Source organism: Liolophura sinensis, unplaced genomic scaffold, assembly GCF_032854445.1.
Source record: "Liolophura sinensis isolate JHLJ2023 unplaced genomic scaffold, CUHK_Ljap_v2 scaffold_188, whole genome shotgun sequence".
Taxonomy (NCBI): Eukaryota; Metazoa; Mollusca; class Polyplacophora; order Chitonida; family Chitonidae; genus Liolophura; species Liolophura sinensis.
In genome coordinates, this window is record NW_027018127.1 from 1 (window position 1) to 72089 (window position 72089).

The window sequence follows — 72089 nt, forward strand, 5'->3', positions numbered from 1 at the left end:
TACCAGTCTTGTTTTTGTAATGACTCTAAAACCGTATATAACAAAATAATTATGAATAAGGTGAATTAAGCGACCAATAATTTTTTGTGTTTACTATGGGTTTCTGGTACATTTATGTAATATATTTTGAGCTTTCTGTGGGGATTTTGTGCGGCAGATTCATTTTACATTCTCTTTGTATACGTCTTTTACATCTTTTACATCTGATGCATCTTGCGTCGTCTATTTATATGGATTTATTTTACATGTGATGTATTTTTCGTCCTCTGTGTATACAACTTTCTGTTACATATGGCGTATTTTGCGTCCTCTATGAGTTTGTTGTACATTTGGTGTGTTCTGTATGAGTGTGTTGTTCTGTATTAGATTGCTCTGCATGTAATGCATTTTGTGTTTGCAGCGGGTTTGTTCTTTATCTGGTGTATTTTGTGTCAGCGGGTTTGTTGTTCTTTTGATGTATTTTGTGTCAGCGGGTTTGTTGTTCGTCCGATGTATTTTGTGTTAGCAGCGGGTTTGTTGTTCTTTTGATGTATTTTGTGTCAGCGGGTTTGTTGTTCGTCCGATGTATTTTGTGTTAGCAGCGGGTTTGTTGTTCCTTTGATGTATTTTGTGTATGTGGGCTTGATATTCGTCCGATGTATTTTGTGTTAGCAGCGGGTTTGTTCTTTTTCTAGTATATTTTGTGTCGCGCGTCAATGGCACAGGTCTCGTGCCTGGTATCATTCGCGCGCAAAAGGGACCGTCCTCGTCCCCTCATTTCCTGCCAGCAGGCTGCGCTCCAGATAACTACTACTGATCTATAGCGTGTAGGTCTGCTTAATATGGCCGCGAACGGTGACCTGATCCCTTCACCCCGCTCCCGGCGGGACGAAGACCCAGATAATCTCGCGCGAATGGTACCATTTTCGTGCCTCGACCTAAGGCTTATGTCCCGCTGGAAGAGAAGACGACGACAGTCACCGTTCGAGACCACGTCCAGATCGTACTTATCAAGAGCGCAGCCCTATGATCGAAATTGACGTGTTTCGCTGGGTCATTCTTAAACTTATACATTAAACTTATGAAACGGACAAACCTGTGTAGGGTTCCAAAAAAATATAGATGAACAAGGTTCTTAAATATTGTCTGAAAAGAAAATGCTCGGAAACTATGTATAAATGTCACCTAACACCACCTGTGGAATGTGTAGATATAGCTTGTGACAAAGAAAATAAATAAACTACAATAACCAACATATCAGCTTAACCCGCACAAAATCAGAACAACACACCATTAGAAAGTTTCCAAAAAGAACAACTCTCACCGACTTTAGTAATTCTTTCTTTTCCACAAATTGTGCTGTGGAAGAGCCATAGAGTAATCAGGAATTTGCCAACAATATAAAATAATTCTACTAAAATGTTTTATCCACCAGTGCCACCAGTATGGTGTAATTTAGGTAAGGAAAGTTCAAATATAATCTTCTGAAGAGTAAGAAATTGATGTAGCTTGGTAAACAACAATTTATTTAATATTTAGAATTATTTGCTCTCCCAAATGTATCAGTTTGGTTAGAGGACTCCGTTCATAATAGCTATACCAAAGATTCTAGCTCATGACCTTTTCCTTTAAATTTTCCATCCTCTTGCAGATTTTATCTTCATGATATATTACCATAGTTCTCGATGAGACAAGCCGAGTAATCAGCGTGCCAGCGCGGCACAATGACCCATGAAGGCGGGGATATAGTTCATGTAATGTGAAAGCCCGCTTCTCAGCGTTAATTTAATTCAAAATGATAGGACTGATACCGTGAACACGAGTCTATCCGTTGACCTGAAAATCGTGTTCTAAAGCGTGATTTCGAATTACATGAAGAACATGACTGATACGCCCTCGGGTTGATGGGGTCGCGCCATATTTTCTAATTCCACAGGGTTGCAATAGTTTAAAGCAAGTCTTCGGGCCACCTCATGCCAATAAGTCGTGCAGCCAGGGGTTTCCTGTGTCTCCATTACGTTAGATGATAGTTGTGCGCAGTGTTTGTGAACCAGCCTAAAACTAGACTTGATCATTTCGCGTATAGCTCGGAAGTGGGCCTGTGATGTGCATTGTAGGCTTACATTCTTAGGACAAAGAAATGAACACAATGAAGTGATCATATTTCATTCCACACTGGAGAATAGCGAGAGAAAAACACCTTACCATTTGTTTGCGAACATTATATGATTATGTGTTTGTCTCGTTATTAACATACATTGCAGCTGCTGGTGGAAAGATATCACATAGAACCATGGACAAGGATGAATAGATATTACATAGACACAGGAGGATATAGAAAGATGCAGGAAAAACACTATATCAAGAGGGGAATCAGTGCGGAGAAGGGGCGGTCATTCGATCAAAGTACGCGAAGACCTCAGATGAAAAATACTGACCACGAACCTCATGTGAACAATGCACACAAATACACACAAAGATTTATCATAGCTGTAGCTCAGTTGCTATCCGACGTTTTCTCATCAATATATTTTATGTTTATTTATTCTATTGGTGTCTTACGCCGAACTCAAGAATATTTGACTTATACGACGGTGGTCATCATTATGTTGGGAGAAAACAGGACAGAGCCCGGGGGAAACCCACAACCATCCGCTGGTTGATGGCATATCTGCCCACGTGTATACAACTGGAGAGGAAAAATGTAACGCGAATGTTACCGTCCTCGTGCGACCCGCGGGACGAGATGTCCTCATCCGGCTTCCATATCAATTCTTTACTCGTCTTGTGTAATTTCTTTTTCCGTATCAATTTGCTGTTCATTTAATGCCGATTGAATTCTGTGTGTAACTGTTGTAGCTATAGCCTATTCTCATTATACCGGTGTTTTGAAGGTATTCTGTTTGAAAGTAAATGTGATAACAAATATAAATGACACTCTCGTTTGCCACTCAGCACTGGAAGGTTAGAGCAAGGAAACAGGAGGTGGTTGGCCTCGTGGCAGTATAATGTGTCTGGGTGGCGTATAACGTGACGTATCATGTTTGGTGTCTTTAGCAGGATACTTCAATGGCTGCAGACTTTGATGGTATGAACACGCCCTGCCACAAAAACACCATGTATGTACACATAGCTAATGACTCTTCGTCGTCATATGGTTGAAAAATTGTTCAGTTCGGCGTAAAACTCCGAGCATGTATTGTACATACATATAGAAACTAATATAAATAATTTGCACTCAACTGCTGAAATAATTTTAGGGAAAACTGGTAAATGTCATAAAATAAGGCATTCTCATATATAGCCTAGAGTTAAAAGGTAACCCTGCTAACCATTGTAGTGTATAAATGTGTAAAAGCATAGCGAGGGATTTACCTCCCTTCCTGAGATCACGTGCAGTTCTCTGAACTAAGTGTTTTCTGTTTCAGACTGCGTAGTTTTGTGGGTGTTGTAAAGCACGGTGTATTTGTGTTGACAGGTAAGTCATGTAACATTTAGTACGTCTATTTTTATGGCGCCATGTTTCTATCAGGTGAGGATGTGATATCGACAGTATTTAATTGGTCGAGTTTTGCTCAGATGGATACAAAGTAGACATGCGACTGGGGCGTGTCTTTACATAGACTCTACCCTCAGCCTGTGGGTAAACCTCTAACACTGTCGATACGCAGTCAGAATATTTCCATCTCCCGGAAAACGACTAATTTTGGTTTATGTTGTTAATTGTGTCGATCTTGTCACTATAAATACAGGGCGATGGTACGTAAATTATTCATGTGAGTTTTTGAAGCTTTGACCTTGAAAGACATTATGCAGAGTTATGCTTAAGGTCGATTACTGGCGGTGACGTGTCGCCCGTGGCACACAAAGCCAGGACAGCCCAACCAGGGATCGCTTTTTGTTTACTTGCTTTCTTGTTTTTTGTGTTTTTTTTGTTTCTTTACACGGCTTGCCTGCCTGAACCAAATATCAAAACTTGTATTTTATAAACACCCAGATGTATATATAAGCATGAAGTGACCACGTGTATTATTAACGCCACACACAGCAGACATTACAGGCTCCCTTAGTGATATCGGACTATGGAGGGTGTAACTTTACACAGATTAGCCCATCAGGACAGTCATATACCCACATGCAGGACTGCTGATACAGTAGCCAGGGCTCTCTGTGTGATGCTTTAGCAAACACTAACCTACTTCTACAGCCTACAGCTTACAGGAGGGGCTTACACCAGGCTGATAGGTGTATCTGTCTAGACATGTATGTCACATTCCTGGTGTGCAGCGTCAACTAACGTTTTAAACATTGTATGTTTTATCATGGCCCGAGACCTTGATCTAAGGGTGGCTTATATATATACTGATACGCAGGGACCGCTAGCCACCCTTAGCCCAAGAGCTATCTAGACCAGATTCCGGTATAATGCTTACGAAGAGCTACCCCCTCGTTCAATTCAGATGCATTCGGTCAGCGAGGCGCACATGTGCAGCAGCGGGTGACCTTTCCGTGATATCATAACTTGAAATCTACACTAATACTAGAAGTTATCTATGCCTTCAATCAAACATGTGATAGAAAATGAATAAAGATTTAATTTTAGCTGCTTATTTGAAGTATGACGTACCAGATGTTTTGAAAAGACAACAGATGGAGGAAATCAAGGCGATATTTTCCGATACAAGTGTATTTTGCCTTCTGCCAACTCGGTTTAGGAAAAGTTAATTTCTGTTTTACGATTTTATCCATTATAATTTATACACACCTAAATAGTGGTTACCCTCCCCCCACCTTACCCCTTACATGGTAATAAAAAAATTGTTGAGTACGACGTTAAACCCCAAGCACTCACTCACTCATTTACATGGTAATAAAAAATAATATGAAAGTTTCCGCATGTAGGGCTCTTCGCTGGCGTCGACAACGTATTGTTTGTCTTTCTTTTTAGTTCGACGTATCCCCTACATTCCATACATTCCCCTACATTCCATCCTTTCCAGAAATTAACATTCTGACGACTTACCATGCAACTGTTGCTTTCAACAGCAAATGGTAAAAGTCATGGCAGCAGATCGTCCTGCATGGTGTCTTTTCAGGACTTCTGGTGTACATGGCAACATTCTTCAGCAAAAAAACTATCGAGGCCTTCACGTACCGTAATGCCTGTGGTGCCCAATTTTAAATGGAGCTGATGTCGAAGGTAAACCCCCCTTTTCACTGCAAATTTAATCTGACAGTTTGCACAAACTGTGGGGTCCGTCATTTTGCGCCATGGCCTTCTGTCAAATTCAAGTCTCCTCAGTCACATGGCTTTGTGCCAGTCAGAACTAACAGCCAGCTCATCAAAACATAATGACGTAATGAAAGGTCAACCACGGATGCGCATAGGCGGGCAGCAATAACACGGTTTAGTAGGTCAGAATGTCGACACGGCATGTGACGTAAGTCACAACTGTGAATTATCTTGGATTTACTGGTCGTAAAGGCTACAGAATGCGGAAAAACTTGGCAGAGATAGAGAGGATGACACGGTGAACGTAGTTCCCTGGAGTTTTTCCCTGTTAATGCATTTATTGGTTCATTTTGCGCGGATTTTTGTTGCGCGTAGTTTCTCTGCGCCAGGGTGTTTTTCCATACCACTATTTTATCATGGATGACTCCTCGTCTATGATCTACGCCTAACCCCATAGTAAAAGATCACATCCAAGATCCTAGGCTAGTTTAATCAGCCTTGATTGCACAATATAGCAGCACTGTGGTAGTCTTTACTTCTGTGGTTCCTCACAATAACACAGTAAAACACTGAAAGCTGGAAGAGTTAGACCTGTTACAATTTGAATTCATATCAAGGTAGACATTCGCCCCGATTATCATATAACGTTCAGTTCTCTTCACTACCACTGTAGTCCAGACGTTTGACCCCATTATCATGTAGGGTTAAGTTCCTTTCCGTGCCACTGTAGTTCAGACATTTGACTCCATTATCATATAGGGTCATGCCTCCTTCACTACCACCATTGTCCAGATGTTTCACCCAAATACATGTATCTTGTACCTGAAGCCCCACCCTTTCTGTTGAAGGTGTTTGCTAATTGGCTGGCCTTACCTTTAAATCAGCAGACTCTCGTTTTCACACACCAATCTGCTATTTATGGATGGAACTGTATAAAGGTGTCATCACTGTCAAACACGTCTGGCCAAATCGTCTTGATCAGATCTTTGTCAAAAAAATGTCAGGTACATGATAAATGCTAGAATCGTCAAATGTCTAACTAAGCAGTTATTTCCTGTCAGGGAAGTGAGGCGCTCAAACTCTCATATATCATATGTAAAGCAATGCTTCTTCAGCAAAAGCGACAAAAAATACTGTATCCTATATGTTGTTGAAAGAGAGGAACAGGCACTGCACTGTAGATGGAGACTGTACTGTGTTGAATTTTATATTTTCGTAAATGGGAGAACCTGTATTGGTGTCAGTCTAAGTAATTAGCTGGTTTTATTTCAGTGAAAAACCGAGCGTGTAATGGCTGAAAGCAAGGAAAATCGTGAAGAAGTTCTCACATGCCCGATATGTGTGCAAACATTCCGGAAACCAGTAACGTTACCTTGTCAGCACAGTTTTTGCAGAGAGTGTATTGCTGTGTATGCTGACAAGTCTAAACCTGGGCAGACAGATGAGGTCACCTGTAGCACGGGGAGTGAGGGTGTTCACCAGCTGATCTCATGCCCTGTATGTCGGACACCAACCAGTCTTGGGAGAGAAGGTGTGGCTGGTCTGCCTCCCAACTTTCACCTGGCAGAAATAGTGGAGAGGTTCTCTTCTGCTGTGAAGGTTGAGGATGACATCCCATATTGTTCTCTGTGTGGTGAGGATAATCAGGCTAAAGCTGTCAAGTTTTGTACCGACTGTTGTTTACTGTATTGTAAAGATTGTCTGGCTTCTTTTCATCCCATAATGGGGGCTATGAAGCGTCACCGGCTGATTTCGTCCCAAGAGTACCTCTCTCTGGAAACCTCACAGCGACAGACCAGTGGCAGGGATGAACAATCAACTCAGCAAGCGTCATGTCCAAGACATGGTGAGCCATTCTGCTTGTACTGTGTACGGTGCCGGCTGGTGATCTGTGTGGGGTGTGTGATTGACCATCCGGAACATGCTGTGCGGGATATACCATCTGCAGCGGAGAATGCCAAGGTAATGCGAAAAAGACATTCGTATATTAGTCATCAACCACAGTGAATATTCTGAGTCATTAATCGTGAAGTCAATTCCAAACATAACAATTAATGCGACATACGAAAAACTAAGAAGTTGTGTAAGTTCAAAATTACTTTGAGATCATGCAAAGAGAAGTAGTAAACAGTTTTCAATGATGTTAGAAAGACGTTCTAAGCGAATGACTTAAATCACAATTTAAATCGTGTACCGCGCTAGTATATACGTCGATAATCAATATAAATGTCATGATTTGGAACGGTATAATGACCCATAGTTTGTAATCTATAGTGAAGAATGGGGCTTTTTGTTCTGTACTGTAGTGAGTCGTTTTAAAGACGATCTTTTTAATGTAGCATTTTTTTTTCATTACAGCCAGCGGTCTTGAACAAGACTAGTGAACTGGAGAAAGTGCTACAAGAAACTAAAGAATCACTGTCAGGAGTTACGAGGCTGTACAATAAGATACAGGTTGGTAGTTTTGATGACACTTGGTCAAGTTGTGATTTATTGCATACTTGGTGACTCATTTTTCTTATGAAAATTATAGCTACTCTCAGTGACACAGACGCGATATGCCCACCTCAGGCAACTCCAGTAGGTACATCATCGTCGATAATACGCTGTCATAATATCTATATTGTATATACGCACTCCACATATGTGATGGGGGCCGGCCCCGATAGCACAGTTGGTCGAACGTCCACTTCTTGAGCGGTAGACCCTGGGTCAACTCACACCTAAGACTTTAAAAGAGGAAGTTGTAACTTCCTTTCTTGGGGTTCAGCATAAAGGCGATAGAGTAAGGACTGTTTGACCCATATCAGTATAATGGCTTGGGTGGGGCTGCTTACTTGCCTTCAGTAAGGCGTCTCAGTGAAGCAGCAATAGATAAAAGAGCGGTGAAAATCCGTCCTGCTATAAGGAGGCACATTATATGCACCCTAAGGACTCCTTGGTCATCATATGACTGAAAAATTGTGAGTACGACGTTAAACCCCAAGCACTCACTCACTGATATGTGACGGGGCGACACCTGGGATTAATAGACGTCTCTTAATCCCAGGGTGACACTCTTGGTGTTTGAACCAACACAGCATGAAGGCTGCACCAGCTCACCCTGCTCAGAGCACCAATTGTGATATTGAACCAAGAACGTCTCTGAGTCGAAACATGTACACCGCTAGACTAAAGTGAAATCCCCTCCAGCCAGGAAGTGCATTGTAGATACAGTTGTGTGGTGCTTATATTCCACTCTGTTACACAGGCATGTATAATTTCTTGTACAGGCCTGTAATGGTGTGGATGAGATAATAAACGTTCTTTGTGTTTGTCAGGAAACCCAGGAACTTCACACTCAAGAGGTAGAAAGGGCTTATTGTGCAGCCTTGGAAGCCTTACAAGCCTGGAAACAACAGTCCTTAGATGGCATAAAAACTCGCTATTCACAGTGGAGTGTGGAGTGTAGCGCTATACTCCAACATTTCCAGCTACATTCCCAGGAAATGGAGAGGATGGTACAGGCTTCCAAAGATTTATTAGCCTCACTGGACGTTGAGTTTTTACAGGTAAGTCAAACATGTACAATCTCTACCATTGGTTCAGCTGCCTCAGCTCCAGTTAAATACTTCAACTAACCACACAGGACAACCTGACAATAATTTGTCACCTTCAGAGAACGTACAAAGTTTTCTTACATGTATGGGCTGTGGATATCTTGGTTCTGACCGCTCATTTGTAAACAAATGTGATCTGTATGCTGTGTAAGTGCTCAGAGGCGTCTTATTTACCATTGTCACATTTTTGAACCTGTGACCGCCCTTTTACAATGACCATAATGAACAGTGATCAGTTGTTCAAATCCATCTCATGGTGCCAGATCTATTAAAGTTTAGGCCCAGAGTTCAACTGCTTCACTTTGTTCAGTGGTTCTCTCCGGTCGCTGTCTGTTTTTCTACTCATAAGCGATAAGACTAATAAACAACATGTTTTCTCTCCACAAACGCTTTTGTCTGACTGCCGCCAAAATATTGCCGTTGACCCAGGTCTTCAAATTTGGTACATCATGTGACCTTTATGCATGAGTGTGACGTGTATATTTTACGTAACTGGTACGGCGCACTGAGTGAAACGTGCACGAGGCTGGTTTAATCAACTATAACTTTGTACAGATTGCGTCATTGCAAATTTAAATTGTGATCCATCCATTGTATTTCACAATACAATAAACGCAAATCATATTTATCTTCATGATACCTTCAACATATAAATTATATATATATTTATTTGCTTATTTATAATAAGTATAAACACATATCTATGATGTTGTTATTGTTTTGTTATTTATCAACATATTTTGAGAAATTAATATTAAATTGAAAATGTGAACTGAAGTGTTCCATTATTTCAACATTCGTTACCCAGTGTTTATGAATTTGATACAGAATACAACACGACGGCAAAGCATTTAACCTACACAAGTAAACCAAATAAAATTCAGTATTAAACTTTTGTTAACCTAATTTTGTGTTTCAATTATTTTTTTTTTCGTACGTAATTCAAACTTTAATTACATTTAAACAGTTGAGCTCCCCACTTTTGTTGTCGTTTTGCTGATGCCTTAGGTTTCCAGCTCCTTTAGCTCGTCAGACAGAGTTTGGAAAAACTTTTGATCTCCCCGAACTCTCGCTTCCAGCAACGAGCTACCTTCCCGGCTCACCGTCAGTGTGGTCGCTGTTTGACACCGTGCTTCTCTCATCGAAGCCTACCTGATAACAGCATCTTAGCTGAAATATGAAAGCAGCCCTGCAGATGTGTTATTTTATAGTGCTGTATTTTATAGTCGGAATTGTTTTCGAGAAATAAACGTATTCTTTTTATTATTCTTTCCTAGTCGTGAAGCACGTCCATAATATTTAGCATCGCATTTTAACACCCCCTGTAAGACACATTATGGTTTCGGCGAGTATTAGGTCACGCCCCTTTAGAACGTTCGGTTGGACGAAAACAACGTGTCAGGGAAAGTGGGGGCGTTTCTTGCTGTTAATCTTTACCGCAATGGCGTTTTTGTTATAATTACGAAAACATTTTGCTGCTACCAAGGTAATAGAATAGAAATAATGTTCGCGTCAGGGTATTCTAACGGTAGTTTTACATCAAATCAATGTGGAAGAGTTTACAAATTTTAGGTCTCAGGCTTCGTCTCCGGCCTAAAATATAAACTCTTTCACATCGATTTGATGTAAAACTACCATTAGACTACCCTGACGCGAACATTATTTTTTAATTAAAAAAGAGTACGTTGTTTGATGTTTTTCGAAATACGAATACGAACAGTAATGAAGTCCTTATCAGTGTTTGAAAACATAAATTAGCCAATGTACAAAAGGTATATAGACAACCATGTCTCAGTTGATGTCCCTCGGGCTCTGCCCAGTTTCCTCCAACCCCAATGCTGAATGCCATCATATAAGAGAAATATTTTGAACACCACGTAAAACACCAATCAAGCAAACCATCATGTTATGGCTGTATATACTGTCCCGATTTTCATGCATCCAGATGCGTTTTTCAGCCCAAAACAGTTGATTTTAGGAAGTTCAGACCCCTCGGCGATAAGCCATTAACACAATGGCTACTTTCACAAGCTTGTAACACACAAAATTTCACAGCGTTTACTGTGTTTGAGATATTTGTTTGTTTACGATTTTAGTCATCATCCTTGTTTTATGCACAAGTATACTTCATTGAAGGATAAATTTTACTATAGGCTATCATTTTCATAAACATTTTGTGAAAGGGAGTACTAAGAGAAAGACCAGAATTAAGCCATTTCTTTATTTTCCTAATATCGTTGGTTTATATCCCACTCTTTAGAAGACTTTTACCCTGGTCTTCTGATTTATAGTCCACTATGTATCTTCTCCCCACAGCCGTTACGGTAAGGGGAGATAACTCTAGTGTATTTCACTATCATAAAACTTTTTGCCATTATACTTGTGAAATTGACAAAGGACTGCTTCTCTTACAGAAGTACCAAATTAAATCATTATCACAACTGAGTATTTATACAACAACTAACTTCAAGTTGGTTACTGTTTTACTTGTACTCGGTGGAACAAATCATTTCATTTTCAACTAAAATTGGGTGATCGGGAAATCTCTGGAGGAAAAATTACACTGTAACAAGCTCCATAGAATTTATTACACCGGAATTCAGAGGTGATTTTGACTATGTTATTGACTAGGGAGTGGTCTAATTGTTTAAGGGAAAAGCCAAGGGCCCCTGTGTACTATAGGGGAGCTAAGACATTTCATTTATACCTGCGTTTTTGTGACATGTTGTGGTGAAAGTATACCCCAATTCTTCCAAAATTTGGGACAGATATCAGTAGTGTTGAAAGTAGAATATTACATTTCTTAACCAGCGCTTTGGAAAAGTAAAGATATAAGTATGTTGTTGATGAGATGGTCATGTAAGAAAAAAGAAACTCAATAATTCTGCCAGGATTACATATATATTGGCTAAAATGAGCAGACCAGGTGACCCAGATTTTAGAAGAAATAGTGTAGGTAAAGAATCTTTGTTTCTGTTATCATCTTTACATGAATTTATATGTGTTTTCAATTCTCTTTGTTGACAGGGTTCCACGGACTTCACCAAAACGTATGTATAAATGTGTTATACCTCTCTAGGTTTGTTATACATGTGCAAGTGACTATTGTCAGCAGATGTGTTTCTGTAACACTAAGTACCAACACTGTACTTGTCCAAAACATGACCCAGGTGTATATCTAGTGTTCAAACAAACATTTGCTCAGACAAATGAGATCTACATCTGAGTACATCATGACATTTTAATAACTGTGTGATACACAGGTTTACTACACAATATTATTGTGTCTCTTTGTTTCCTCTCCTCCTCTCACAGAATTGATGACCAGCTGAATGAGATAAGAGCAGATCTGGAGAAACATGAGGTCAGCAGACAGAAGCTTCTAGATTCTGTACAACATGACCACGTTGTCCCTAGACAGGTGACTGTAAAAGAGACAGTGAAAGAACGTCAGGACTTAGAAGCAGCGGTCGGTGGGCAACCCCTATGTGTTACAAGTAGGTTGTTACATGTATAAAAGGTATACATTAAGGTGTGCTCAGAGGACAAAAACGACTGTAGGGTTTACATTAGTATGTGCATCAAAGATACAGACATAAAGTGGAGAAGGTGCACAGTTGTGTGCGTTCAAAACACGCGGTGGAGTGTGAAGAAAACAAACCGACATGAGCTGTAATGCAGCAGGGCGCACCCAGAAAATGAACAGTATTCCAAGAGTAACAAAAGTGAGAAGAGTTTACAAAAAGCACAGATAGTGTGAGGTGTACATTAGGGTGTGAACAAAACACAAACTTAGGTCCGGCATTAATTACTGTGTCCATGTAAGTCACAAACTAATCTGAGGTATGCATTAGGGTGAGCAAAACAGATACAAACTAATGTGAGGTATGCAATAGGGTGGGCAAAACAGATACAAACTAATGTGAGGTATGCATTAGTGTGGGCAAAAGAAAAATACAAACTAATGCGAGGTATACAGTAAGGTGTGCAGATAGGATATAAACTAATGTGAGTTATACAGTAGGGTGTGCACGGAAGACTCAAACTAATATAGAGACATAAAATAAGGTATGGTACTTGTAAAGTGTACACTGGGCTCAGAAGTCGAAAGGAAATCAGTAGGCTGTCCTGAGAAATTAAAAGCCAATGCAAGCTACTTATAGCATGATTTGCTCAGAAATAAGAAAAAAAATAAAATAAGTGTATTCAACAATATGTTATTTTCTTCAAAAAAGGAAAGCACATTGCAGAGTGTACAGTTAGAACAGGACAGATGGTAGTGTATCCCTCGGTGTCTGGGTGATATTTACCTCGTGTTCAAATAAACAAGTGCACTGTTAAAACAGGACATGTGGCAATGCACGGCATGTTTGCAAATCAGCAGGTGTACTGTTAATACAGAACAGATAACATATTGTACAACTGAGTGTCTGAGTGATATTTACCTCATGATTGTGTACAAATCAGCAGGTGTACTGTTAATACAGACCAGATAACATAGTGTACAACTGAGTGTCTGAGTGATGTTTACCTCGTGATTGTGTACAAATCAGCAGGTGTACTGTTAATACAGAACAGATTACATAGTGTACAACTGAGTGTCTGAGAGATGTTTACCTCATGATTGTGTACAAATCAGCAGGTTTACTGTTAATACAGAACAGATTACATAGTGTACAGCTGAGTGTCTGAGTGATGTTTACCGCGTGATTGTGTACAAATCAGTAGGTGTGCTGTTAATACAGAACAGATAACATAGTGTACCACTGAGTGTCTGAGTGATGTTAACCTCATGACTGTGTACAAATCAGGAAATATATATAGTAAATAATACATAGGTTTGTATACATGTAGGTGCGTAGGTGTACAATGCATGCACGTATAAAGACAAAACACTGCATGGCAAGTTAGCAGAAAGACAGGAATGGTTGAGCGTGAGTGAGTGCTTGGGGTTTAACGTCGTACTCAATGGTTGAGCGTGAATGACATAATATGAAGCTGGTATTGCATGAGAAAGTACTGAGGAAAAGGGAATAGAATGTACACCTGAAGCCAGAGCTAAAAGGTATATATATATATATATATATATATATATATATATATATATATATATATATATATATATATATATATATATATATATATATATATGCAATGTCTCTTATACCAGCTTAATATTATGCAGTTCCTCGTATCTGTTTTTGTTTATTATTATTATTATTATTAATATGAAAGGGTAGAGATTCCATGTATGTAAGCCCATATATTTATAATTGTTGATCTACATTTATTTCATCACTTAATACACATTTTTCTTTCTTAGTCTTGAAATATTTACCTGCAGAAAATATTTACTGTGAATCCAGCAATTGATTACTACTAATAATTCTGATAGATTAAATAGTCTTTGCGGTTTTGTGGCAATGAACAGGCCTACTACAGCTTCAGAGTGAATTGTGTGTTCAAATGTGCCATAACTGACAACTAAAACCAATGACTGGATAGAGGAAGGTATTATTCTTGTTGTAGGTGATAAGTTTCGAACAAATTAGATCACTAAAATTCTGTATTTTAACCCAGTATTTAGCCTATGTCTTAGGGCTACCCGTCATTTAGTGACGGATCCTTGTCGAAGCTCAACTCTTTCATACTGGCTGAAAAATGACAGAGATCTCTGTATAAATAAAATTCGTGTCAGCAATATATGTCATTTTATTCCAAGAGATTGTGTTGAGAATTAAAAACACAGTATGTGTACAGGTATTTAAACCTCAGTCTTACAGCGTGTGTTTATGGTTTGCTGTTGTTTATGCTGTTTCTGTTGTGTTTTTACAGAGCCGACGCTGAGATTCACAGAGACAGACGACAGTGAGCTGAGAATCACTGACAGCGGCTGTGTGGTGAAGGGTGAGGACTTGTCCTGGGAGTGGAGGTGGTGGAGAGCTGTGACAGACGGGCGTTACCAGACGGGCAGGTACTACTGGGAGCTACACATCACCTGTTCACATGACTGTTACAGTTACTGTTACTGTCGTGTAGGAGTCACACAGGAGAGCTGTGTCGTGAGTGAGGAGACAGACCCTGGCCGTAACTCCTGGTACATTGAGATGGACTACAGTGGTGATGAGGTCTGGTGTTGTAGTCACAGTGGTGGTGGTGAGATCAAACCTGGCTATCTACAGGACAGACGTTACACACGACCTCATCACCTGGGTGTGTACCTGGACTGTGATGACCACACACTGACAGTCCTGGACTGTGACAACAACCAGGTAATGTACACTGACAGTGATGTTATCGTCACAGAGCCTCTCGTGCCATCGGTTGGGTTTGGTGTCTGGTTTGGATCTGTGTCTGCTCGTCTGATAACGGGTGACTCTGCAACTCTGCCTCCAGTTCTCTGTGATATGATAAGCACTTCCTGACCATCGGGTAATTATTAATTACATCTTTTCCATCATATTATAATTTGTTGAAATACACAGTTTTGTTAAGTCTTTTTAAAAAAAAAATGAAAAAAAAATGACCAGTTTGTAGATGTTTTAGTTAATGTGAGCAGTGTGGCTAATTCAGTATGTATAGCTTGTTCTGCAAAGTGGTCAGTGATCTGTCACAAGCTTACAGCTTGGTGTAGTTATACACAGTCTGTTTCACTTGTCCTGAACATCAATGTCAGGTTTCTTCCAGACAAAATACATGTAGATAATGGCTGGGTAGTTTTATTTTTAGTGATGGTGACTTGTAAATCAGCATAATCAGGAGTGTCACTGAGCAAAACAGGTGAGAGTTTGTACTTGACAATACGTGTAGTCAACATGTTACATGTAGTAGGATGTACATTTGTGACAAAAAACCTTGTAGAAATAAATAACCAATAGTCTGTATATATAGAATAGTGCACTTACCACGTAACTAACCACAAAATTGGGTTACACTTTGTCAAAACAGCTCTTTTTTGGTGCACTGGTCTCTTGTACCTAACTTCGTGGAAACTTGCCGCAGTATTTCGCTCCACTGGAAAAAAAAAGGTTTTGCCTCTCACAGAACGTTAGTACCTCAATATCGGATCTAACTACCAAAAACAGGCTTTTTCCAAATAACTTTCTCAGAAAGTGGCAAAGGGTATAGAAAATTATTTTTCTTACCATGATCGGGCCAGTACGTCATAACCCATGAATGGTTTCAGATTAAATCGTAAAAACGGACCAGATCAGATTGACGTTGTTGTTGCAGCGCGTTACACAAGATAATTCTGTTTTGAATTCCGGTCGTCTCTATGTTGTCTGCATGATGAGGTTAATCCTATGCTGAACAAGAACTGTTTTTAGGATGCCATTGTCTTGATAACATTGTCAGCTGTAAGTTTCTCCTTTCCTAAATGTTTCTCTATTTGTCAACTTTGCTTATTCAAACTTTGGCGTTCACAACAGTTTGTCATGATCTGGACATAGTTTGAGTATGTGACATGTTTACAAGAGTAAATATTTTAAGCTGTTTATCAGATTTTTATCTTCAGTATAAACACATTGACATTTACTGGACTATTTGTGTTTATTGAATACCTCTACCACATTATTATGTAAACATCTAACATATTTTCTGTAATAAACAGTTACGTCTTAGTTACTAAACATTTTTTTATGAATAAATACCCGTTGGCATTAATCCAAACTGCAATGAAAATGTGTTTAGAAAACACTTTTTTTAGTGTGTACTGTACATCTTTAACCTTTTCAGCCGCTGAAATTTTTACTGGAATCTGTGCATACATTTATTAGGAAAATGATGCTAAAATGATTTGTTTGTGTCACTCAGTATGTAAACTTCATAAAAATGTGCCAATTATTTCTCTACACTCCGTAGTTCTCTAACAGTATTTCAGATATATGTATTGTGGATATAACCTGTTTTACTTTAAATGACTTCTATATGTAAGTGCTGTGATATGACCTGTGACATGTATTTTTGTATTCACTGTCCTCTAAGCATTATGCCCACATTATGATATTTTCTAATTTCTAAATACATGTATATACATTGATTATGTTGCATTTTATTTAGAATATAGTTTTTTTTGCTTGCATATGCTTAGCTTGATGAAATAATTAAAGTATCATGGTTGCGAATTTGATTACCAATCCAAAAAATAAAAAGTAAATAAGTACTTGTCCGTAATATAAATTGAGATATATATTCTACACCCTGACATATCTACTTGCAAGTTTTTCACAGCTGGCTTGTACTGTGTGTGCTGTACAGAATGGATTGATAGTTTCATTTTAGGTTTAACCTCCAAGACCACCTTTCATCTCCAACTTGATGTGCAGCTCAAATCATGTATCCAAAGTGCTTCTGTTGTCATGTGTTACTTTGTCTGGGTGTTTTTGAGTTCCGAAACATGCATTTTCAGTAAAACACACAACAATGTGTCAGTGTAAAATCAGCTGGCAAATCATCTTTGATCTCTGAACTTTGCAAATGTGAAAGTCTGGTTTGTACCTGATTTACTTTAGGATGCAGCTTCATCCCCAGTACTGTTGCCATGACAACCTGCGGTCAAGATTATGAGGTCACTGCACCATTTCATCAGTTTCCTGTTATTTTGATGTCAGATGTTGTTGTATTCGTGTATGATTCAGTGGTATTTTGCCATTCTCTGTCTTTTGTCTTCCAACTTCTGAAACCTATGATAATAAAAAATAAGTCATTGTGTAATGTGTAATCGTCGTTTGAATGGTTGAATTACAGTGTCAATAAAATGTAGTAATACACACTTAAATCATGCACAATATGTAGCATTTTTACACAGTTTTACGTACACCAATTTCACAATCAACATGATCAAGTTACCTGATGTGTATCTTGTCAGTAGTGCTGGGTGATTTCCTCTCTGTGATACTTTGTTCCTATGTTACCTGATGTGTATCTTTTGAGCTGTGATAGGTTTCCTGTCTCTCTGATACGTTGTGCGAATATTATTTGATGTGTGTATCTTCTGCTGTGATGGGTTTCCTGTCTCTATGATACCTTGTGCGAATATTATTTGATGTGTGTCTTCTCAGGTGGGGTGGGCTTCCTGACACATGGTCCACATATGACCTGATGAGTAACATCTCAGGAGAGTTGGTTTTCCCCTGTCAAATAATACCGGGTCCATACATTATACATGATGTGTAACTTCTCAGGAGAGCTGGTTTTCCCCTCTCCCTAATACCGGGTCCACACATTACCTGATGTGTGGCTTCTCAGGAGGACTGGTTTTCCTCTCTCTCTAATAACGGGTCGAAACATTATTTGATGTGTAACATCTCAGGAGAGATGGTTTTCACCTCTCAGGCTTTCAGCATATTGGAGGCTGAGTTTTATAGTCGCTAATATAAATAAGGCCAAGTCCAGCTCATGCTGGCTTACTCTCCAGTCGCACATGTACTGAGAATAGTCTACCAGCAACCTGCGGATGGTCGTATCAATGAAACATTATTGAGTGCAGTGTAAAACGCCAACCAAATAAATGTGTATAAAGAAGGCTCCATATTAACTCTCTACCGGTGAGGTTCTAAAAGCACCAAGGCTGGGCTTCAAACTCTTGTGATGGGCAGAATCCAGCATTTTAACTCACGCCGTGACTGATAGTGCATGTACTGCCTCACTTTTGCGGGGAAGCGATGACTTAGTTAATCAACGACTCTTTCCTTGTGTAGGAAGATATGATTTCTTGATGGAATGAAGACATGATGGGCGCCAGGTGACGAGGTCTTGAGGTAAACAGCTACAAAATCAGGGAAAACGAAGTTTGCTAAGTATTAATGTTACATAGAAGTTGTGAATCAAGATATTAAGAGTTAAAGCGTGGGGAATGAAATGCATACAGCGCCCCTGGCGGTGGGTGTATGTATAACACAACACCGCAGCTCGTAAAAATCATTACTTTCAAAATTTTATCAATTAGCGCAGGGTGGGGCATAACGGACTAGCTATCTCTGGAGGATCAGGTGCGAGTCTCGGTAGTTCCATGGGTAGTGTACAAACCATCATGTTTTAATAACCTACGTAATCTCTTATTATTAACATAGCCAGGAACTTCACAAGTCGACGATTGCGGCAGTAGGGGTAAAATGCTCCCCAGAGAATCCCGTTTTGCTCCAGACGTTCGTTTTGGTCCCATGAGATATTTTACACGTAACTATGCACCGGCATTACGCTTTTTACTGTTTTAGTTTAAATGAGGTAAACAAACGATTTGTAACACACATCGTGTAATATTTAGAGCCAAGAATGATATAAATAACAGCACAACAGCCATGGTAGACTTACACATACATACGGGTGTGAAAAAGGCACAAGTATCATTTTTTCACTTCTATATACAGTGTTTTCCATAAACTTTTTCAAATTTAATTAGCCGAAGAATTTTAGCTAAAAAGCATACTTGATATTAACGTGTAAGACAAAGGTTGGTAGAGAGAATTAGAAAGACTTCAACCGACAGTAAATTCAAATTGATGGTTTACAAGAGTTGCCTTCATTTACATGTACGAAATCGTACAAGTGTGAGGAAGGACACCTGAACTCCATCCCAGGCTGGAGTTGAAAAGCGTTTACTTGTCTCATTTGTGTAACTTTGGTTTTAACCCATTACTATGTAGGCCAAAATAAATGTTGAACTTTGATTACATTTTTTTTAGTTAAAAACTAAAATATATAATAAGCCCTGATATGAATTCCAATTGTGCCATGGCATTCATATATGATTCATTATTAATATGATGCATTTTGCTGAAAAAGGTATATTTTCAACACTCACACATATATTAAATAAAAATAAAAAGTCGGGGCAAGTAGATAATTTAAAGATATCTGTAGATACTTAAAATATGTATATCTGTCTAAATAGCAATATGCAACTGTAAATGAATTATACAAGGACCACGTGATCAGCAAGGTCAGAGGTTGCAGTACCCTAGGTGGCTATGAACTCCTTTGTTAACTGTGACAAATGCAGATATTTCAGATGCTTACCTTTTCTTTTATTTTCTTTTATCTGTACTGTTTTTTGTTAAATAAAATGTTTCTATACTGTGGTTAAGCAGCTTGCCATGCACTAATATAAAATAGAAGCGACAATGAGGACTGTTCCATAGTTTATTAGGGTTCCAATGGTTGAACACATTACACTTGTTAAGTCTTTGTTGTTCGTTTTAGTACATGCAGTGAATGTGGAAGAGTTTAAATTTTAGAACCAGAAGTCAAATTAGAATATCTGCGTCCCACGTTTATAATATTCATGAAATGTTGTGTTTTCTTGTGGTCTTCTCGGTATTTTGGTGTATAGTTTATGACATGTTTTCAGCTTGGATAATTTTACAATTTTAATGAGGAAAATAATATATAAAGGGCTGGAAGTTTAATTTGTTATCGTAATCTACCATTTCAGGCTCCTGTGAAAGTGTACATGATACACGCTTTATACGTTTGAACCATCATACATCATATACGTTTATATAAATAATGGGTTTCTCCATGTTTCTTCTGATTTTGCTATGATTGTTGTTTTAAAATTGGTATCTATTCTTTAATAGGCCAGAGAGTGTTTACCTAAATTACGGTATTTAATTGATCATTTGAGGTAACGGAGAAAAATGGACGGTGACTGTGGTCCGTTTTGCCCCAGGTGGTTAATTTTCTTGTGCAACTTTGCAAGGAAAGACACCCACAAAATCTATGAGAACTAGGATAAAACTAGGCTTACCATAGATCACAGGTCATCAAAATTTTGCCCGGCCTCTTGGGAAACTATTTGTCGACATTTATCGTCCATAGTAACGTTTATGTGCTGCAAATAGCTATATCTGTCATTAGAAATGACCATAAAAACGGTACGACAGAGGGCATTAAATTTGACATAAAAGTCGGTTTTGTCCCGTGGGTCCGTTATGTCCGAAACACATGCTTATAGAACCCACGTCACTTTTCCAAAACTGACGCTATCACAAACGATATATCATGATTAGATATTTACAGATTACAATTACAGATATATCAGAACGTTATTTAAATACACTGGTACATAATAACGGAGAAAGCTATTGGACTCATTACAAATTTGACGAGAACACATTCACGTTCGATTTCAACAACAACAACATCTACAGTTCTCATCAATAAATATCTCTTCCGTGTTATGAAGACGACGGAAGTTAGTTTCATTTATGTTTAAAGGGACCTTACATTGAAGGGGAAATCTGTCGAGATTCGAGATTGTGACACGAGTCCTGTGTCGTCCGTCTTAAAGGATAAACGATTTTGCTGTCAACAAACTGCCTGCAGTAATAATGTTCATGTCAAGAATATGGTTCTATCCTCAATGCATTATAGCCATCTAATTGTTACAGCTGGGGTGCCTTAACTCCTTGACTGGGACATGCATGTTTGCTGTGTTCACATGAATGGGTTGGCAGCTGGTAAATGGGGATATGCGGAGCTGTATGTTTTTGTAATGCTTGTTCAATTCTTGGCACAGGCTACTGTTCCTGGCTGTGAAGAATGTAGATATGTATAAAGAGATTTGGTTGTTTTTCTGTCATGCTTTGAAACTATTTTGACCTGACATTTCACAGATTTGGACAGAAGGAGAGATCATAATGGAGACTTACAACATGTGTGTACGCGCAATTTTTGAGTCGTACGTTCGAGTCTGTTGCGTCTATACACGCTAATTTCAGTGGAATTCCTACTATGCCTATGTTGTTAGGATTGGTAGCTCCCAGTCTTGAGGTTATTGAACTGAAGTTACTACTTTGAGGATTGAAACGTTTCCCTTCGCCTTTTTCTCACGGTCAGAAAATCTAATTTGTTACCGGTTAGTTTGGTTAAGTTTGACCCTAGCAAAGAGCTAGTCTTGCAGAACGTGCATATGGACGACGATTATGTAGTGTTTTTTTATGAAGAGGTCTAAAACTGTTCAGTTTTGTTAGCAGGAGTTAAAGTTTCCCCTGATTGCAATACCGGGATCTGCTTTTTGTCTGGTAACTGCCTTCAAGACTGACGTCTATGTGCAGTTGTGGCGATCTTGATACGACTCTATTTTCTCTGCCTCATAAGAATACAATTCGTCCTGTTACCCATATGTCGTGTCTGCGTGTTCTACGTCGGTGTTTGTCTGCAACTGGGTATAATGCTAGCCTATTTTCTGGGCGTCGTTTTCAGAAGGGTGGTGCGTCGTACGCATTTCAGGCTCAGGTTCCAGGTGAAGTCATACAGATGTCAGGAGACAGGGCTAGGAGACAGGGATAATAGGGGGTGGTTGGTGGAAGGCACTTTATCTGTCCTGAAAAGAGCATTGGAAGGGATGGAAGTCGCTTTGTTTGATCTGAGAAGAGCATTGATTGGTATGGAAGCCACTTTGTCTGTCCTGGAAAGAGAATTGGGGGAATGGAAGCCGCTTTGTCTACCCTGGAAAAACCATTAGTATGCGTATTTGTATGTTTATATTTACTGGCTTCTCTAACGTTTCCTTTCCAGTGTCAACATTAGACATAAGGGTTCATATATGTGAAGAGATATCCGAGCCGTACCTATGTGTATGTGTGAGACGTCAACCGAGCGAGACAAGTATACTGACTTTAATGAATACATGTACTTCTTTTAAGTCCCGGCCGTACGTGGGAAGGTCTGACAGCAACCTGCGGATGGTCGTGGGTTTCCCCCGGGCTCTGCCCGGTTTCCACCCACCATAATGCTGGCCGCCGTATAAGTGAAATATTCTTGAGTACGGCGTAAAACACCAATCAAAAAAAAAAAAAAAATCTTTTAAGTCCACCTAACAGAGCCTTGCGTTATGAAGTTTATTTTCGCTATATGGTGAGTTACAATGGATGCCCACTATGAAAGAAAAAATCTGCCAAACTGTGTGCCCAATACCACTTTATGTAATGAATAATGTTATTAGTTTTAGAAGAAGCCTTCAGGTATAATATGCCTGTTTGTACATGTATATAATGGCCGTTTTTTTGGAGAGCTTTCTAGGATGTCTTCGCTTTGACGTTGTCAAGTCTGACCGCTTGTTATAAAGCCAGGAGGGTAAACAGAGCAAGAAATATTTTTTCTTTGGTTTGCCCAGAGGTGCTATTTATCACAAAGATAGACTAATTTCCAACAGCTTTTCTCAAAGAGCTTGTACATTAGTTCGATGTTTCCATGGTAGTAACAATCAACATGGCCGACACGTAGGCACATGTGGAATATTACCTTGGACTGCTGTTTTGTAACGATGGTTAAAAGTGCGTCTCTGGATGACCGCTTATCTGGGTGAGTACCGCAACTTCAGCATTTTGTGTCATGATCATGGAGGGTTCTATTATTCCAGCTCCCTCGCTGGCTGATTTCTTCAATTCAATTCACTTCATTCATTCATTTTATTAGCTTACAAGGAATAAAATAGAAAAAGAAAGAAAAACAATGATACATCTGGATAATCAACAAGAAAAGGGACATTCCATCTACAACAAAATTTGTTAAATTACTCAGTTCTCCTTTAACGGTGGGTTGGAGACGGTATCTTGGTTTATATACACCTGGCTTTAGACAAATATGTTTCGGGATTGGGCGTAACTTTAATTGTTTTGAATTTGGGCATTCCATTATGAAATGGTATTTATTGCCAACACTGCCAGTATCACACTTTGTAAATCAATGATCATTTCTATTTTTATTGTATTAAAGACCTGTCTCTATGGGGAGTCCATAGTTACTTGTGGTAAATGTAGCAAGACCTTTGCAGGTGTATGGATTTAACACTGACATATATAGTCCACATGTAATATTCATATTTCTATTTCCGTATGTAACCAAATCCAGATTCACACAAGACATTTTCGACCAATGATAACGATATAAAATGACACACACTGGGTAAGGAGTACCTCCCTTGATAGCTAAAGGTGGCGAAAATATAAACCCCACATAAAGTTCTCATGAAAGTATGCCAAAAGCTAGTCGTAAATTTATATACTATCAACATAAGTTCTTCACTAGTTCTAATGTACTGAGTTATTACAATCAAAAAATAATCTGTTCAATTTAACAAGAAGTCTGAGTGATGTTAGATTGCATTCTCTTATTATAGCACAGCATTGTGTAATATTTAACACAGTACTCGGTTTGTCTTATACAATCGTTATGTTGAATTAATAGACAATTTGTGTTATATTTAAAGGCAGAGAAAACAAAGAAAGTTCAGATGAAAGCGTGCCAAAACTTAGTCGTAAATGTGGTCTTCAATATCTTTTCGATTCTTTTTTTAAAGAGAAAGACACCTGAAAATGATTCTTGTATGGTGAGTATTTGGGGCCACTTTTTGGTAGATATAGTGTTTGTGTAATAATGCTATAAACCAGGAAGTAAGACATGTTTAATGATATATTTGCCCTAGAATTTGGTCTTTTCGGCGAATAAACGTGGTCAGAATGGATTTTGATCATATTTGTAAGTTAAATATATTCATAAATATTATCATAATTCAAATTAAATACCTATGTTTGAATATAAACAACAAAATTTAAAAATTACAAATCCTTCTTTATAATATCATTATGCAACAATGATAAATAGCCAAATGTGATCCCAAAGACTTAGCATACAAAATATTTTCATATACCCTTTTCTTGTAAAAAAAATTCCCCCAAAATTTAAAGGCCATATTTGCAAATAAGTTTTAACGTTCTTTCATGTGAATTAGGTATCAATTTTACATTTTGTTCTCCTTTGAAGGAAAATACCTCTATAAATCGAAGTAGTTTTCACTAAATAGACCACTTAAAAGAATGTAAAAATATGTTTTCATTTTTTTTTATATATTTTTGCGTAAAGAGTTGAAGGCGTTCAAACATTCGAATTCTGAGGGGGAGCTTTTTGGACCATACTATCAGAGTTTAGGAACTCTTAAGTCACACGAAGTGAAAAAGTCCGAAAGAATAAATGAAAGAATTTTTACGCATAATTTCCATTTGTCTTTGTGATGAACCATACCTCATATTTTAGTTTCTTTAAGTATGACATCTTACTTCCTCGTCCTTCCGCAGTTCGTTATTAAACAAGCAACCTTGCGCTCGTAAAGTCGAATATACGATGGAAAGACACCAAGTTTCCTATAAATAGTATAGTTTGCAGTTCAAGATTTTAAATTGATAATTTATTCAGAAAAACCTTCGATTAAGATTAAAGATTTCAATCCACAAACTTTACAGCCTTGAAAAAGATTAGTTGGATAGTCTTATTAAAGAGGTAATTTGTAGATCAATAAAAATCGATAAAGAAGTTTTCATGTAAGAGCTTTTGACACCTGGATAATTAGCTGTTTCCCGGTATTAATGTATCATCCAGTATTCTTAATTACAGTACCGGGATCCACAACATCTTTCCATATCTACATACATCCTAATGCCGAGCGTGACAAAATAAAATCGTCCAGATCTTCAGATTTACAGAAAACAATATCGGTGATAATTTGTCACCTTGTCCGACGCCGACTTGGCAAATAAAATAATTGCTTCTGTCTTTTTTTTCATCTGATATGCAGCGTTTAATTGAGCAATACATGTTTATGATCAGTCAAACATTTCGCATTTGCATAGTTTATCTCACAATCCATCTCTCTAAACTTCATCAAATGCTTCCGAAAATCAATAAATGTACATGTAACTTTTCTTGTAACTAAGAAAAAAAATTATCATAATGTTTAAAACAAAATATTGTCCAAAGTAGAGTATTTTTTTCTGAAGCTACACCGTGCCTCTAAAAATATTGTGAACCTTTTATAAAATAGACAGAGTATTTTAATAATAATTGCAGTAGACATACAACCCATACAGCTTAAAACTATTACAGGATGATAATTATGTGGATCAGCTAGGTCGCCCTTGTTTTTATAAATCGGTCTGACAATCCCTATTATCCAACTTTCAGATATAACACCGGTAACAAACATATAATAAAATGACATAATTTCTTGACTAGTTCTAATGCAATGAGTTTTTACAGTCAAAAATAATCTGTTAATCTGAGTGATGCTAGAATGTATTCTATTATTATCGCACAGCATTCGGTAATATTTAACATAACATTTTTTTTGTCTGATAGAATCGTTATGTTGTGTTAATAAACCATTTATGTTATATTTAAAGCCGGAGAAAACAAAAAAGTTCGGATGAAAGCGTGCCAAAGGTTTGTCGTAAATGTCTTCTTCAATATATTTTTCCATTTCTTTTTCAAGAGAGACTGACATTTAAAAATATTTTTGTATGGTGGGTATTTGGGATCAACATTCGGTATATATAGTGTCAGTATGATAATGTTATAAATGGGAATGTAACACATGTTTAGTAAAAATATATTTGCACCAGAATTTGGTATTTTGGTCTACCAAATGTGTTCAACCCGGATTTAATCATATTGATATGTTCAAAATATTCACAAATATTATCATAATTCAGATTGAATGCATATGTTTGTATAAACAGAAAATAATTGACATTCCAAAGAATTCATTAGACATGCATCACATCATTATTTAGAACATTATTATGCAACAACGCTAAATACCAAAAGATGGTACTAAACATCCACTAGATAATAAACATATTTGTATTGCAGAGTAAGTTTACAAATTTATAACCTCAGTTATTCCCTCTACCGAGCTGTTCTGAAAATATCTGCCTTTCGACACCTAAACTGTTTAGGAACTACGGCGCTAACACAAAAGATGCATTATTACTATCTAACTCAGTATTATCAGTCAACAAGTCCTCTGTTTCAATGTAGTCACTTATCATAGCAAATATATAGCGAAAGTTGGAATCTCCCATCAACCACATTCGTTTAAAGCTAGGTCCGGTGCGTGTGATGTCATCTTGTAGTTCTTTAAAACAATGTTCGGCATTGTCCGATCTTATAAGAACTCCAATGGCAGATTGTCCACTTTTTGGGCCTGATGGTTTTGGTAACATAACATAATCTGAGATAGATATTATATCAGTGTCTCTTAATCGTGTTCCCAACATGGCGAAATGACCCCCGGACTTCTCAACTATGCGGTCGCTGTGAGATCAAGTCCAGCTCACGCTGGCTTCCTCTCTGATCGTAAGTGGAAAGGTCTGGCATCAACACGCGAATCGCACCGAGTTCTGCCTGGTTTCCTCCCACCATTATGCTGGCCGCCGTTGTATAAGTGAAAATTCTGCAGTATGGCGTAAAACACCAAACAAATAAATAAACGGCTTAATCGTGTTTTAGTAATAAAAACATCACCAGACTGGCGGATAAATAAGCCAGGTGCCAGTAACTTAGACGTCAATCCCAACACATTATCTGTTCAGACTTTAAAATCTTTCAGCTTACAGCCATCATCACAGGTTAGAGTAAAAGTATATGCACCACTCAGGTCATCCTCTACAAGGACTCTGTAGGAAGACCTGCGTCGGGTCATGTCAAAGATTTAAAAATAGTACTTACATCTGCTGCCTTGCCAACTGTTCAGCACTGAAAGGTTGGAGAAAAGTAGCAGGAGTGGTTGGCCTGGTGTCAGTATAATGTGACTGGGTGGGGTGTCATATCTGGTGTCTTCGGCATGACACTTCAGTGACGACAGCCCTTTGGCGGCATGAACTCGCCCTGCAACAAGAAGACACAATATATGTACACACACCTAATGACTGCTCGTCGTCCTAGGACTGAAAAATTGTTAAGTACCACGTTAAATTCTGAGCATACATAAATACATATTAAAAGTATTGTGTGTCGTTGTCAACATCCATCTGGAGATGGGCAGCAACGGTAAACTGGTTGAGACGGGACAGGCAAAACAGGCATTGCCGAAAATGTTCTGCTGAACAGGTAGTGCTGAACAGCTACTTCTGAACAGGCATTGTTGAACCATTGTGCAAATGGTTGTCAATATAAAGCTTATAAAAAATAAAAGGCAGGCTAAGTGGCCCTGCTGTTCGATCTGTCTCATGATCGGGTCGAGGTGTTAGTTTATTATTTCCATTGGATAGTGCTTATTAATGCTGAAATAGTTATCCAACCAACATTCCTCGATCAAACTTTTGTCGCAAAATTTTACGGCTTTTAAGTTTTTAAAGTTTTGCAACGATTGGCCTAGTACTATACTCCACTTCTTTTAGAGAGTCCCTATATTCAACTGTCTGTAAAATTATTCATACTCGGTACGAAATTTGCTTTCAGTCAGTGACACGTAACAACCAAAGCTCTACACATGGATATGTTTTAAGTTCATATTCTTGCTACGAAAATGAAGGTAAAACACTTTTTCTAATTTATACTGTTAAAGTTCATCAGCTCGGCTTCGACGGCAAGAACCAATTGCCACGAGTGACGTCATAATTATTCAAAAACCAGTGGCACACTGGGTATTGGGTGGAGTCCAACATGTTTTGAAGGAGGGTAACACTGCTATCCAGTTTTCCGTAAGCCCTGTTTCTGACCATATTTGAAATCGTTCGCAAGTGTTTATACAATATAGCCTTAATAAATGAATTTTACTTTATCTCTTGTAGTATATGATCTCATGGCAGTATAGTTTTAGAGATGGATTTCAGTAAATTAAAGCGATCCTGTTATTTGCAGAGACAGTAGTGCTGGCTGTGTTATTGTAGGGTTTTTTTTCTAACCGCTGGTTGATGCAGCCATTGTAAAACCAATTGCTCTCCACACCCATTGTTCAGCATGTAACTTGTTTTTGAATAATTGTGATCTGAGGCAATGCGTTCTTGCCGCCGAAACTTAGCTGATAGAGTTTAACATTATCAATTAGAAAAAGTATTCCAACTGCAATTTCTTTGTAAAAACACTGGACGTCCAACTTCACAATATGTAGAGTTCGGGTTGTTACACTGACTAAAGGCAAATTTCGATTTTATAGACAGCTGAATATAGGCAACTCTCTCAAAGATATAGACTATAGGTCTCCAGGTTTTCCTGGTCTCATCAAGTCCATGGCTACGTGATTGTGTACTAGTATCAAGCTCTTTTACACTGTCTGCCACATACCCACTTCTATCTATGTCACTTCAAGATCGACATCTCACCTTCTCTATCGATGAACCGTTTTTCCAGACGGTCTGAAAGCTTTCATCCTGCCCTACAGCCTGTCGCCATCAGGTTCAGGGCAGAGGTTATTCTGCATAGGTGTCATGAAAATGAAAAATAAATAAATAAATGAAAAACGGCTAAAGAGAAACAAAGACAATGACCAATAAAATACTAGTTTTTAACTCCAACTGTTTTCCACACAGAGTTATAATTCTTGGTGGATATACCTATACACAATTGACGACGTGTAGCAACTCACGCTTGTACATTTTGGCGGTTGTCATGGTAGCCCCTTACGTATCATCCACACCCATGAAGATTCCCCTCATCGGTTATACTCACCACAATGTTGCTGGTAATCCTCTATACATTTTTAACAAATGCATTTGTTGGGGCGTATGTTGTGTTCACCTGAGCTCTTGTTAGTGATGGTGGCATGTAAATCAACATAATCGGGAGTGTCACTGAGCTAAAGAGATCACCATTTATACATGAAAATACATATAGTGAAGATGGAGCACCTGTGACATCGATAGGGTATTTTTTGGTTCAGAATCCCGATATCTAAAATCAGCTAGCGAATCATCTTTGATTTCTGAACTTGTACCTGATTTACATTAAGAAGTGGCTTTATATCACCAGTGCTGTAGCTATAATAATCTCTGATCAAGATTACGTGTTGTACACAAGTGCACTGTTCTGTTTCAACTGCTTGCTGTTATTTTGAATTCAGATGTTGTTGTATTCATATATGACTGACTCGGTGATATTTTGCCCATTGTTTGTCCTTTGTGTTCGAACTTCTGAAACACAGGCTCATTAAATGATTGTGTAGTAATTCTTTATAGTGTCTTAAAACAATGCACCCTATATAGCAGTTTTACCTTTACCAGTTTCACATTTAACTAGTTCAAGTTACCTAATGGGTATCTTCTTAGTAGTGCTGGCTCAACTCTCTGTTTGATATCTGATAATAATATTCCCTAGTGTATCTTCTCAAGTGTGATGAGTTTCCTCTTTGTGTGATACTTGGTCCACATATTACCTAATGTGTCTTCTCAGGTGTGCCGTGTTTCTTCTTTGTCTGATGGTCGGTCGACAAATTACCTGATGTGTATCTTCTCAGGTGTGCGGTGTTTCATCTCTGTCATATAACTGGTGCACATATTAACTGATGTGTAACTTTTCAGGTGCGGTGGGTTTCCTTTGCCTGATACCTCGTCCACACATTACCTGATGCGTATCCTCTCAGTTCTAAAGGGTTTACACTCTATCTGAAATTTTGTCTACATATTCCCTTAAAGCAGTTTTACTTATACCAATTTCAGATTTAACTAGTTCAAGTTACCTGGTGGGTATATACACGTATATTCAGGGTATATTCAAGTGTGCCGTATTTCCGCCTTGCCTGATACTTGGTCCACATATTCCCTTATGCGTAACTTCTAAGGTGTAGTTTATTTCTTCTCTGTGTTTGATACCTTGTCAATGTATAACCGGATGTGTATTTTCTCAGTTGTTATGGATTTCCTCCCTGTCTAATACTCCGTCCACATATTACCTGATGTGTATCTTCTTAGGTGTGACGTGTTTCCTGATTGTCTGATACCTGTTTAAATATTCTATAATGCGTTTTTTCTCAGCTGTGGTGGGTTTCCTCTGTCTGATACTTGATCCACATATTCCGTAATATGTAACTTCTCAGCTATGGTGGTTTCCTCTGTCTGATATTTGGTCCACCTATTCCGTAATATGTAACTTCTCAGCTGTGCTGTGTTTCCTCTGTGTCTAATACCTTGTCCATCCATTTCCTGATGTGTATCTTCTCACCTATGTGTGTTTTTTCTCTGGCAACTGGCATGAATATTCTCTAATGTGTATCTTCTCAGGTATAAAGTGTGTTTCCTACCTATCAGATAACTTGTCCATCTATTACCTGATGTGTACCTTCTAAGTTGTAGTGGGTCTCCTCTCTGTCTGATGCCTTGTCCATATATTCCCGGATGTTCTTGTTCTCACCTGTGGTGGGTTTCCTCTCTGTCTGACACTTGGTCCTCACAGTACATAATGTGCAACTTTTTTCCTGAAAACTGGTTTGGTCTCCCACTAATACAAGGTCCAGACATTACATAATGTGTGACTTCTTACGAGAGCTGGGTTTTCCTGTCTGTCTCTGATATCTGGTTCTCACATTACCTAATGATTAACCTATCAGGAGAGATGGTTTTCCTCTCAGATGTGATCCACACATTACATGATGTGTAACTTCTCAGGAGAGTTTTTTTCGTCTATCTAATACGGGGTCCTCACATTACATTTTCTTCTTGGTGTCTTCCAACGTGTGCTGTGTTTCCTCTCTGGCTGTCACCTGATCCACATATTACAGGGTATTCATCTTTTCTGGTGTGGTGCGTTTCCTCTCTGTCTGATACCTGGACTACATATGACCTGATATGTATCTTCTCAGGTGAGGGCAGTTTCTTTTCTCTCTCTTTTCGGGCCCACATATTATACAATGTGTATCTTCTGGGGTATGCTTTGTTTCCACTCCGTCTAATTCCTCACATATTGCTTTGTACATTTTCTCACGTGTGCTGGTTTCCTCTCTGCCCATTGCGTGGTCAACATATTACCTGATGTGTACTGTCTGACGTGTGTTGGGTTTCCTCTCTGCCCTGGGGCCTGATCCACAAAGTACCATGTGTATTTTCTCAGGTGTGGTGGATATCCCCTGTGTATAATATTTATTTACTTACTCAAGAATATTTCACTTATTCGATGGCGACCAGCATTATGGTGGGTGGAAACCGGGCACAGCCCGGGGGGAAACCCACGACCATCCACAGGTTGCTGGCAAACCTTCCCACTTAAGGCCGGAGAGTAAGCCAGCATGCGTTGGACTTGAACTCACAGCGACCACATTGGTGAGAGACTCCTAGGTCATTACGCTGCACTAGCGCGCTAACCATCTGAGCCACGAGGGCCCCTCTGTGTTTAATACGTGGTATATGTCAACAATTCGTTGCATTATCCCGTATGTTAAACTCCAGGCGAGGAAGATATCACTTTCCCTTATAATGTTCTAGGCGTGACCAGAACGAGGACTAACCCTGGATCCACCGCCCCTGAAGAGGAAGAAATGTGGCAACTGTCATCATTTTAGCACGAACACATATTGTAGCCTGAAGTAAACACTAAGGTAATGTGTAAACTGTTGGTCATCAACAACAAAATGATCTCCATAAAAAAGTAAAGACGTTTTCAGCTAATCAACCTAGACGCTGTTATCCATGTATTTGTGGTATGACTTACTGCCTTATAACTACCAGCTTCCAAATGTCATTTAAACATGTTAATGTTTAGGTAAATGGTAAATTGCCTGAGACTTTCTTGGTGGCAGAAATCAAACAGACAATAACTGTGGGCCAATATGCAAACTTTTAAAACCTGTTTGTTAAAGAAAAAAATACTGTAACACCGCCATACTGTATCATCATTAGAAAGGCGGTTTTATGACAGAAGATAAAAAAGCATCTATATGGGTGAAGAGAAACAAATTAATCTAAATCTAAGAGTAAACTTAAATATTAAAAATGTTTAAAATCGAATATATCTTTCCTGCTTTGTCAGTGATTGATACTTCATATTTAAAGACTTTATGTGATTAGCTCATAACACTAAGTACAAAATTAAATTTATTGGCGGAAGCCTATACTAGAGGAAACTGAGTAACTGCGCACGTTAGACTGTTATAGATACGTGCATTACATCATCACACCAATACAAATGACTATGTGACTGTGACAATAGTAATACGCAGTAATACAACAAACAATTGTACTTTCTTGTACATGTAAGTTGGATGTGTTTTGTGTTCACTGTGGGTTTCTTGTACATGTAAGATGGATGTGTTTTAGGTTGACTATGGGGATTTTGTACATGCAAGTTGCGTGTGTTTTGTGTTCACTGTGGGTTTCTTGTACATGTAAGTTGGATCTGTGTTGTATTCACTGTGACTTTCTTGTACATGTCAGTTGGATGTGTTTTGTGTTCACTGTGGGTTTCTTGTACATGTGTGTCAGATGTGTTTTGTGTTCATTGTGGGTTTCTTGTACATGTATTTTGTGATTACTGTGGGTTTCTTGTGTATGTGTGTCAGATGTGTTTTGTGTTCGCTGTGGGTTTATTGTGCATGTAAGTTGGATGTGTTTTGTGTTCACTTTGAGGTATTTGTACATGTAATTTTTTTTCCAGTCTGTCTAACACGGGATCCTCACATTACATGTTCTTCTTGTTATCTTGGAATGTGTACTGGGTTTCTGTTTGGACTGTCGCTTGATCAACACATTACACAGTATATATCTTCTCTGGTGTGGTGCGTTTCCTGTCTCTCTGATACCGTGTTTTGTGTTTACTGTGGGTTTCTTGTACATGTGTGTCCGATGTGTTTTGTGTTTACTGTGGGTTTCTTGTACATGTGTGTCCGATGTGTTTTGTGTTCACTGTGGGTTTCTTGTACATGTAAGTCTGATGTGTTTGTGTTTACTGTGGGTTTCTTGTACATGTGTTTTGTGTTCACTGTGGGTTTCTGGTACAGGTAATTTGCATGTGTTTTGTGTTCACTGTGGGTTTCTTGTACATGTATTTTGTGTTCACTGTGGGTTGCTTGTACAAGTAAGTTGGATGTGCTTTGCGTTCACTGTGGGTTTCTTGTACATGTAAGTTAGATGTGTTTTGTTTTCACTGTGGGTTTCTTGTACATGTAAGTTGGGAGTGTTTTGTGTTTACTATGAGGTATTTGTACATGTAATTTTTTTCCCAGTCTGTCTACCATGGGATCCTCACATTACATGTTCTTCTTGTTATCTTGGAATGTGTACTGGGTTTCTGTTTGGACTGTCGCCTGATGCACACATTACACAGTATTCATCTTCTCTGGTGTGTTGCGTTTCCTGTCTGTCTGATACCGTATTTTGTGTTTACTGTGGGTTTCTTGTACATGTGTGTCCGATGTGTTTTGTGTTCACTGTGGGTTTCTTGTACATGTGTTTTGTGTTCACTGTGGGTTTCTTGTACGTGCAAGTTGCATGTGTTTTGTGTTCACTGTGGGTTTCTTTTACATGTGTGTCAGATGTGTTTTGTGTTCACTTTGGGTTTTTTGTAGCTGTGTTTTGTGTTCAGTGTGGGTTTCTTGTACATGTGTTTTGTGTTCACTGTGGGTTTCTTGTACATGTGTGTCAGATGTGTTTTGTGTTCACTGTGGGTTTCTTGTACATGCAAGTTGGATGTGTTTTATTTTCACTGTGGTGTTTTTGTACATGTAAGTTGGATGTGTTTTGTATCCACTATGGGTTTCTTGTGCATGTAAGTTGGATGTGTTTTGTGTTAAGTATGGGGTTTTTGTACATGTAAGTTGGATGTGTTTTGTGTTAACTGTGGATTTCTTGTACATGTCAGTTGGATGTTATTTGTGTTCACTATGAGTTTCTTGTACATGTAAGTTGGATGTGTTTTGTGTTAACTATGGGTTTATCGTGTGGCCCATGGGGAGGCAGAAATAAATCCGTAACACCAGTGTTCAAGATGCGACTTTCAGTTCTTTAATGGGAATAATTTGGATGTAGGCTGAATGTTCTTCAAAGATATTCGCAGTTTCACATTTGTATATTAAAACTGACAACGGAAGGGCAAAGGGCACAGAACAGGGTAGCTGTCTCCCTGAAACAACAAAGACACCAGCATTACCACTGACATCATATAAAACAATGTATCCATTTTGTAGTATTAAGTACATTGGCCTGGTTTCCTGAAAGCAACCAGAATGGGTTGGAATGTCAATAATTCCCCGAACAAATTGCCTAAAGCATTAATACATAATATGGGTAAGTAACATAAGAAAGAAATCATTGTGGAGATTTTTAGTGTATTTTAAGGAATGCCGGGTAATGTTTATTTTAATATTAGGCGAATGCCCATGCTATATAAGGCTAATGCCCCTGCTATATAAAGCGAATGTCCATGCTATATAAGGCTAATGCCCCTGCTATATAAAGCGAATGTCCATGCTTTGTCAGGCGAATGTCCATGCTATATAAAGCGAATGTCCATGCTATATAAGGCGAATGTCCATGCTATATAAGGCGAATGCCCATGCTATATAAGGCGAATGACCATGCTATATACGGCGAATGTCCATGCTATATAAGGCGAATAACCATGCTATATAAGGCGAATGACCATACTATATAAGGCGAATGTACATGCTTTGCATTCCGCCACTAACCTCAGCCCAGGATGACATAAAATTAAATTCACGTAAATGCCCATGCAAACAACATCTCCTTCCCCTATCCCATCCGCCAACACTAAGAAAACATTAGATGACAATTGGCAAGCGTTTTTCACCTCCAAGACACACAGACAAGACGATTGGGGACAGTTTCTGGAAACAACGGAGGCCTATCTCAGATATATTTTTTCACACATAAACGCAAACCAAAAATGCAACACATTAAAACAATACACACTATAAACTGTTTAGGACATACAACATGTGACGTCTAAAAAATTGCATTTAACATCAATGCGTTTTTTTTTTACCTAATTCTGCTTAAGCCAAGGTGATAAGGGGCGTGCAAATTACTACTTTTTATGCATTTACATGAACAGTTAGAATAAAACCCTGACTGAAGTAAATTGACAAGAGGCCGTATTTCACCGGTTACGTGAGACCACTTGCCAGCTATCACACTGTCATCGTTGCTCTGGTCTGACTCTCTATGCTGCACGTCTTTTATTATATTCTAAATACTTGTCGCTGACACACACTTTCATTTGGACTGTAAACTTCTACTTTGCTATGTAATAGGTACAAATGATATTGCCCCCTGCCCTTGGATCTGTTGACTTACATGTGAAGTTGCAATACAAAGTACAATAGTTGTTCAGCGCAATGGTTGTTTTCAAGAAAGTCAGAAACTTGGGTTGGAGGCGAGTGGTTTAAAGCAGTGGTTTTCCTGGTTGACGAGTAAATGTAATTGCTGTAGCTTGAAGTCGTCAAGATTGTTACAAGGTCCAGCAGAGGTAACCTATGATTTGTACATGCCAGATATGCAGGTTCAGAGCAAGAACGGAGAGAATAGGGTCATGATTGGCAAGTAGACCCCGTTACCCCTGATTGTTCTTCTTGGGCAATTTACAGGTACATTCTAGTAGGCATTTTCCTTACTTTTTTCACATAGACTGCATATTACCCTTCATTGCATGCAGGCAACCTCCTCCCACTCTCCAGCAACACCTCTAGAAAGAGCACGGAGGCCTGTTATATCAACAGAATTAAACGGAAAAACAAACAATGGTGACAATCACTAAAATAAAAGTTGGGCGATTATATAACTCACATTTTATGTTTTCAGTTCTAGACATGGGGAAAACCTCAAGAAGAACGCCGTATAGATTCAACTTACCAAGAGGAAAAAATTCCACAAAGTTTAAACGCAGGCAACACCCGGAAATACCAGCCACTGAAGTTCAGTCTTTGATTGATCTGGTGTCCAAACACAAACCCATGCAATATGCATGCTATTCTGAAGAGCATATAATCCCACCAAAATTTGCATTCAGAAAGGCACAACCCTTAGAATTAGAAATGGGGGGTTTCGTGCCATAAGCTTGTCTAGCCTGCCTGCTGAAATAGGCCGACTAATGTCTGCATTCCTGACCATGTCATCAGGCAATGGTTGTTGACAAATCTGGAAAGAGCCCTTTAAAATTTCTGGGTGAAGGACGTAGATATGGAATATGGGAATACCGGCAATAACTGACAAGACCTTCTCTTTAATCGGACAACATGTGGGCCAGTGGTGGAAGGCAAGTTTAGATGTTGATTTACAGAAAATGGGAGAGAAGAACGGGAGCTGACAATAGACTGGGAGGGGGGTGTTCCACAAAGGTATTCCAGAAATAACAGTTATTGTCGATGGTGGGTGTTCGACATACCTACAACGCTCTTGGAGGCGTGGCTGTTGTAATTGTCGCAGCCACCAAGAAGCTGTTGAATGATGGAGTAAAGATTAAGTACTATGCTGTTTGTGTCCAGAGTGACATCCAGGGCAAAAAGTCTGTGTCTTACAAATGTTTTCAAAACTGGTCTAAAAGCTCCAAAGTATGGAGGCGGACATAATACTGGAAGCATTCAACACTTGCGAAGAAAGGTATGGTTTACGCTACCTAAAGGTTATGGGGGACGGCGACTCCTCTGTGAACGCATCTCTGGTAACACACGGGCCGTACTCGTGCCGAGTCCTGGCCAAACTAGAATGTGCTAATCATCCATATAAGTGTCCGCGAAGCAACCTGCAACAACTATGTGATAAAGTCCCAAATCTGAAGAAGCGCAATGGTCTGACCCAGCAAAAAAAAAAGAGTCCGTCTAGTTGCTTACATCCGTTATGCCATTCGAATGAGAAGTGTGCAACAAGACAAATCACAAGCTGCCAACAATCTGAGGACCGACATCAAATCGTCACTGTGGCAAGCTTTTGGACACCATGACAAATGTGATGATTACATATGTCGCAACACGAAAGCCCCACGACAAAGATGTTAACAACGGGGCCGATAGTCATCGAGAGGAAAAAGACGTTGACGCCGTTATTTCAAACCAGGCCACGTACTGGATGGACATCACATCTACTGATCTACAAGATGCTGCCAGCTCCTATAATGTCAGCAAAACATGTATTTTTCCAGCCATTGGAGTATCTCGACTGCTCAACCGTTGTGCCAATAAAGCTGGGAGTCCTTTAACAAACTTGATCAATAATATTTGCGACAGCTGGAGGAGTATTCGAGGTAAATTTGATGGAGGAAAGTAGGTTAACCTTTGCCAAAGGGGTTCCTGGACGCAAGATGCTATTGCGCTGCCCTATGTTCCATTTTAGGCGCACAATAGCACCACGTGTAGAGAAAAAGAGAAAAAGGAAACGAGATCAGTCTAAGGCATCGAAGGTCCGAGTTGATGTGCAGAGACGAGCCCGAGAGAGCAAGCGATGCCGACAGCTAGAGAGCAAGGCAAAACAAGCCAAGATGTCTGATGGTCCCGAGAGCGTGCGTGTCGAAGACGACCTATCCAACGGCAGTTTAGAAAGGCAATGTTCGAGATTTTATGCTCAACATGTGAAAATAACCAAGGAGACAGCGGGACGCATCGAAAGACAGTCACGGGACCAGAAGTCCAGTGGAGTTTGTCATGCTGAGAGGCGAAATTGGCTCATCTCCTCGAATTTTAAGACCATCATAGCCAGAACGCCAACATCATCCTTAGTTCCCATCATTCAGCCAATGTTATATACCACGTTCCACGGAAACGTATATACGGACTGCGGTTTGCACCAGGAGGGAAACACTATCAGCGAATAGAAGGAATTCAAGGCTTATTAGGGTAATACTGTCCAAGTTTATCCCTCTGGCCTGGTTGTAAACACATCTTTCCCCTTCGTAACCTGTAGCCCTGAAGACAACGTCAGGGGGGAAGATTCAGACGCGCACGGCCTTGTAGAAGTCAAAAATCTTGTGCACAAGAAGACCCTCACGCTTTCTGATGCAGCAATGAAAATAAAGTCTTTCTGTCTGCAGTGAGACGGAACGAATTTATCACTGAAGAAGACGCACGCTTATTATTTCCAGCGCCAGTGGCAGATGGCAATAAGCGGTAGACTGTGGGTAGATTTTCTGGTGAGGATTACAAATCCACACGGATGCCATGTCCAAAGAATTAAGAAAGATGACGTTCTGTGGGTGAATTGTGCCTGGTATGCGTGACAACATTCTGGGCTTGGTATGTTAACAATATGCAGACTGCAGCACGCTTTTACAACTTGCTCAGCACACGGCACCAATTAATCCTGACTTCAGCCTACATTTCCCAGTTTTCCATTTCCCAGCACCCCAGTAGGACCCGAGCACCGCACAGGCCCATTTTGTTCCATACGTATCCCTCGAGGTTTATTTCTGTATTTTTTACGCACACTTATTACTGAACAACCGGTCCTTTATGATGAGTTAATTGCGACTGTTTGCTGCTCGTCTATAAACCCTCTATTAAAAGTGTTTAGCACTGTGAAGAATTGTTTCCGCTCTATCACACACACCTGTATAAGTGGCTGTAAATAAATTCTATGCGTAGACATACTAACATAGTTTATCGATCCTAAAGTGAACAAACGAAGTCAAGAATTGCATATGCTTTACACGTCTTAATGTCTGACCACTACAAATCAAGCTGATAGAAGTTATTTTTCGAAATCTGCAGGGCACGTTCATTGGTTTGCCGCTTATCGTGAAAAAGACGGAAAAAGCACCACAAAAATACATAATGATCTCTGGTCCATTTCCTTTCAGAATGCCAGGTTGTATCAACTTCAAAGTAACGACGAGCCTAAACCATCAGCAAGTGGAGAAATGGCCAAGCCCATCACTTTGAGGCCACCAATGCACAACGCTACAACAAGTACGGTGAAAGGCTAAATATAATTACCCTACAGCTTCATCACTACATAACGTTCCTGTTTCCTATACCGTTACAAAATATCAAAGTGAAACAATACGATCTCTTCCCCTTTCAGGAATATTCCTTTCTGGTATCCATTGAATATGGGTCACGACGTGTTTTACATTGAGCAGTGGCCGCTGGAAAGCTGGTATGACGAGACTACTTTGTGTTGGTATCGGAAGAAGTTCTCACTGCCAGTTGCGGTGAATTTGTGCATACGAAAACAAGGTAGTCGGACTTCGTGTATTGGGCTCTGCAAGAACTGTGTTACAGATATTTTATCAACTGTGTATACATCGAGACTCCGTGCGTTACCTCTAGTTGAAAGATATCAGAAATTCGACCTTTTCGGTGAGTTTTACTTGTTCCTAAATTGTATATCTGTAGAACAGCAAAACGGACTTATACAGTCCCCAGATTTCAACACTATTTATAACTATGCTTTCATAATCTCTACATTTCATTCTGTCCAAATGTGAGCTATGTAGTTGTCATGTTTGCGGAGGAGTCCAATTTTTAGAAAGTACTACCTTAGCTGGCAGCCATTTTGGCCTGCCAACATTCAGTCGTAGGTCGCTGACCCTGAAAGGCATTATGCAGAGTTATGCTAAAGATCGATTACTGGCGGTGACGTGTCGCCCGTGGTATACAAAGCCGGGACAACCCAACCAGGGATTGCTATTTATTTACTTGCTTACTTGCTTGTTTACTTTGTTTACAAAGCTGGCCTGCCTGAACCACATATAAAAGCTTGCATGTAAGCGACCTTCCTGTAATTATGTATATTTTATAAACACCCAGATGTATATAGAAGCATGAAGTGACTACATGTATTATTAACGCCACACACAGCAGACATTACAGGCTCCCTTAGTGATATCCGACAATGGAGGGTGTAACTTGACACAGCTTAGCCCTTCAGGACAGCCATATACCCACATGCAGGACTGCTGATACATTAGCCAGGGCTGTCTGTGTGATCCTTCAGCAAACACTAACCTACTTCTACAGCCTACCGCTTAAATGTCTCTTTTCCAGGCTCATAGGTTGTCTTTATGTTGTCCGGTTACCATGACAGCAGCCCTGTATCTGTTTAGATATGTATGTCACATTTCTGGTGCGCAGCGAGGTCAGCACTTACGGTTTAAACATTGTGTGTTTTCTGAGTCTTAATCACACAATACAGCAGCATTATTGTAGTCTGTCGTTTTTCACAATAACACGATAAAACACTGGAAGAGTTTTGACCTGTCACAATTTTCCCTGATAGAGAAACTTTGGACAATCAACGCGATTACCATATAATGTCCAGTTCTCATCAGCACCCCTGTAGTCCAAACGTTTCACTCGATTATCATTGAGGGTCATGCCTCCTTCACTACCACTGTAGTCGAAACGTGTGACTCGATTATCTTATACCTGAAGTCCCAACATTTCTGTTGAAGGTAGTTTTACCTTTAAATCAACAGACTTGTTTTCACACACCAATCTGCTATTCCTGGATGGAGCTGTATAAAGGTGTCATCACTGTCAAACACATCTGGCCAATTTGGCTTGACCAGATGTTTGTCAAGGAAATGTCAGTTACATGACAAATGCTAGAATCATCAGATGTCCAGCTAAACAGTTATTTCCTGTCAGGGAAGCGAGGCGCACTATCCCTCATATAACACATGTATAGCAATGCTTCTTCAGCAATAGCAACAAATATTACTGTACCCCATATATTGTTGGAAGAGAGGAACAGGCACTGCACTGTAGATGGAGACTGTGTACTGTGTTGAAATTTGGATATTTTCGTAAATGGGAAGTCCTGTATTGGTATCAGCCTTAATAATTAGCTGGTTATATTTCAGTGAAAAACTGATCGTGTAATGGCTGAAAGCAAGGAAAATCGTGAAGAGGTTTTTGCATGCCCGATATGTGTGCAAACATTCCGGAAACCAGTAACGTTACCTTGTCAGCACAGTTTTTGCAAGGAGTGCATTAGTGTGTATGCTGACAAGTCTAAACCTGAACAGACAGATGAGGTCTCCTGTAGCATGGGGAGTGAGGGTGTTCACCAGCTGATCTCATGCCCTGTATGTCGGACACCAACCAGTCTGGGGAGAGAAGGTGTGGCTGGTCTGCCCCCCAACTTTCATCTGACGGAGATAGTGGAGAGGTTCTCTTCTGCTGTGAAGGTTGACGATGACATCCTATATTGTTCCCTGTGTGAGGATGATAATCAGGCTAAAGCTGTCAAGTTTTGTACCGACTGTTGTTTACTGTATTGTAAAGACTGTCTGGCTTCTTGTCATCCCATGAGAGGCGCTATTAAACGTCACCGGCTGATTTCGTCTTTGGAGTACCTCTCACAGGAAACCCCACAGCGACAGACCAGCGGCTGGGATGAACAATCAACTCAGCAAGCGTCATGTGCGAGACATGGTGAGCCATTCTGCTTGTACTGTGTACGGTGCCGGCTGGTGATCTGTATGGGGTGTGTGGTTGACCATCCTGAACATGCAGTGCGGGATATACCATCTGCAGCGCAGAATGCCAAGGTAATGCGAAAAAGACATTCGTATATTAGTCAACAACCACAGTGAATATTCTGAGTCAATAATCGTGAAGTCAATTCCAAACATAACGATTAATACGACATACGAAAAACTAAGAAGTTGTGTAAGTTCAAAATTACTTTGAGATCATGCAAAGAGAAGTAGTAAACAGTTTTCAATGATGTTAGAAAGACGCAAGGATGTTCTAAGCGAATGACTTAAATCACAATATAAATCGTGTACCGCGCTAGTATATAGGTCGATAATCAATATAAATGTCATGATTTTGAATGGTATAATGACCCATAGTTTGTAATCTATAGTGAAGAATGGGGCTTTTTGTCCTGTACTGTAGTGAGTCGTTTTTAAAGACGAACTTTTTAATGTAGCATTTTTTCCATTACAGCCAGCGGTCTTGAACAAGACTAGTGAACTGGAGAAAGTGCTACAAGAAACTAAAGAATCACTGTCAGGAGTTACGAGGTTGTACAATAAGATACAGGTGGGTAGTTTTGATGACACTTTGTCATCTTGGTGATTTATTGCATACTTGGTGACTCATTTTTCTTATGAAAATTATAGCTACTCTCAGTGACACAGACGCGATATGCCCACCTCAGGCAACTCCAGTAGGTACATCATCGTCGATTATACGCTGTCATAATATCTATATTGTATATACGCACTCCACATATGTGATGGGGATCGGCCCCGATAGCACAGTTGGTCGAACGTCCACTTCTTGAGCAGTAGACCCTGGGTCAACTCACACCTAAGACTTTAAAAGAGGAAGTTGTAACTTCCTTTCTTGGGGTTCAGCATGAAGGCGATAGAGTAAGGACTGTTTGACCTGTATCAGTATAATGGCTTGGGTGGGGCTGCTTACTTGCCTTCGGTAAGGCGTCTCAGTGAAGCAGCAATAGATAAAAGAGCGGTGAAAATTCGTCCTGCAATAAAGAGGTACATTACATGCACCCTAAGGATTCCTCCGTCATCATATGACTGAAAAATTGTAAAGCACGACGTTAAACCCAAAGCGCTCACTCAGTGGTCTGTGATGGGGCAACACCTGGGATTAATAGACGTCTCTTAATCCCAGGGTGACACTCTTGGTGTTTGAACCAAACCACTGGTGATCTCCACAGCATAAAGGCTGCACCATCTCACCCTGCCTGGATGGTCTGGATGAGATAATAAACGTTCCTTTTGTTTGTCAGGAAACCCAGGAACTTCACACTCAAGAGGTAGAAAGGGCTTATTGTGAAGCCTTGGAAGCCTTACAAGCCTGGAAACAACAGTCCTTAGATGGCATAAAAACACGCTATTCACAGTGGGGTGTGGAGTGTAGCGCTATACTCAAACATTTCCAGCTACATTCCCAGGAAATGGAAAGGATGGTACAGGCTTCTAAAGATTTATTAGCCTCAATGGACATCGAGTTTTTACAGGTAAGTCAAACATGTACAATCTCTACCATTGGTTCAGCTGCCTCAGCTCCAGTTAAATACTTCAACCAACCACACAGGACAACCTGACAATAATTTGTCACCTTCAGAGAACGTACAAAGTTTTCTTACATGTATGGGCTGTGGATATCTTGGTTCTGACCGCTCATTTGTAAACAAATGTGATCTATATGCTGTGTAAGTACTCAGAGGCGTCTTATTTACCATTGTGACATTTTGAACCTGTGACCGCCCTTTTACAATGACCATAATGAACAGTGATCAGGTGTTCAAATCCATCTCATGGTGCCAGATCTATTAAAGTTTAGGCCCAGAGTTCAACTGCTTCACTTTGTTCAGTGGCTCTCTCCGGTCGCTGTCTGTTTTTCTACTCATAAGCGATAAGACTAATAAACAACTCCAGAATTCTATCTATGTAATATTCTATTACCCTTCGATTCCTTTTTATTACATACAACGCACTGCTTGGCAAGTGCACATTATCTTAGATACCCCCCATCATGAGACAGAAGCGTTTGACGTCTGGACGGTTCTATTGTAGTTCTATGGGTGGATAGAGGTTGTTGTGTACATTAAATAAAGCAGACGACAAATATAAACAAAGAAACAAAATGGATGTTTTTTCAGTCGGAGCGAACGTTTATTTTAAAGAAGAAAAGTATCAGGTTACAGATAATTTAAAGCCCATTGGGACGTTTGAATGCTACACAATAAGAGATAATAATGCTTTTACAAAAATTTTTTTTTTCACATACGGACCTGATAATTCTTCTTGCGAGTTTTCTTTCACCGGCCTCTCCTAAACGTCCCAGTTGACCACAACCCATATGGCAATGGCAATCAACCAATGGATCTAAAAAAGATCAGATCCATGATGTCTGATATTTCCCGCGATGCAAAACTTAGCCACCGGTACACGAATCACTGCGTCCAGGCTACGACAGCCACAGTACTTGCTGATGACGGGGTTTCTGTGATGGACGTTATGTCTGTGACAGGCCACCGCAATGAATCCAGTGTACGGAGTTATGTCACCAAACCGTCCGTTTCAAAACGCTGTGAAATCAGCATTATCCTGCATGCTTCAAGTGTGTTATCAGAAAATGGTGAAAGTGAAAATGCCGTTGAGTGAAAATACTCCCATGTCAGTCACGCCACTCTCAGTGCAAATGCCCGACGCTGTCGACTATAATGTTACACGTAACAGTAGCAATACCATCCAATACTAGTCGTGAAGCACGTCCGTAATATATTTAATATAATATATTTAAATATTTAATATTTAGCATCGCATTTTAACACCCCATGTAAAACACATTATGGTTTCGGCGAGTATTAGGTCACGCCCCTTTAGAACGTTCGGTTGGACGAAAACAACGTGTCAGGGAAAGTGGGGGCGTTTCTTGCTGTTAATCTATACCACAATGGGGTTTTTGTTATAATTACGAAAACAATTTGCTGCTACCAAGGTAATAGAATAGAAATAATGTTCGCGTCAGGGTATTCTAACGGTAGTTTTACATCAAATCAATGTGGAAGAGTTTACAAATTTTAGGTCTCAGGCTTCGTCTCCGGCCTAAAATATAAACTCTTTCACATCGATTTGATGTAAAACTACCATTAGACTACCCTGACGCGAACATTATTTTTTAATTAAAAAAGAGTACGTTGTTTGATGTTTTTCGAAATACGAATACGAACAGTAATGAAGTCCTTATCAGTGTTTGAAAACATAAATTAGCCAATGTACAAAAGGTATATAGACAACCATGTCTCAGTTGATGTCCCTCGGGCTCTGCCCAGTTTCCTCCAACCCCAATGCTGAATGCCATCATATAAGAGAAATATTTTGAACACCATGTAAAACACCAATCAAGCAAACCATCATGTTATGGCTGTATATACTGTCCTGATTTTCATTCATCCAGATGCGTTTTTCAGCCCAAAACAGTTGATTTTAGGAAGTTCAGACCCATAGGCGATAAGCCATTAACACAATGGCTACTTTCACAAGCTTGTAACACACAAAATTTCACAGCGTTTACTGTGTTTGAGATATTTGTTTGTTTGCGATTTTAGTCATCATCTTTGTTTTATGCACAAGTATACTTCATTGAAGGATAAATTTTACTATAGGCTATCATTTTCATAAACATTTTGTGAAAGGGAGTACTAAGAGAAAGACCAGAATTAAGCCATTTCTTCATTTTCCTGATATCATTGGTTTATATCCCTCTCTTTAGAAGACTTTTACTCTGGTCTTCTGATTTATATATAGTCCACTATGTATCTTCTCCCTATAGCCGTTACGGTAAGGGGAGATAACTCTAGTGTATTTCACTATCATAAAACTTTTTGCCATTATACTTGTGAAATTGACAAAGGATTGCTTCTCTTACAGAAGTACCAAATTAAATCATTATCACAACTGAGTATTTATACAACAACTAACTTCAAGTTGGTTACTGTTTTACTTGTACTCGGTGGAACAAATCGTTTCATTTTCAACTAAAATTGGGTGATCGGGAAATCTTTGGAGGAAAAATTGCACTGTAACAAGCTCCACAGAATTTATTACACCGGAATTTAGAGCTGATTTTGACAATGTTATTGACTAGGGAGTGGTCTAATTGTTTAAGGGAAGAGCCAAGGGCCCCTGTGTACTATAGGGGAGCTAAGACATTTCATTTATACCTGCGTTTTTGTGACATGTTGTGGTGAAAGTATACCCCAATTCTTCCAAAATTTGGGACAGATATCAGTAGTGTTGAAAGTAGAATATTACATTTCTTAACCAGCGCTTTGGAAAAGGAAAGATATAAGTATGTTGTTGATGAGATGGTCATGTAAGAAAAAAGGAACTCAATAATTCTGCCAGGATTACATATATATTGGCTAAAATGAACAGACCAGGTGACCCAGATTTTAGAAGATATAGTGTAGGTAAAGAATCTTTGTTTCTGTTATCATCTTTACATGAATTTATATGTGTTTTCAATTCTGTTTGTTGACAGGGTTCCACGGACTTCACCAAAACGTATGTATAAATGTGTTATACCTCTCTAGGTTTGTTATACATGTGCAAGTGACTATTGTCAGCAGATGTGTTTCTGTAACACTGAGTACCAACACTGTACTTGTCCAAAACATGACCCAGGTGTATATCTAGTGTTCAAACAAACATTTGCTCAGACAAATCAGATCTACATCTGAGTACATCATGACATTTTCATAACTGTGTGATACACAGGTTTACCACACAACTGTGTCTCTTTTTTTTCTCTCCTCCTCTCACAGAATTGATGACCAGCTGAATGAGATAAGAGCAGATCTGGAGAAACATGAGGTCAGCAGACAGAAGCTTCTAGATTCTGTACAACATGACCACGTTGTCCCTAGACAGGTGATTGTAAAAGAGACAGTGGAAGAACGTCAGGACTTAGAAGCAGCGGTCGGCAGGCAACCCCTATGTGTTACAAGTAGGTTGTTATATGTATAAAAGGTATACATTAAGGTGTGCTCAGAGGACAAAAACGACTGTAGGGTTTACATTAGTATGTGCATCAAAGATACAGACATAAAGTGGAGAAGGTGCACAGTTGTGTGCGTTCAAAACACGCGGTAGAGTGTGAAGAAAACAAACTGACATGAACTGTAATGCAGCAGGGCGCACCCAGAAAATAAACAGTATTCCAAGAGTAACAAAAGTGAGAAGAGTTTACAAAAAGCACAGATAGTGTGAGGTGTACATTAGGGTGTGAACAAAACACAAACTTAGGTCCGGCATTAATTACTGTGTCCACGTAAGACACAAACTAATCTGAGGTATGCATTAGGGTGAACAAAAAAGATACAAACTAATGTGAGGTATGCAATAGGGTGGGCAGAACAGATACAAATTAATGTGAGGTATCCAATAGGGTGGGCAAAACAGATACAAACTAATGTGAGGTATGCATTAGTGTGGGCAAAAGAAAAATACAAACTAATGCGAGGTATACAGTAAGGTGTGCAGATAGGATATAAACTAATGTGAGTTATACAGTAGGGTGTGCACGGAAGACACAAACTAATATAGAGACATAAAATAAGGTGTGGTACTTGTAAAGTGTACACTGGGCTCAGAAGTCGAAAGGAAATCAGTGGGCTGTCCTGAGAAATTAAAAGACAATGCAAGCTACTTATAGCATGGTTTCCTCAGAAATAAGAAAAAAAATAAAATAAGTGTATTCAACAATGTTATTTTCTTCAAAAAAGGAAAGCACATTGCAGAGTGTACAGTTAGAACAGGACAGATGGTAGTGTATCCCTCGGTGTCTGGGTGATATTTACCTCGTGTTCAAATAAACAAGTGCACTGTTAAAACAGGACACGTGGCAAGGCACGGCATGTTTGCAAATCAGCAGGTGTACTGTTAATACAGAGCAGATTACATAGTGTACCCCTGAGTGTCTGAGTGATGTTTATCTCATGATTGTGTACAAATCAGTAGGTGTACTGTTAGAAAAGGACAGATAACATAATGTAGCCCTCAGTGAAATAAAAAGAAAGTAACTCGGAATATTGAAGTCATAATATTAGTCTGTATTTCTGTCACTATGTTTGTGGCATCATCAGGAAATATATATAGTAAATAATACATAGGTTTGTATACATGTAGGTGCGTAGGTGTACAATGCATGCACGTATAAAGACAAAACACTGTATGGCAAGTTAGCAGAAAGACAGGAATGGTTGAGTGTGAGTGAGTGAGTGAGTGCTTGGGGTTTAACGTCGTACTCAATGGTTGAGCGTGAATGACATAATATGAAGCTGGTATTGCATGAGAAAGTACTGAGGAAAACGGAATAGAATGTACAGCTGAAGAGACAGAGCTATATATATATATATATATATATATATATATGCAATGTCTCTTATACCAGCTTAATATTATGCAGTTCCTCGTATCTGTTTTTGTTTATTATTATTATTATTAATATGAAAGGGTAGAGATTCCATGTATGTAAGCCCATATATTTATAATTGTTGATCTACATTTATTTCATCACTTAATATACATTTTTCTTTCTTAGTCTTGAAAAATTTAACTGCAGAAAATATTTACTGTGAATCCAGCAATTGATTACTCCTAATAATTCTGATAGATTAAATAGTCTTTGCGGTTTTGTGGCAATGAAAGTCACTGGGTAAGTTATTTGTGATGAGTTACCTCCCTTACTACACAAACGGCTTCGGTACTCCACGAACGACAACAGGCCTACTACAGCTTCAGATTGAATTGTGTGTTCAAATGTGCCATAACTGACAACTAAAACCAATGACTGGATAGAGGAAGGTATTATTCTCGTTGTAGGTGATAAGTTTCGAACAAATTAGATCACTAAAAGTCTGTATTTTAACCCAGTATTTAGCCTATGTCTTAGGGCTACCCGTCATTTAGTGACGGATCCTTGTCGAAGTTCAACTCTTTCATACTGGCTGAAAATGACAGAGATCTGTGTATAAATAAAATTCGTGTCAGCAATATATGTCATTTTATTCCAAGAAATTGTGTTGAGAATTAAAAATACAGTATGTGTACATGTATTTAAACTTCAGTCTTACAGCGTGTGTTTATGGTTTGCTGTTGTTTATGCTGCTTCTGTTGTGTGTTTGCAGAGCCGACGCTGAGATTCACAGAGACAGACAACAGTGGGCTGACAATCACTGACAGCGGCTCTGTGGTAAAGGCTGAGGACTTGTCCTGGGGGTGGAGGAGAGCTGTGACAGACGGGCATTACCAGACGGGCAGGTACTACTGCGAGATACACACCACCTGTTCACCTGGCTGTTACTGTCATGTAGGAGTGACACAGGAGAGCTGTGGTGTGAGTGGGAAGACAGACCCTGGGCGTAACTCCTGGTACATTGAGATGGTGTACAGTGGTGATAAGGTCAGGTGTTTTAGTCACAGTGGTGGTGGTGAGATCAAACCTGGCTATCTACAGTACAGACGTTACACACGACCTCATCACCTGGGTGTGTACCTGGACTGTGATGACCACACACTGACAGTCCTGGACTGTGACAACAACCAGGTAATGTACACTGTCAGTGATGTTATCGTCACAGAGCCTCTCGTGCCATGGGTTGAGTTTGGTGTCTGGTTTGGATCTGGATCTGTGTCTGCTCGTCTGATAACGGGTGACTCTGCAACTCTGCCTCCAGTTCTCTGTGATATGATAAGCACTTCCTGACCATCGGGTAATTATTCATTACATCTTTTCCATCATATTATAATTTGTTGAAATACACTGTTTGGTTAAGTCTTTTTTAAAAAAAGAAGAAAAAAAAAAATGACCAGTTTGTAGATGTTTTAGTTAATGTGAGCAGTGTGGCTAATTCAGTATGTATAGCTTGTTCTGCAAAGTGGTCATTGATCTGTCACAAGCTTACAGCTTGGTGTAGTTATACACAGTCTGTTTCACTTGTCCTGAACATCAATGTCAGGTTTCTTTCAGACAAAATACATGTAGATAATGACTGGGTAGTTTTATTTTGAGTGATGGTGACTTGTAAATCAGCATAATCAGGAGTGTCACTGAGCAAAACAGGTCAGAGTTTGTACTTGACAATACGTATAGTCAACATGTTACATGTAGTAGGATGTACATTTGTGACAAAAAACCTTGTAGAAATAAATAACCAATAGTCTGTATATATAGAATAGTGCACTTACCACGTAACTAACCACAAAATTGGGTTACACTTTGTCAAAACTGCTCTTTTTTGGTGCACTGGTCTCTTGTACCTAACTTCGTGGAAACTTGCCGCAGTATTTCGCCCCACTGAAAAAAAAATGTTTTGCCTCTCACAGAACGCGAGTACCTCAATATCGGATCTAACTACCAAAAACAGCCTTTTTCCAAATACCTTTTTCAGAAAGTGGCTAAGGGTATAGAAAATTATTTTTCTTACCATGATCGGGCCAGCACGTCATAACCCATGAATGGTTTAAAGCTGAGATTCCATATACGCGGTATGCGGTTTGCGGTATACGGCACGCGGTACGCGGATACGGCATGCGGTATGCGTTTCTCTGATTCCATTTATGCGGTAACCTATGCGTTTTCTTTCATTCATGGTGCGTTTTAATCAGAGCAAACATGTCGCATTCCTCCATTTCACGACGTGTGGCTTTAGAGCAAGATTCAGACCTTGCCATAATAGCAATGTCATATAAGTTGTTGCAACTAAAGAAGCGTAAAAAGAGAAAACACCGATGGTGGGTCCACAGTATTTTGCGGCAAAGAGCTCAGCAGGGAGGTTTCCATAAGTTGGTCTCGGAATTGCAGCTGGATGGAGAAAAATTCCAACAATACTTTCGTCTAACCAGAGAACAATTTAAACAAGTTCCCACCACGTGTCGGGGTAACACCCCACCAGTGACGTCATTTCTTGGGATACCCTGTCCGGTTTTGAAAACGCATACCGCACCGATCGCTACATGGTGCGATTGATTTTGCCGTATACGTTTCCGCATGAAAAAACGGATCCGCGACCGTACCTTTGGAATCATTGCAACTTATTTTAACTATTTCGATTTTTTACCGCATACCGCGTACCGTATACCGCTACCGCATGTAAGGAATCTCAGCTTCAGATTAAATCGTAAAAACGGACCAGATCAGATTGACGTTGTTGTTGCAGCGCGTTGCACAAGATAATTCTGTTTTGAATTCCGGTCGACTATGTGTTGTCTGCATGATGAGGTTAATCCTATGCTGAACAAGAACTGTTTTAGGATGCCATTATCTTGAAAACATTGTCAGCTGTAAGTTTCTCCTTTCCTAAATGTTTCTCTATTTGTCAACTTTGCTTATTCAAACTTTGGCGTTCACAACAGTTTGTCATGATCTGGGCATAGTTTGAGTATGTGACATGTTTACAAGAGTAAATATTTGAAGCTGTTTATCAGATTTTTATCTTCAGTATAAACACATTGACATTTACTGGACTATTTGTGTTTATTAAATACCTCAACCACATTACTATGTAAACATCTAACATATATAACATATTATTATATTCACTGTCCTCTAAGGATTATGCCCACATTATGATATTTTTTAATTTCTAAATACATGTATATACATTGATTATGTTGCATTTTATTTAGAATATAGTTTTTTTTTGATTGCATGTGCTTAGCTTGATGAAATAATTAAAGTATCATTGTTGCGAATTTGATTACCAACTGGGGCTATTCTAGGTCCAAAGTTTGGGCACCCTTGGGCCGAGCGTAGCGAGGCGTTGCCTATTAGCCGGGGGTCTGGTGGCCGCAGGCCCCCAGCCGCTAGATTTTTTCGACGCCCAGAAATGCATTCTAGGCCATATTAAGCACTTTGATAGATGTTATGAAAAGCACTCTCAGGTATTTTAAACAGCTTAAAATATTAGTTAATACTATCCACACATTTATATTTTACATCTATTTATATATGTTTTAATAATATAACGATATACGTCTCTGTTGTAGGCCTACGAACTGGGACTGACCCTGAGTTTTAGATGTGACATACATACATGTGACAAATAATGAAACAGTGCATTTTGTCGCAGACCCTCGGGTTTTAATTTATAACACATACCATCACATATATGTCAGCAGGTTTGTTGTTGTAAATAAACAAGTGCATGCACAATGTACCTTGACTTTCACCCAAGCACTGCTTTGAGTTCATTTACTTGCTCATTATAGTAAACATTCTATTTCTTATGTATTGACTTGATAACTATCAGTATGTCAGACATGCACATAATAGATACATTCAGAACCATAATGTGCAAAAAGTCTCAAACAAATTGTGTATTAACTCACCAAGTTCATCTTTTCAAATGAAAATTAGCACATTATGATTCAGCAAGGCAGGATCCTACGATCTTTCACTGAAGCCCATTTCTCCGCTATTCTTTTCACGTATGATTCTGAAAGGCTGTCAGGGCCATTCAGGTTTATTCTCATGAAACGATCCAAGCTTGTTTGGTTGAGTGAGGCTCTCAGTGAGCTGCAAATGAGGTTCATGGCAGAAAAACCTCTTTCTACGTTTGCTGTGGAAGGCGGGATTAGTAGTGCCAATTCAAACAATTTCATACAGTGCTTTGTGGTAGTTAAGCTCCCAGAAGCACACATTTGCTGATAAACTGAGGCAGATTCCACGGGATGACTGTCAATGTAGTCACTGGTGTCCATCTTTTTGATTTTCTTGTCTCGGACCATCTTAGCAACTTCTGTCCTGAAATCGTAGCAACAAGTTTCGTAAGCCTGATCAAATTCTTGTAGAAAATCTGACCTCTCTCCAATTGCTTCCTGCCTATTAATTAAAGGATAGGAAGTGTTTGTTTCACCCCCGTGAGTATCCAACTGTGTGTCACCATAAAACTCAGTGAGAGCATCCAAGTGAGCAAGCCTGTCACTAACTTGAGGCTTGAGTGAAGGATTAAACACATCAAAATGTTTTAACACAGGGTTGTTGATTGATATGGCATCCTCCAATTCTTGTAGAAGACTGTGCAAAAATGGTCTTGCTACAGTTTGTTTGAATTGTTCCACAGTTTCTGTAACAGACTGATCGTGATCAAGAAAGCTGTCTTCTCGTCTGAGGCGTCTCCCCATCTCTGCTCTTGTCTTGTTCTTTTCCACAAATTTTCTTGCTTGTGAAAAGTATTTGCCTAGATCCAAATTTGCAGAAAGCTCTGAAATAGCTAATTTCAGTTTTTGAAATCTTGCCGGAATAGATGTGAAATCCAGGTTCTTTCTCTGAAGAAACTTAGAGAACTGATTTACGGCGATCAGCACGTCGGCGAGTAAAACTGCCATCAAGCACACTTCAATAAGCTGATCTCTACAGCCCTTTACTTCAGGTTCGCCTCGATTAGCGAACAGAGTGTCAAGAGAATCCAGCAAACAGTCCCAGCGTGACAATATCCTCACACATGCTTCTCCGTGACTCAGCCACCGTGTTGTGCAAGCCTTCAAAATTTTAACAGGCGTGAGGCCTTCAACAGCCTGTGCTTCTTCAAAAACGGCGAACTTGATAGTTGAGTGTTTGAAAAGTTTCCAAACTGTGAGCAATACTTTGTCCAGCTGCTGAAGTAATGGGAATTTCTTCATTAAGTGTACGAATACTAAAGCCAGTTTGTGATTTCTGCAATTCTGGTATATTGCGTGAGGGGATATGTGCCTAATTCTTCTCTGAAGTCCGTTTTTTTCACCAGACATTGTGTTTGTTCCATCAAACCCAGTAAATCGAATTTCTTTCGGTTCAAGTCCTTTCTGTTTTAAAACGCCCATCACCTCAGTGAAAAGCGACCCAGCTGTTTTATCAGCCTTGATTTGAACAATTGATAAATATTCTTCACTAACCTTGTGTGTTATTCTGTCCACGTACCTGATGAAGATGGTGAGTTGTTCTCGATCTTTTTCATCTGTGCTTTCGTCTGCTAAGATGGTAAAGCCAGAGCAACAGGCCAGCTTATCGAGAAGATCTGTCTCTAAACAACAGTTTATCGCACACAGAAATTCCTCAACGCTTGTAGATGACAAGTATGTGGCGTTTTTAGCACTAGATTGGCAATGCCATCGTAAGCCTTCCTCTCCCAAATTTGCAATAAAATTCACAAATTCTTGAAAGTTCTGTTTTACTGCCCACTTTTTCTTAGCAATGAAGTATGTTGATTTTATCAATTTTTCGACTACTCTCTGATTTCGGGCTTGTTCTGTTTGTTTTTGTTTTGCCAAAGAACTCGTTATCTGCTGTGTTATATTTCCCTTGGAAACCATGGCTTGTATAGCTCTTTTCTGAGTAATGGCATTCTGGTGTTTACTGCCACGGCTGTGATTTTCTAAAACCCTTTTTGGATGGCCTTCTAGTTTAACTGCTTTATTTTTCCATGTCTCGTCACCTGTTACAGCATATTCCTCACATAATTTGCACTTCCAACCTTGTTGGTCATGACTGTAATAAAGCCAAGAAAACATTTTTTCCCACTGGGCCCGTGATTGACCGTCCCTGTTTGTTCGTCCGTCAAATCTTTTGCCCTCCGTTGTGCTATAGTCTAAAGGCTCGGTTTGTTCTGGTGTTGAAGGCCTATCGCTGTCACATTTTCCTGTATATTTTCCAAGTTTTCTTGGGTGTGAAGTTTAGAAGTGCTTGGTGTTTCGCTGGTGCTTGCCGACGCCGGTTCGGGGCTAGGGGATATCAGCACGCCCGACTCCGGCACCTCTGGCTCTGCAGCACTTCCCTCACTATCGATGCCGTCACGTGTTTCATTTGCTTCTGAAATCCTTGCCTTTTTTCGACCACTACCGCCAAAAAAATCTGTCTTTGCAGAGATTTAAACAATACATCACGCTAGCTACCGATTGTGATTGTAATGGCCTATTTAAGGGTGTTTTGATGTCGTTTTGTTTCCTACTGTTTAGACCGATTCATACAAGCAGTGAAGTTCATTTTTCCGCGAATATTGTTTTTCTTTGTCACTCGTTTGGGCGCCCAAACTGGCGACGCCCAAACCCGTTATATCGGGTTCAAAATCGGCCTAGATCAGCTCTAGACCAATCAAATAAATAAAAAGCAAATAAGTACTTGTCCGTAATATAAATTGAGATATATATTCTACACCCTGACATATCTACTTGCAAGTTTTTCACAGCTGGCTTGTACTGTGTGTGCTGTACAGAATGGATTGATAGTTTCATTTTAGGTTTAACCTCCAAGACCACCTTTCATCTCCAACTTGATGTGCAGCTCAAATCATGTATCCAAAGTGCTTCTTTTGTCATATGTGACTTTGTCTGGGTGTTTTTGAGTTCCCATACATGTATTTTCAGTAAAACACACAACAAAGTGTCAATGTAAAATCAGCTGGCAAATCATCTTTGATCTCTGAACTTTGCAAATGTGAAAGTCTGGCTTGTACCTGATTTACTTTAGGATGCAGCTTCATCCCCAGTACTGTTGCTATGACAACCTGTGGTCAAGATTATGAGGTCACTGCACCATTTCATCAGTTTCCTGTTATTTTGATGTCAGATGTTGTTGTATTCGTGTATGATTCAGTGGCATTCTCTGTCTTTTGTCTTCCAACTTCTGAAACATACGATAATAAAAAATAAGTGATTGTGTAAATTGTAATCGTCGTTTGGATGCTTAATTACAGTGTCAATGAAATGTAGTAATACACACTTAAATCATGCACAATATGTAGCATTTTTACACAGTTTTACGTACACCAATTTCACAATCAACATGTTCAAGTTACCTGATGTGTATTTTCTCGGTAGTGCTGGGTTTCCTCTCATTTTACCTGATGTGTATCTTGTCAGTAGTGCTGGGTGGTTTCCTCTCTGTGATACCTTGTTCCTATGTTACCTGATATGTATCTTTTGAGCTGTGATAGGTTTCCTGTCTCTCTGATACGTTGTGCGATTATTATTTAATGTGTGTATCTTCTACTGTGATGGGTTTCCTGTCTCTATGATACCTTGTGCGAATATTATTTGATGTGTGTCTTCTCAGGTGGGGTGGGCTTCCTGACACTTGGTCCACATATGACCTGATGAGTAACATCTCAGGAGAGTTGGTTTTCCCCTGTCTAATAATACCGGGTCCATACATTATACATGATGTGTAACTTCTCAGGAGAACTGGTTTTCCCCTCTCCCTAATACCGGGTCCACACATTACCTGATGTGTGACTTCTCAGGAGGACTGGTTTTCCTCTCTCTCTAATAACGGGTCGAAACATTATTTGATGTGTAACATCTCAGGAGAGGTGGTTTTCACCTCTCAGGCTTTCAGCATATTGGAGGCTGAGTTTTATAGTCGCTAATATAAATAAGGCCAAGTCCAGCTCATGCTGGCTTCATCTCCGGTCGCACGTGTACTGAGAATGGTCTAACAGCAACCTGCGGATGGTCGTATCAATGAAACATTATTGAGTGCGGTGTAAAACGCCAACCAAATAAATGTGTATAAAGAAGGCTCCCTATTAACTCTCTACCGGTGAGGTTCTAAAAGCACCAAGGCTGGGCTTCAAACTCTTGTGACGGGCAGGATCCAGCATTTTAACTCACGCCGTGACTGATAGAGCATGTACTGCCTCACTTTTGCGGGGAAGCGATGACTTAGTTAATCAACGACTCTTTCCTTGTGTAGGATGATATGATTTGTTGATGGAATGAAAACACAACGACGTGATGAGCGCCAGGTGACGAGGTGTTGAGGTAAACAGCTACAAAATCAGGGAAAACGAAGTTCGCTAAGTATTAATGTTACATAGAAGCTGTGAATCAAGATATTAAGAGTTAAAGCGTGGGGAATGAAATGCATACAGCGCCCCTGGCGGTGGGTGTATGTATAACACAACACCGCAGCTCGTAAAAATCATTACTTTCAATTAGCACAGGGTGGGGCATAACGGACTAGCTATCTCTGGAGGATCAGGTGCGAGTCTCGGTAGTTCCATGGGTAGTGTACAAACCATCATGTTTTAATAACCTACGTAAACTCTCATTATTAACATAGCCAGGAACTTCACAAGTCGACGATTGCGGCAGTAGGGGTAAAATGCTCCCCAGAGAATCCCGTTTTGCTCCAGACGTTCGTTTTGGTCCCATGAGATATTTTACACGTAACTATGCACCGGCATTACGCTTTTTACTGTTTTAGTTTAAATGAGGTAAACAAACGATTTGTAACACACATCGTGTAATATTTAGAGCCAAGAATGATATAAATAACTGCACAACAGCTATGGTAGACTTACACATACATACGGGTGTGAAAAAGGCACAAGTATCATTTTTTCACTTCTATATACAGTCTTTTCCATAAACTTTTTCAAATTTAATTAGCCGAAGAATTTTAGCTAAAAAGCATACTTGATATTAACGTGTAAGACAAAGGTTGTTAGAGAGAATTAGAAAGACTTCAACCGACAGTAAATTCAAATTGTTGGTTTACAAGAGTTGCCTTCATTTACATGTACGAAATCGTACAAGTGTGAGGAAGGACACCTGAACTCCATCCCAGGCTGGAGTTGAAAAGCGTTTACTTGTCTCATTTGTGTAACTTTGGTTTTAACCCATTACTATGTAGGCCAAAATAAAGGTTGAACTTTGATTACATTTTTTTTTAGTTAAAAACTAAAATATATAATAAGCCCTGATATGAATTCCAATTGTGCCATGGCATTCATATATAATTCATTATTAATATGATGCATTTTGCTGAAAAAGGTATATTTTCAACACTCACACATATATTAAATAAAAATAAAAAGTCGGGGCAAGCAGATAATTTAAAGATATCTGTAGATACTTAAAATATGTATATCTGTCTAAATAGCAATATGCAACTGTAAATGAATTATACAAGGACCACGTGATCAGCAAGGTCAGAGGTTGCAGTACCCTAGGTGGCTATGAACTCCTTTGTTAACTGTGACAAATGCAGATATTTCAGATACTTACCTTTTCTTTTATTTTCTTTTATCTGTACTGGTTTTTGTTAAATAAAATGTTTCTATACTGTGGTTAAGCAGCTTGCTATGCACTAATATAAAATAGAAGCGATAAATGAGGACTGTTCCATAGTTTATTAGGGTTCCAATGGTTGAAGACATTACACTTGTTAAGTCATTGTTGTTCGTTTTAGTACATGCAGTGAATGTGGAAGAGTTTAAATTTTAGAACCAGAGGTCAAATTAGAATATCTGCGTCCCACGTTTAAAATATTCATGAAATGTTGTGTTTTCTTGTGGTCTTCTCGGTATTTTGGTGTATAGTTTATGACATGTTTTCAGCTTGGATAATTTTACAATTTTAATGAGGAAAATAATATATAAAGGGCTGGAAGTTTAATTTGCTATCGTAATCTACCATTTCAGGCTCCTGTGAAAGTGTACATGATACACGCTTTATACGTTTGAACCATCATACATCATATACGTTTATATAAATAATGGGTTTCTCCATTTTTCTTCTGATTTGCTATGATTGTTGTTTTAAAATTGGTATTTAATCTTTAATAGGCCAGAGAGTGTTTGCCTAAATTACGATATTTAATTGAGCATGTGACGTAACGTGGCAAAGTGGACCGTGGATCGGGGCAAAACAGACTTCTGTGCCTTTTTGACACTTCCCACTGTGGTCCGTTTTGCCCCTACCCACTGTGATCCGTTTTGCCCCTACCCACTGTGCTTGCCTCTTCCCACTGTAGTCCGTTTTGTTCGTTCCCACTGTGGTCCGTTTTGCCCCTTCCCATTGTAGTCTGTTTTGCTCGTTCCCAGTGATCCGTTTTGCCCCTTCCCACTGTCATCCGTTTTGCCCCAATAGTTCATTTTCTTTAAATTGACACCTTTAAAAAGAAGCGTCCTGGTCTTTTCTTTTAGCTTGATGAAATGGTCGTGAAAACTAGTGCAACTTTGCATTGAAAGACACCCACAAAATCTGTGAGCACTAGGGTTAAAAAAGGTATAAATCAAAAGTGATCCTGCTAACACTAGCTGCATGGAGTGTAGTGTATTACCTGGTGGGGGCGGAGGTATTAACCCAGAAAAGTGGACGACGAAATATGTGCTTATAGACCTCAGGTCACTTTCGATTTCAACAACAACATGTACAGCTCTCATCAATACATGCCTCTCATATAAATTTACGCAGTTCCGTGTTATAAAGACGACGGAAGTTAGTTTCATTTATGTTTAAAGTCACCTCACGTTGGAGGGGGAATCTCTGGAGATCGAGCCCATGACACGAGTCCTGTGTCGTCCGTCTTATAGGATAAACTATTTTGCTGTCAACAAACTGCATGCAGTGATAGTGTTCACGTCGAGAACATATAGTTCTATTTTGACCTGACATTTCATAGATTTGCACAGTGGGAGAGATCATAATGGAGACTTATAACATGTGTCTACGCGCACTTTTGAGTCGTATGTTCGAGTCTGTTGCGTCTATACATAATTATTCCATTGTTAGCGTTGGTAGCTCCCAGTCTTGAGGTTATTGAACGAAGTTACTACTTCGAGGATTGAAACGTTTCTCTGCGTCTTTTTCTCATGGTGAGAAAATCGAATTTGGTACCGGTAAGTTTGACCCTAGCAAAGCGCTAGTCTTGCAGAACTATGGGTGACGATTATGTAATGTTTTTTATGAAGAGTTCTAAAGCTATTCAGTTTTGTCAGCGGGAGTTAAGGTTTCCTCTGGTTGCAATACCGGGATCTGCTTTATGTCTGGTAACTGCCTTCAGGAATATTAGGTCTATGTACAGTTGTGGTGATCCTGATATGGCTCTGTTTTCTCTGCCTCATAAGAATACAATTCGTCCTGTTACGCGTATGTCGTGTCTGTGTGTTCTACGTCGGTGTTTGTCTGCAACAGGATGTAATGCTAGCCCATTTTCTAGGCATAGTTTTTGGAGGGGTGGTGCGTCGTACGCATTTCAGGCTCAGGTTCCAGGTGAAGTCATACAGATGTCAGTAGACAGGGCTAGCAGACAGGGCTAATGCTTAGAAATGTTACTTAGAAGTGGATGTAAATGGTCGCAGGATAGTGTCCAAGCGCATAAGAGACCTGGTCTTGTTTGAGAAGGCATAATACGTGGTGATGGTGCAGTTGGTGTCGCACTCTACATGTAATTCTTCTTTTGACCTATTTGTTATCTTAGATGTTCGCGGGTTTCCCCCGGGCTCTGCCCTGTTTCCATCCACCATAATGCTGACAGCCGTTGTATAAGTAAGATATTCTTGAGTGCGTCGTAAAACACCAATCAAAATAATAAATAAATATTTATTTTCTCATAATGGAAAGGGGCCGCGTTTCCTTCCTTTCGTCAATGTAGATGTGTTTCATTTTTTTTTTTTTGTCTTCTGTTTTGTTGGTTGTTACCTTGGTCCTGACTGGATTCCTTTGGGGTTGTTCTTTCGTGTATAATAATATGTATTGTAATGACAGGGTCTATGTGGAATATTATCTTGTCTTTGTACCAGTGTAACTACATGCATGTGTGTATGTTAGATATCACAATTGGGTATCGCTGTCTACATTTCCAGCTGTTTTCATTCCCCCATTTGTAGTCCATGTGTATATGCGTGCATCAAGTCATTTGTAGAGTTTCTAAGTACATTAAAGTTCATACTGCCTTATATTCAACCCGGTGTTAGAGGCAGTTTCAAGAAATACACCGTGTCGTTACAAAGAATCAAGTTAAGATCTTACCAAAGATCGACATAAAGTTAGTAAAACAGATCATATCCCTAAATATCAAAAGCCTTTTATAATATCGTTGTGTGTTCAATTTGTTGACTATGTTCCCGATATTTTTAGGTCATAAAACAAACTTCTGTCAACAAGAGTCGTTTTGGAAATCGGCGAGTTTTTAGCATAACCATAAACGACAATGGTAAATACTGGCTTTAGCATTTAACGGGCCTTGGTGGCTTCACGGCGGTCATTGGCGTACCAGGGTATAATTTTGGATTTGTCGACGTCTTACGAATAGTTCTTTCTACAGTTGATAAAATAACTTTGCATGATCTGAGGATAGCATTGTATGATACGCAAGTCACATTATCTGACGGGCCAACAGGATGGTGGGGGGGGGGGGGGGGAGGTGAAGGTGGGGGGAGGGCTGGAAGTCACTTTATCTGTCATGGAAAGAGCATTGGAGGAGGTGGAAGCCGCTTTGTTTGATCTGAGAAGAGCATTGATTGGTATGGAAACCACTTTGTCTGTCCTGGAGAGAGCGTTGGGTGAATTGAAGCCGCTTTGTCTAACCTGGAAAGCGTATTTGCATGTTTGTACTTACTGGCTTCTCTAACGTTTCATTTTCAGTGTCAACTTTAGACATAAGGGTTCATATATGTGAAGAGATATCCGAGCCGTACCTTATATAACATTCAATTGACTTGCGCGGGTCTAGTCTCAAGATTCAGAAAGGAGATAGAGTAGCTACCCCACGATCAATGTGTGAGACGTCAACCGAGCGAGACAAGTATATTGACTTTAATGAATACATGTACTTCTTTTAAGTCCACCTAACAGAGCCTTGTGTTATGAAGTTTATTTTCGCTATATGGTGAGTTACAATGGATGCCCACTATGAGAGAAAAAATCTGCCAAACAGTGTGCCCAATACCACTATATGTAACAAATAATTTTATTAGTTTCAGAAGAAGCCTTCAGGTATAATATGCCTGTTTGTACGTGTATATAATGGCAGTTTATTTGAAGAGTCTTCTAGGATGTCATCGCTTTCACGTTGTCAAGTCTGACCGCTTGTTATAAAGCTAGGAGGGTAAACAGAGCAAGAAATATTTTTTCTTTGGTTTGCCCAAATGTGCTATTTATCACAAATAATAACTAATTTCCAGCGGCTTTTCTCAAAGAGCTTGTACATTAGTTTGATGTTTCCATGGTAGTAACAATCAACATGGTCGACACGTAGGCACATGTGAAATATTTACCTTGGACTGCTGTTTTGTAACGATGGTTAAAAACGCGTCTCTGGATGACCGTTTATCTGGGTGAGTACCGCAACTTCAGCATTTTGTGTCATGATCATGGAGGGTTCTATTATTCCAGCTTCTTCGCTGGCTGATTTCTTTAATTCAATTCACTTCATTCATTCATTTTATTAGCTTACAAGGAATAAAATAGAAAAAGAAAGAAAAACAATGATACATCTGGATAATCAACAAGAAAAGGGACATTCCATCAACAACAAAATTTGCTAAATTACTCAGTTCTCTCTTAACGGTGGGTTGGAGACGGTATCTTACTTTATATACACCTGGCTTTAGAAAAATATGTTTCCAAGATTGGACGTAACTTTCAATGTTTTGAATTTGGGCATTCCATTATGAAATGGTACTCATTACCAACACTTCTAGTATCACACTTCGTAAATCAACGATCATTTCTGTTGTATTGTACCAACGACCTGCCTCTATGGGGAGTCTATTGTTACTTGTGGTAAATGTAGCAAGACCTTTCCAAGTCTTTGGATTTAACACTGACATATATAGTTCATATGTAATATCCATACTTCTGATTCCATATGTAACCTAGTCCAGATTCACACAAGACATTTTCGACCAATGATAACGACATAAAATGACACACACTGGGTAAGGAGTACCTCCCTTGGTAGCTAAAGGTGGAGAAAATATAAACCCCACATAAAGTTCTCATGAAAGTGTGCCAAAAGCTAGTCGTAAATTCATATACTGGCAACATAAGTTCTTCACTAGTTCTAATGTACTGAGCTATTACAATCAAAAAATAATCTGTTCAATTTAAGAAGAAGTCTGAGTGATGCTAGATTGCATTCTCTTATTATAGCACAGCATTGTGTAATATTTAACATAGTACTCGGTTTGTCTTATACAATCGTTATGTTGAATTAATAGACAATTTGTGTTATATTTAAAGGCAGAGAAAACAAAGAAAGTTCAGATGAAAGCGTGCCAAAACTTAGTCGTAAATGTGGTCTTCAATATTTTTTCGATTCTTTTTTTTTAAAGAGAAAGACACGTGAAAATGATTCTTGTATGGTGAGTATTTGGGGCCACTTTTTGGTAGATATAGTCTTTGTTTAATAATGGTATAAACCAGGAAGTAAGACATGTTTAATGATACATGTATATTTGCCCTAGAATTTGGTCTTTTCGGCGAATAAACGTGGTCAGAATGGATTTTTATCATATTTGTAAGTTAAATATATTCATAAATATTATCACAATTCAAATTAAATACCTATGTTTGAATATAAACGACAAAATTTAAAATTCCTCTATAAATCGAAGTAGTTTTCACTAAATAGACCACTTAAAAGAATGTAAAAATATATTTTCATTTTTTTTTTATATTTTTGTGTAAAGAGTTAAAGGCGTTCAAACATTCGAATTCTTAGGGGAGCTTTTTGGACCATACTATCAGAGTTTTGGAACTCTTACGTCACAGGAAGTGAAAAAATCTGAAAGAATAAATGAAAGAATTTTTACGCATAATTTTCATTTGTCTTTGTGATCAACCATACTTCATATTTTAGTTTCTTTAAGTATGACATCTTACTTCCTCGTCCTTCCGCAGTTCGTAATTAAACAAGCAACCTTGCGCTCGTAAAGTCGGATATACGATGGAAAGACACCAAGTTTCCTGTAAATAGTATAGTTTGCAGTTCAAGATTTTAAATTGATAATTTATTCAGAAAAACCTTCGATTAAGATTAAAGATTTCAATCCACAAACTTTACAGCCTTGAAAAAGATTAGTTGGATAGTCTTATTAAAGAGGTAATTTGTAGATCAATAAAAATCGATAAAGAAGTGTTCATGTAAGAGCTTTTGACACCTGGTTAATTAGCTGTTTCCCGGTATTAATGTATTATCCAGTATTCTTAATTACAGTACCGGGATCCACAACATCTTTCTATATCTACATACATCCTAATGCCGAGCGTGACAAAATAAAATCGTCCAGATCTTCAGATTTACAGAAAACAATATCGGTGACAATTTGTCACCTTTTCTCTAAAAATATTGTGAACCTTTTATAATATAGACAGAGTATTTTAATAATAATTGCAGTAGACATATAACCCATACAGCTTAAAACTATTACAGGATGATAATTATGTGGCTAGGTCGCCCTTGTTTTTATAAATCGGTCTGACAATCCCAATTATCCAACTTTCAGATATAACTCCGGCATCAAACATATAATTAAATGACATAATTTCTTGACTAGGTCTAATGCAATGAGTTATTACAGTCAAAAAATAATGTGTTAAATTTAACAGCAGTCTGTTGTCTGAGTGATGCTAGAATGTATTCTATTATTATCGTAGAGTTGTCTGATAGAATCGTTATGTTGTGTTAAATAGACCATTTGTGTTATATTTAAAGCCGGAGAAAACAACAAAGTTCGGATGAAAGCGTGCCAAAGGTTAGTCGTAAATGTAACACATGTTTAGTAAATATATTTGCACCAGAATTTGGTACTTTGGTCTACCAAATGTGTTCAACCCGGATTTCATCATATTTATATGTTTAATATATTCACAAATATTATCATAATTCAGACTGAATGCATATGTTTGTATAAAAAGAAAATAATTGACATTCCAAAGAATCCATTAGACATGCATCACATCATTATTTAGAACATTATTATGCAACAACGATAAATACCAAAAGATGGTACTGAATACCCACTAGATAATAAACATATTTGTATTGCAGAGTAAGTTTACAAATTTATAACCTCAGTTATTCCCTCTACCGAGCTGTTTTGAAAATATCTGCCTTTCGACACCTATACTGTTTAGGAACTGCGGCGTTAACACAAAAGATGCATTATTACTATCTAACTCAATATTATCAGTCAACAAGTCCTCTGTTTCAATGTAGTCACTTATCATAGCGAATATATAGCGAAAGTTGAAATCTCCCATCAAATAGATTCGTTTAAAGCTAGGTCCGGTGCGTGTGATGTCATCTTGTAGTTCTTTAAAACAATGTTCGGCATTGTCCGATCTTATAAGAACTCCAATGGCAGATTGTCCACTTTTTTGGCATGATGGTTTTGGTAACATAACATAATCTGAGATAGATATTTTATAAGTGCCTCTTAATCGTGTTCCCAACCTGGCGAAATGACCCCCGGACTTCTCAACTATGCGGTCGCTGTGAGATCAAATCCAGCTCACGCTGGCTTCCTCTCTGATCGTACGTGGAAAGGCCTGGCATCAACATACGAATCGCCCCGAGTTCTGCCCGGTTTCCTCCTACCATTATGCTGGCCGCCGTCGAATAAGTGAAAATTCTGCAGTATGGCGTAAAACACCAAACAAATAAATAAACGGCTTAATCGTGTTTCAATAATAAAAACATCACCAGACTGGAGGATAAATAAGCCAGGTGCCAGTAACTTAGACGTCAGTCACAACACATTATCTGTTCACACTTTAAAATCTTTCAGTTTACGGCCATCATCACATGTTAGAGTAAAAGTATATGCACCACTCAGGTCATCCTCTACAAGGACTCTGTAGGAAGACCTGCGTCGGGTCATGGCCTGGTGTCAGTAAAATGTGACTGGGTGGGGTGTCATGTCTGGTGTCTTTAGCATGACACTTCAGTGACGACAGCCCTTTGGCGGCATGCACTCGCCCTGCAACAAGAAGACACAATATATGTACACACACCTAATGGCTACTCCATATAGGTATGGGCTGCACCAGTGGACTTGTTGAGACGGGACAAGGAAGGTGACTGCGGAACTGTTTCTGCTGAAGAGGTAGCGCTGAACAGGCACTCGCAACAGGCATTGTTGAACAGGTTCAATAAATGAATGAAATTATATTTATACAATAAATGAATTTTACTTTAACTTTTGTAGTTTATGATCTCATGGCAGTATAGCTTTAGAGATGGATTTCAGGAAATTAAAGCGGTCCAGTTATTCGCAGAGACAGTAGTGCTGGCTGTGCTATTGTATGGAGTTTGTTCTATCCGTTGGTTGATGCAGCCATTGTAAAACCAATTGCTCTCCACACCCATTGTTCAGAATGCAACTTGTTTTTGAATAATTGTGATCTGAGGCAACGCCTTCTTTCCGCCGAAACTTAGCTGATGGAGTTTAACATTATCAATTAGAAAAAGTATTCCAACTGCAATTTCTTTGTAATAACATTGGACGTCCAACTTCTCAACGTATGGAGTTTGGATTGTTACACTGACTAAAGGCAAATTTTAATTTTATAGACAGCTAAATATATGCAACTCTCTCAAATATATAGACTATAGATCTCCCAGGTTTTCCTGGTCTCATTAAGTACATGGCTATGTGATTGTGTACTAATATCAAGCTCTGCACCGTCTGCCACATACCCACTTCGATCACATTTCTTTATGGATGAACCGTTTTTCCAGGCGGTCTGAAAGCTTTCACCCTGCTCCGCAGCCTGTCGCCGCTGGCGGTCACTAGCTCTTTTTCTTAGTCAGCTTCAACAGGTTCAGGGCAGAGGTGAATCTGCAAAGCTGTCGTGTAAATGAAAAATAAATAAATAAATGAAAAACGTCTAAAGAGGAACAAAGACAAAGACCAATAAAATACTAGTAACTCCAACTGTTTTCCACACAGAGTTATAATTCTTGGTGGATATACCTATACACAATTGACGACGTGTCGCAACTCACGCTTGTACATTTTGGCGGTTGTCATGGTAGCTCGTTACGTATCATCCACACCCATGAAGATTCCCCTCATCGGTTATACTCACCACAATGCTGCTGGTAATCCTCTACACATTTTTAACAAATGCATTTGTTGGGGCGTATGCTGTGTTCACCTGAACTCTTGTTAGTGATGGTGGCATGTAAATCAACATAATCGGGAGTGTCACTGAGCAATAGAGATCACCATTTATACATGAAAATACATATAGTGAAGATGGAGCACCTGTGACTTCGATAGGGTATTTTGTGGTCCAGAATCCCGATATCTAAAATCAGCTAGCGAATCATCTTTGATTCCTGAACTTGTACCTGATTTACATTAAGAAGTGGCTTTATATCACCAATACTGTAGCTATGGTAATCTCTGATCAAGATTACGTGTTGTACACAAGTGCACTGTTCTGTTTCAACTGCTTGCTGTTATTTTGAATTCAGATGTTGTTGTATTCATATATGACTGACTCGGTGATATTTTGTCCATTGTTTGTCCTTTGTGTTCGAACTTCTGAAACACATGCTCATTAAATGATTGTGTAGTAATTCTTTATAGTGTCTTAAAACAATGCACCCTATATAGCAGTTTTACGTATACCAGTTTCACATTTAACTACTTCAAGTTACCTGATGGGTATCTTCTTAGTAGTGCTGGCTTTCCTCTCTGTCTGATACCTGATAATAATATTCCCTAGTGTATCTTCTCAAGTGTGGTGAGTTTCGTCTTTGTGTGATACTTGGTCCACATATTACCTAATGTGCCTTCTCAGGTGTGCCGTGTTTCTTCTTTGTCTGATGCTCGGTCGACAAATTACCTGATGTGTATCTTCTCAGGTGTGCGGTGTTTCATCTCTGTCATATAACTGGTGCACATATTAACTGATGTGTAACTTTTCAGGTGCGGTGGGTTTCCTTAGCCTGATACCTCATTCACATATTACCTGATGCGTATCCTCCCAGTTCTAAAGGGTTTACACTCTATCTGAAGTTTCGTCTACATATTCCCTTAAAAGCAGTTTTACTTATACCAATTTCAGATTTAACTAGTTCAAGTTAGCTGGTGGGTATATACACGTATATTCACGTTATATTCAGGTGTGCCGTATTTCCGCCTTGCCTGATACTTGGTCCACATATTCCCTTATGCTTAACTTCTAAGGTGTAGTTTATTTCTTCTCTGTGTTTGATACCTTGTCAATGTATAACCTGATGTGTATCTTCTCAGTTGTTATGGATTTCCTCCCTGCCTAATACTCCGTCCACATATTACCTGATGTGTATCTTACGTGTGCCGTGTTTCCTGATTGTCTGATACCTGTTTAAATATTCTCAAATGCGTTTTTTCTCAGCTGTGGCGGGTTTCCTCTGTCTGATACTTGATCCACATATTCCGTAATATGTAACTTCTCAGCTATGGTGGTTTCCTCTGTCTGATATTTGGTCCACCTATTCCGTAATATGTAACTTCTCAGCTGTGCTGTGTTTCGTCTGTGTCTAATACCTTGTCCATCCATTTCCTGATGTGTATCTTCTCACCTATGTGTGTTTTCTCTCTGGCACCTGGCATGAATATTCTCTAATGTGTATCTTCTCAGGTATAAAGTGTGTTTCCTACCTATCAGATAACTTGTCCATCTATTACCTGATGTGTACCTTCTCAGTTGTAGTGGGTCTCCTCTCTGTCTGATGCCTTGTCCATATATTCCCTGATGTTCTTGTTCTCACCTGTGGTGGGTTTCCTCTCTGTCTGACACTTGGTCCTCACAGTACATAATGTGCAACTTTTTTCCTGCAAACTGGTTTGGTCTCTCTCTAATACAAGGTCCAGACATTACATGATGTGTGACATCTAACGAGAGCTGGTTTTCCTGTCTGTCTCTGATGCCTGGTTCTCCCATTAGGTAATGTTTAACTTGTCAGGAGAGATGGTTTTTCTCTCAGAAGAGGTCCACACATTACATGATGTGTAACTTCTCAGGAGAGCTTTTTTCCTCCATCTAATACGGGGTCCTCACATTACATTTTCTTCTTGGTATCTTCCAACGTGTGCTCTGTTTTTTCTCTGGTGGTCACCTATTACATCCACATATTACAGGGTATTCATCTTCTCTGATGTGGTGCTTTTCCTGTCTGTCTGATACCTGGTCCACATATGACCTGATATGTATCTTCTCAGGTGAGGACAGTTTCTTTTCTGTCTCTTTTCGGGCCCACATATTATACAATGTGTATCTTCTGGGGTATGCTTTGTTTCCACTCCGTCTAATTCCTCACATATTACTTTGTACATTTTCTCACGTGTGCTGGTTTCCTCTCTGCCCATTGCGTGGTCAACATATTACCTGATGTGTACTGTCTGACGTGTGTTGGGTTTCCTCTGTACCCCGGGGCCTGATCCACAAAGTACCATGTGTATTTTCTCAGGTGTGGTGGATATCCCCTGTGTATAATATTTATTTACTTACTCAAGAATATTTCACTTATTCGATGGCGACCAGCATTATGGTGGGTGGAAACCGGGCACAGCCCGGGGGAAACCCACGACCATCCGCAGGTTGCTGGAAAACCTTCCCACTTAAGGCCGGAGAGGAAGCCAGCATGCGCTGGACTTGAACTCACAGCGACCACATTGGTGAGAGACTCCTAGGTCATTACGCTGCACTAGCGCGCTAACCAACTAAGCCACGAGGGCCCCTCTGTGTTTAATACGTGGTACATGTCAACAATTCGTTGCATTATCCCGTATGTTAAACTCCAGGCGAGGAAGATATCACTTTCACGTATAATGTTCTAGGCGTGACCAGAACCAGGACTAACCCTGGATCCACCGCCCCTGAAGAGGAAGAAATGTGGCAACTGTCATCATTTTAGCACGAACACATATTGTAGTCTGAATTAAACACTACGGTAATGTGTAAACTGTTTGTCATCAACAACAAAATGATCTCCATAAAAAAGTAAAGACGTTTTCAGCTAATCAACCTAGACGCTGTCATCCATGTATTTGTGGTATGACTTTCTGCCTTATAACTACCAGCTTCCAAATGTCATTTAAACATGTTAATGTTTAGGTAAATGGTAAATTGCCTGAGATTTTCTTGGTGGCAGAAATCAAACAGACAATAACTCTGGGCCAATATGCGCCTGGGTCACAAAGAAGCTATAACAAATCTCATCAACTGTCAGGATCGTTCAATAACACACAATGTTCAGACACATAAAATATTTGGGGATTGTGCAGACTAGCCATTTTAACTGTCAAGTTAATGCCAAGTGTTGGAAGATTACTCACTTTCAAAAACTGGCACAGCCTTTATAATGGATTGCTAAAGAATGTATGTCGTTTGTAGAAGATACGTAAGTTGGAAAATGTTACAAAGTAACTGAATGTGATTGATTTATATTTATTGGCGGAAGCCTATACTAGAGGAAACTGAGTAACTGCACACGTTAAACTATAACAGATACGTGTATAGCATCATGACTCCAACACAAATGACTATGTGTAAGTTGGATGTGTTTTGTGTTCACTGTGGGTTTCTTGAGCTGTCTCCCTGAAACAACAAATTCACCACATTACCACTGACATCATATAAGACAAGGTCTTTCTATAGATCAATATACAGGTCAGGTGAAATAGATCTTACACCGACAGTAAATAATCTCAACATATCTCAGATATTACTAAATGAAATCCAACGTTCCCAATAACGTATAGCCTCTACCGTTATCACTGATGGTAAATATCGATTTGTTATATTGTTTATCACCGTAGCCGTCTGACTTACAGGTATCGTTAAACTAGACTGGTAAATAAGTTACACAAGTATAAAATGATGTTATTAAGGGAAACATTACACAGTCGGCTTACCAAAGCAATCTAAACGACATCACAACCATGTGTCTCATCTGACATGCTATTTCTCCAGTAAACACCTGCAGACACCCAGGTGAGAACTTCACACAGGTAAGTAACCAGCCTTCCGCATCACTGTAAATGATGTACAAAGTTCTGTGTATACCAGTCTTGTTTTTGTAATAACTCTAAAACCGTATATAACGAAACAATTATGAATAAGGTGAATTAAGCCACCAATAATTTTTTGTGTTTACTATGGGTTTCTGGTACATTTATGTAATATATTTTGAGCTTTTTGTGGGGATTTTGTGCGGCAGATTCATTTTACATTCTCTTTGTATACGTTTTTCTTTTACATTTGATGCATCTTGCGTCGTCTATTTATATGGATTTATTTTACATGTGATGTATTTTTCGTCCTCTGTGTATACAACTTTCTGTTACATATGGCGTAATTTGCGTCCTCTATGAGTTTGTTGTACATTTGGTGTGTTCTGTATGAGTGTGTTGTTCTGTATTAGATTGCTCTGCATATAATGCATTTTGTGTTTGCAGCGGGTTTGTTCTTTCTCTGGTGTATTTTGTGTCAGCGGGTTTGTTGTTCTTTTGATGTATTTTGTGTCAGCGGGTTTGTTGTTCGTCCAATGTATTTTGTGTTAGCAGCGGGTTTGTTGTTCTTTTGATGTATTTTGTGTCAGCGGGTTTGTTGTTCGTCTGATGTATTTTGTGTTAGCAGCGGGTTTGTTGTTCCTTTGATGTATTTTTTGTATGTGGGCTTGATATTCGTCCGATGTATTTTGTGTTAGCAGCGGGTTTGTTATTTTTCTAGTATATTTTGGGTCGCGCGTCAATGGCACAGGTCTCGTGCCTGGTATCATTCGCGCGCAAAAGGGACCGTCCTCGTCCCCTCATTTCCTGCCAGCAGGCTGCGCTCCAGATAACTACTACTGATCTATAGCGTGTAGGCCTGCTTAATATGGCCGCGAACGGTGACCTGATCCCTTCACCCCGCTCCCGGCGGGACGAGGACGCAGATAATCTCGCGCGAATGGTACCATTTTCGTGCCTCGACCTACGGCTTATGTCCCGCTGGAAGAGAAGACGACGACGGTCACCGTTCGAGACCACGTCCAGATCGTACTTATCAAGAGCGCAGCCCTATGACCGAAATTGACGTGTTTCGCTGGGTCATTCTTAAACTTATACATTAAACTTATGAAACGGACAAACCTGTGTAGGGTTCCAAAAAAATATAGATGAACAAGGTTCTTAAATATTGTCTGAAAAGAAAATGCTCGGAAACTATGTATAAATGTCACCTAACACCACCTGCGGAATGTGTAGATATAGCTTGTGACAAAGAAAACAAATAAACTACAATAACCAACATATCAGCTTAACCCGCACAAAATCAGAACAACACACCATTAGAAAGTTTCCAAAAAGAACCACTGTTACCAACTTTAGTAA

At 39.2% G+C, this 72089-nt stretch overlaps 3 protein-coding genes and 1 long non-coding RNA gene across 5 annotated transcripts; 3 read left to right on the forward strand and 1 right to left on the reverse strand.

Moving 5' to 3' along the window:
• Positions 1-3393: 3393 nt before the first annotated feature.
• On the forward strand, positions 3394-8915 carry LOC135481500 (E3 ubiquitin-protein ligase Trim36-like). 2 transcript variants are annotated; one of them, XM_064761320.1, is made up of 4 exons: positions 3394-3457; positions 6485-7174; positions 7571-7666; positions 8533-8915. In XM_064761320.1, the coding sequence occupies exons 2-4, from the start codon at positions 6503-6505 to the stop codon at positions 8830-8832; spliced, it is 1068 nt and encodes a 355-aa protein (XP_064617390.1). In that variant the 5' UTR covers positions 3394-3457; positions 6485-6502; the 3' UTR covers positions 8833-8915. The 2 variants fall into 2 exon arrangements, with proteins under 2 accessions (XP_064617390.1, XP_064617391.1); XM_064761321.1 differs by lacking the exon at positions 3394-3457 and adding an exon at positions 5113-5510.
• Positions 8916-11441: 2526 nt separating this feature from the next.
• Positions 11442-14808, forward strand: LOC135481499 (uncharacterized). Its single transcript, XR_010446014.1, has 3 exons — positions 11442-11861; positions 12127-12308; positions 14647-14808. It is a non-coding gene; the product is annotated as an uncharacterized LOC135481499 (long non-coding RNA).
• Positions 14809-39659: 24851 nt separating this feature from the next.
• Positions 39660-49725, forward strand: LOC135481498 (E3 ubiquitin-protein ligase Trim36-like). The gene is made up of 7 exons (XM_064761319.1): positions 39660-39820; positions 41326-42015; positions 42419-42514; positions 43230-43460; positions 46493-46515; positions 46776-46957; positions 49140-49725. Exons 2-7 carry the CDS (start codon positions 41344-41346, stop codon positions 49715-49717), a joined length of 1782 nt encoding a protein of 593 aa, XP_064617389.1. The 5' UTR covers positions 39660-39820; positions 41326-41343; the 3' UTR covers positions 49718-49725.
• A 2628-nt stretch (positions 49726-52353) lies between these two features.
• On the reverse strand, positions 52354-54303 carry LOC135481497 (protein FAM200A-like). The gene has a single exon (XM_064761318.1). It carries the CDS (start codon positions 54301-54303, stop codon positions 52381-52383), a length of 1923 nt encoding a protein of 640 aa, XP_064617388.1. The 3' UTR covers positions 52354-52380.
• Positions 54304-72089: the final 17786 nt, after the last annotated feature.

What these genes read in the sequence shown, in the direction of transcription:
- LOC135481500 (XM_064761320.1), top strand. Translation starts at nt 6,503, where the DNA reads ATGGCTGAAAGCAAGGAAAATCGTGAAGAAGTTCTCACATGCCCGATA. An exon ending in CTGCAGCGGAGAATGCCAAG is followed by an intron (nt 7,175 to 7,570) that starts GTAATGCGAAAA and finishes TTTTCATTACAG; the next exon opens with CCAGCGGTCTTGAACAAGAC. An exon ending in GGCTGTACAATAAGATACAG is followed by an intron (nt 7,667 to 8,532) that starts GTTGGTAGTTTT and finishes TGTGTTTGTCAG; the next exon opens with GAAACCCAGGAACTTCACAC.
- LOC135481498 (XM_064761319.1), top strand. Translation starts at nt 41,344, where the DNA reads ATGGCTGAAAGCAAGGAAAATCGTGAAGAGGTTTTTGCATGCCCGATA. An exon ending in CTGCAGCGCAGAATGCCAAG is followed by an intron (nt 42,016 to 42,418) that starts GTAATGCGAAAA and finishes TTTCCATTACAG; the next exon opens with CCAGCGGTCTTGAACAAGAC. An exon ending in GCAACCCCTATGTGTTACAA is followed by an intron (nt 46,958 to 49,139) that starts GTAGGTTGTTAT and finishes GTGTGTTTGCAG; the next exon opens with AGCCGACGCTGAGATTCACA.
- LOC135481497 (XM_064761318.1), bottom strand. Translation starts at nt 54,303, where the DNA reads ATGGTTTCCAAGGGAAATATAACACAGCAGATAACGAGTTCTTTGGCA.